General features: G+C 41.6%; 3 protein-coding genes and 1 non-coding gene across 8 annotated transcripts; 1 reads left to right on the top strand and 3 right to left on the bottom strand.

The window, feature by feature from the left end:
• Window positions 1-8,904: 8,904 nt before the first annotated feature.
• CBX5 (chromobox 5) lies at window positions 8,905-42,035 on the bottom strand. 3 transcript variants are annotated; one of them, XM_090273305.1, is made up of 5 exons: window positions 41,976-42,035; window positions 22,666-22,844; window positions 18,250-18,436; window positions 13,266-13,366; window positions 8,905-10,509 (listed from the first exon to the last, which is right to left on the bottom strand). In XM_090273305.1, the coding sequence occupies exons 2-5, from the start codon at window positions 22,800-22,802 to the stop codon at window positions 10,359-10,361; spliced, it is 576 nt and encodes a 191-aa protein (XP_090129431.1). In that variant the 5' UTR covers window positions 22,803-22,844; window positions 41,976-42,035; the 3' UTR covers window positions 8,905-10,358. The 3 variants fall into 3 exon arrangements, with proteins under 3 accessions (XP_090129431.1, XP_090129433.1, XP_090129432.1); XM_090273307.1 differs by lacking the exon at window positions 41,976-42,035 and adding an exon at window positions 24,422-24,504; XM_090273306.1 differs by lacking the exon at window positions 41,976-42,035 and adding an exon at window positions 24,180-24,318.
• Window positions 22,915-23,041, bottom strand: LOC150011877 (small Cajal body-specific RNA 11). Its single transcript, XR_016511056.1, has one exon.
• Window positions 42,036-42,651: 616 nt separating the features above from the next.
• Window positions 42,652-49,393, top strand: HNRNPA1 (heterogeneous nuclear ribonucleoprotein A1). 3 transcript variants are annotated; one of them, XR_016510478.1, is made up of 12 exons: window positions 42,652-42,757; window positions 43,305-43,421; window positions 43,716-43,862; window positions 43,999-44,209; window positions 44,307-44,399; window positions 44,478-44,570; window positions 44,789-44,863; window positions 45,136-45,294; window positions 45,871-46,026; window positions 46,485-46,550; window positions 48,965-49,041; window positions 49,251-49,393. XR_016510478.1 is itself a non-coding variant. In XM_090273308.1 (11 exons), the coding sequence occupies exons 1-10, from the start codon at window positions 42,743-42,745 to the stop codon at window positions 46,538-46,540; spliced, it is 1,122 nt and encodes a 373-aa protein (XP_090129434.1). In that variant the 5' UTR covers window positions 42,653-42,742; the 3' UTR covers window positions 46,541-46,550; window positions 46,783-47,802. The 3 variants fall into 3 exon arrangements, 2 of the variants coding, with proteins under 2 accessions (XP_090129434.1, XP_090129435.1); XM_090273308.1 differs by lacking the exons at window positions 48,965-49,041; window positions 49,251-49,393 and adding an exon at window positions 46,783-47,802 and having other exon boundaries at window positions 42,653-42,757; XM_090273309.1 differs by lacking the exons at window positions 45,136-45,294; window positions 48,965-49,041; window positions 49,251-49,393 and adding an exon at window positions 46,783-47,802 and having other exon boundaries at window positions 42,656-42,757.
• Window positions 49,394-50,754: 1,361 nt separating this feature from the next.
• NFE2 (nuclear factor, erythroid 2) lies at window positions 50,755-54,019 on the bottom strand. Its single transcript, XM_090273310.1, has 3 exons — window positions 53,742-54,019; window positions 53,383-53,540; window positions 50,755-52,024 (listed from the first exon to the last, which is right to left on the bottom strand). The coding sequence occupies exons 2-3, from the start codon at window positions 53,494-53,496 to the stop codon at window positions 51,017-51,019; spliced, it is 1,122 nt and encodes a 373-aa protein (XP_090129436.1). The 5' UTR covers window positions 53,497-53,540; window positions 53,742-54,019; the 3' UTR covers window positions 50,755-51,016.
• Between the last annotated feature and the right edge of the window lie 17,104 nt (window positions 54,020-71,123).

The following is a 71,123-nucleotide window of genomic DNA, read 5'->3' on the forward strand; positions in this document are numbered from 1 at the left end:
CCCCACCAGTTTCCTCAGAAGACAGCAGCAACAGGAAGGGGGAGGAAAAGGAAAGGGTGCAATAATAACCCCGAACTTCATCTCTGCAGCCCCTCAATTTATCAGCAAACTCAATTCTCAGCATCTCTCTCTCCCTGGCTCAGAACCAAATGATCATTCAAGGCTTTGCTGAGAAGCATGAGGCTTTTGAGCCGGCACTGCCTCTTCCCATCTGGGAAGGATCATCACATTATACACAGAGAGAGATGCACCTGTTTCCAGAGGTGGCATGGGGTAGAAAGATCTCATAAAGAGTCCCAGGTTGTTGCAAAAAAAGGTAATCATTTAATGGGGTTAAATTAAATGCCCAAATTGAGGCTGGTTGTGAAATTTAAAGGGGGTGAAGAGAATATGGGGTGGAGAGACCAGAAATGAGAAGAAAAAGACAGAAGAACATACACCATATACTAGACAAAGGGGAGAAACCATTAACAAAAAACACAGATGCACAAATAAAGACAGAAGCTGAGAGGAGGGAGCCAGCACCTGGAAAGCAAAATGTTACAGCTGCAGAGGGGTGGGGGAAGCAGGAAGGCAGAGTGGGAGGAGGAAACAAAGGCAAAGGAGCCAAGGAACTGAGGACCAGACACTTCCCCTCCTGTGCCTGCAGCTTGACCATGACTTTAAGCAGGTGAGTTCACAAGGTTTCTCACTCTCGTTGCCAGTTTCTCCCCTTCACCTCTGCTGGGACAACGGAGCAGCCTTGTGTGTGGCCTGCTCACACACCAGTTGACTCCGGCTTTTGCCTGGTCTGCCCCCCTCCCCACCCCCGGTCACGCTCAAGGTTTGAGTAGCAGCTTGGCATGTCCACAGGCTGTAATGGGTTCCCCTCTGCACATGCTCATGTGCCGCAGCCAACAGGAGGCTCTCACCCCTCAGCTCACGCTTCCTCCCAAAGGTGGAGGCTGCCTGGGGGTTCCTTGCTCTAACAGGGTAATTCCAAGCTGTGTGCTCAGTGACCCAGTTAAGCACAGGCTCCCACACACTGATCCTCCATTTTCCCCCAGCTGTCAGTGCCGCATTGATTTCTCTGGCTTTGCAGCCCTTTAGTGGAGACAAAGAGAGGCAGAACTGCCTGGTGTAGGCTTCTCCAGAACACCGGGTGGCAAGATTCCTGGGAGAAGTTATGAGCAATGATGAGCTCATCTGAATGAGTGCCATGCAGGCAGACCCCCCCCCCTCCAACCCCCCGAAACACTGGAGGGAAACAAAAACCAAGACAGTTGTTTAGGAGTGGGAGTACGGGTGTCATCGGATGTGCCCAAGGCAGAGACAACGTGGCGCTGTGAGAGCACTATAGAGAGATCGAAAGGGAAGGGGGCAAGCAGTCCCGAGCTTCAGAGTTAGAAAATAAATAATGTCCATAAGGGTCTGGCTCTGAAGCGAACCAAAATGGCTCTCCTATCCCATGTTTATGGGGTCATGGACCATTAAACCAGCCAATCTACAGATGTCTTCATAAGACTACGAGATTGGACTGAGGAGACCCTATAACTCAGCAACAAGAAGGGAACATGAGAAGGGAGAATTAGATAAGAGATGGTGGAAACAAGAGGGCTCAGCCTTCAGAGGAGTCACATCTCAATGGGAAGATGTCTGGGTTCCGGGATCCCTATCTTCCTCATTCCTCACTCTTCTGTGAGTTTCTGCCCATACCATTAGTCAGAACTATAATACATCAGACCTATAATACCCAATAAGTTCTCAATTATCTACATGCTCTTTTCCCCTCCTAATTCAACTTGCCCACTGACCTCCACCCCCAACTGTGTTCCTGACCTACAATCATTTGGCCCTCAGAGAAGTTTCTTTGGTATTTATGAAGCAAATCAGAACGATGTCATACTTACAAACTCGCACATACCAGGATTTCTCAAACCTGATTTAGGTTTTCTACAAATTCTAATAACCAGGAGCTGACTCTTTTAGAGGTCCCTGAAAGGTGATGTTTATTCTCTGAGCCATTGGGAGCAGAGACAAGCCAGGACACAAGGCATACAACCTGAACTGATTAAGGGAATGGAGTAAGGAACAGGGTACGTATGCATTCTCTCATTCCCTCAAGCTTGCGCCACCCTGTTGCTATTTGCAGAAAGTCAAGAGTCCAACAACCCTTAGTAAAAAGCCCTCGTTTTCCAACTCACTGCTCTTTAAGAAATAAATGTGTGACTACAGTCTGACAACCCAGGACCCAAATTAAGGAAGGGGTGTAAAACCCAGATCTTCAAACCACCACTCAGGATCCATATTTGAAAAGCAACCATTTATTAGAACCAATACAAGAGTATGAAAAGAGGGCAAAGAGAAGGGTGGAAGAGGGGGAGAGAATGAGGTCTGCATTGGATGTCAGTTGCGGAAACACATAAACTGCTTACTTTGGAACATTTACATTTAAAAGGCAAATGTGTATTATGTATGTGTGTATGTGCGCGCGCGTGTAGAACACGTGCTAAAAAAAAAAATCAAAAGCAGACATGTTTGGTTGAAATAAAACCAAGACACAACCAATACTCCCCCATAAACCAAAAAGCCCATAAAGAATTCAATTTCCCACTTTTCCACTCAAAAATCTGCCTACAAAGTGATTTGTTTTGCTGCTCAGATGGTACAGAGTGCTGAGAGAAAAACACAGCATCCTGAGTCTCTCAGATCCCATTCTCATGGGTAGGCCTTGGGCCACAGGCAAGTCAACTCCTGGCTACTTGGCAGGATGTCAGACAGTGCTCTCTCCATCCTCCAGAACTCCACAGAACCACCTGGGGCCATCAGTGCTGAGTGAACAGAGGAGCAGAGTCCACAAAGCAGAGGCAGAATGTGACAGCAGCACCCCTGGATCTTGTGCTTTTTCATGGGTCACACATTTAGGGCCAAGGAGAGGAAAAGGAGGAAGAGCCCCATAGAGAAGAGGAGCTGAGCCCCTAAACTGAGATGGAGTAAGGCTCTTGAGCCTGCACCTGGGCAAATAGTTATCAATACTTTCCCCAAACTAGAGGGAAAAAAAGGTCTGTCAGGTTCACACTGTGGACACTGTGAGAGTTGACAGAAGTTGAATGCAGTTAATTGGATGAGGCTTTGGGAGAGTATCGATGCCCAATTCTGAGTATTAAACATATCTCTAGAAAAAAATATTTTCCAACGTGGCTTTTTTGGTGGGGGCTGAAGGGGTTGTTTATCAAACCAGCTGGTTCCCATTGGGAGGTGGAATCTTGGGTACAGATACCACGAAGGGCTTCAGTGTCCCGGCTGTATGGGGGTCGGTTTGGGGAGTGATAAGCAACAATATATATCAAACCCACTGTCTATGCTTTGCTTCTGAGACAGTCTGAGTATGTTCCAAGTCCATGGGGCATGGGGCCTTAATTCCCAACCTGCAAAGAGAAACAATCAGTAGCATCCCTGCCTCATGATTCCCCAACCCAATGCTCTAGGGTCTGAAACAGCCACTTTGTAGGTGTGAGATGTAGAAAATACTACGTACTACGTGCCTTCCCTCAAAACATCTTAACTCTGGACTACTAAGACTCCAACATTCACAAAAACACTGTCAACATCTGAACTAGCAGCTTTGATGAGGGGTGGAGGGCAGAAAACTTTCTGAAGTCACTAAGTAGTTCCAAACTTGGGACGGCTCAGTGAGAACTAAAGCCTGTATCAGGCCTAGATTTCAGCTCAAAGTATCCTACATCAAGGACCCTATTCTATCAACTTTGATTTACAATGCCTCACAACACCCCTGTGAGGTAGGTCAGTATTATTATCCCCATTTGACAGATGGGGAACTGAGGCATTGAAGAGTGACTTGCCCAAGGTCAGTCATCATGAATCCGTTGAGATTGGCACATAGTCAGCATCCACTCAATTCTGTTCCACTCCCTAGAGCATCTGACTTCTTAGAATGCACTTGGGAGCAAAAGCCAGTAAGAACACCTCACTCTGCAAACTAGATAAATGCAATCAACCCAGAAGTATTAACTGAGGGTTATTAGTTATCTAGCATAATGCAAGGAAACCTTGGAGAAACAAACTTTCTGAAAAGATGGATGTCTTGAAAATGTAATTACATTTTAAACATTAGGTGAAGAACTAAGTCACACTGATTTCCCAAAGTTCTGTACTGAGTAACCCAAATTCCTAAAATCCAGAATGAAACAAGACCACGCTCAAGCAGGAAGATAAGAATCATTCCCAGTAGTGGTCTTGGTAGTGCTCTGAGCTGTAAGGTTGGCAGGGAAAGGTCAGCAAGAGCCATGACAGCAGCAACATCCTCTATAGGCTAAACTAGAAGTATAGGAATCCCAGCACCACTAACCATTCTGCAGCTTCTGGTCCCTCCCCAAAGGTCCTAGAAGACAGCGTCTTACCAACCTTTCTGGACTCAGCTCAACTTCAGGAGTTGCAGCATCTTCCTAAGCAGCTCAAGAGTAATGACATAAATGGTGACTCCCTACTTTTTATTACAGAGAAAGGGGATAAGGTATTCTCTATAACTAGTCATAAGAATCCTGTAATATTCTTTCCTCCTACCAGAGGCATAACCCTTTAACAAGAAAGGCAAAACAAAGAACACTTTTTCTTCCTCCTTTTGACTTACAGTGGATTCTGGTAGAAATCATTATGACCCTTATCCTAAAACGAGCGAAGGGGTAGGGGAGAGTGGGGACTAAATTTGATTTAGAATCAAATATTAAAGCTGTACCCCTTCGCAGTAGCCAGAGTGGCAAAACTCTACATACATCACAAGCTCAAAGAATGATCTATCCACACACAGTGTATGTTCACCACTGATATACTCTTATTTCCTGGAAGGACCAACCATTCCAAGACCTACATATAAACCTTTTTTTCACTGATTGCTGGTCACACTGAACAAGCCCAAATGATGATAAAGTTCAAGACTTATTAAAGTGGCAATAACAGTTCAGTTTCAGTCTGTATTGGAACTCCTCAAACTGTGACAAACTGGCCATTGGGGCCTTGGTCAACTGTGAGGGTCACATCTGCCAATGCCAGGGGACACCACACACAAAAAACCCTACAGAATGATAAAAAGTTCATTGCATTTAATCTGACCTAATTTCTTGATAATAGTTTCCTATTAGATTTTCTGATTAATACTGATGGCTCTTACCTAGGCTGTGATAATTAGGTTTTGATCTATTGTGACATTAATGATCACAATCAGTTGACTTTGAAATTGTCTTAATTAATGACTCTTCCCTTGAAGGCTGTCTCCAATGCAGTTTTGTCCCCTCCCACACCACCTTGTTTTAACTCCTTCTTTTACTGATCTCAGAGACAGATAGCATTTAGAGAATAACTTTCTTTCTATAAACCAATATTTTAAACTAAAAACATTTCTGACAAAGGAACAATACGATGTTAGGTGAAATGAGGATCGGGATGAAAAGACAAGCAAACATGCTGTCAATGAACAGGAAAAACAAATCTATCTTCAAAAACAGCCAGTCAAGCATGTTAAAGAGGCAATGGCAAGTTGAAGTAACTCTAGAAAGACAAGATGAGGTAGTTTAAAATTCAAGAAATGCAGCGCAAGCTAAAATAAACTATAATCGTTTTTATGAAGCTATCTGAAGAACCTTCACACTTTAGTTTTCCAGAAGTTATTCTAATTCTTGGGAATTCTGACTTCTAACAGTAGTCAACTCTCAATTATCCAGGCAGAGAAATATCTTTTTCTTGTGGTCAGAATGTTTTTCGGTAATACCAGACCTCCCCATAAATAGATTAAATTTAAAATTCCAGGGCATGTATATTCCTGGGAGGCTTCCCACATAATTGAGCCAAGTCTCTGCTTGGAAATCACCATCTTGAGGTGTTGAATAAAACTATACTGCCTAGCCCTGGCTGGCGTGGCTCAGTGGGTTAACACTGGCCTTCAAACCGAAAGGTTGCTGGTTTGATTCCTGGTCAGAGCATATGCCTGGGTTGAGGGTCAGGTCCCCAGCCAGGGGCATGCAGGAGGCAATCAATCAATGTTTCTCTCCCTCTTTTAAAACACAAACAAAAACTACATTGCCCAGAATAGATGCTCAGGTGTTAAAAGATGTACCTGAAGTCTTCATTTTAGCAAATATCGTCACTTCAAAATGTCCCTGTTTTAGGCTTAAAGCCAGCCTCTGTTAATTGCTCCAAAAGGGTTGAGAAAATGAAAAAGGTGTGAACAACCATGATAAAATGTCCATGATGAATAAATGTTACAGAACCCACAATAATGTAACACATAACTGGATCTGCAACAGTTAATACTATTCACAAACAAGGATTAACACCACCATAAAATACTTTGGCAGAGCCTAAAATAGGGACCAAAATCTTGAGTTCTCAATCCCTACTCACCTGTTATTGTCATTCAGTAATAGCAACATTTCTAACTAACCAATTGTTTTTATTTTCTGGAATAAAGCAAGTTCTTGCTGTGGTCCACCTATGGAGTTAATTCAGTTCATTCAAGGTCACAGGTCTTCTCCACATATGAACCATTAGCCTTCTACTTCAGAGCCATAAACTATATCAACAGCAGTCTCTGCCCCCAAATCAGAAATGTGTTATCTATTTGGAGTATTTGTTACACTGAATTAATAGTCAGTTTACCCCCACCAGTGTGAAAGTTCTTTGAAGTCAGGGACTCCATCTTTTTGAACTTTGTATCCCCTAAGCCAAAAAATGTTGAATGATATATGTACACTAATATGGCTGGATATGGATAGCTCAATACATATTAAATATATGCTCTTGGATGCAAGGCTGGTAAAGTCTATTTTTGAATACATAACTTTAACAATTAGTGATAAAGCCAGTATAAAACTGGAATGCACTGGGTCCAGACTTTTCTTGCTATAGGTATGCTTGCTTGGTGCTCTGAATACAAAGGTAGAGACCTCAACACTATACTTTTTACTCTAAAAATCTAAACCTAAAAAATGGAATCATGAATGCAAAATAAATTTTTCCTTTGACCTAATTTGTAAGAAACAATTTCTACATTTTAAATCTAATGACATAACCCTTCCTGGGGCTCTCATGTCATTGTGAAATAGTATTTTAGACCCCTAAATTCAAACCCTAAGGGCAGAGACAATCACTCTCCAACCCAAACACAGATCTGTACTTTAGGTGAGCTGGCCTAAACATGGCTCCAACAAAATCACAAGATGAAAATCCCAAGCACATTCCCCAAAGCCATATAATTTGGCCTGAATATAAAGTAAGTGCACAGCAGGGTGGCTACAGAACAGGAATAAAAAATTAGTAACTGCCCAAGCTATGAGAACAGGACCAACCTTTCATGAACAACAAAAAATAACACAGAGATACAGTTTGGCAGGGGTGGGGGTGGGGGGCACAACCGCCAAGAACCATGAAGACTTGAGTGTTAGGGAACACCACAGGTCCAAATGCTTCCTTGAGCAGACAAAACCTGATTGCAGGAGAAAAATGATATGGCTCTCTCTAGGTTAAAAATGGGTGCTTTCATCAGGGCTGATAATCCTAACAACTAATATTAATGTGAGGGCATCAGTCGGCACAGGGCTCAAAAAGCGGCTACACTGACCTTAGTAGACTCTACTGGGCAAACTCTACTACATTCTGTGAAAGGGATATCCTTGAATGCTGATTACTAAAGAAATTCATTATTAAAAAGATGTTTTGAAAGGACTCAAAACAGGAAAAACATAGAGCACCTAAGACCTAGCTAGATGTTAAAACTGCTTAGTCCATGACTACTAACTCATCTGAGAGGGAAAAAAAACATGAAAACAAGTTTCTGTTTGAGGATGCAATTCTCCAACGACCATTAACAAAAGCTGGAGGCATAAGGTGGTATCCTGTTTCCTTTCTGCTGAGGGCTGAAATCAGTATTGGCCTCTGGCTCCCTATATTCCTATAGAAGCACCTGTAAACAGGCAGGGAGAGGGAGAAAACAAAAGTTTAGGTGGCACTCAGTACAAGACCTTGATTCAATAAATTGTGGACAGAAAAAGATGAATAAAGAGTAAGGTATTAAAGGGGGTGATGATGAATAGATAATACTGGAGTTGATAAAAGAAAATCAGATTTTGATGAATATCTTAAATATTACCTGTAACCCTGACAAGCATGTGTCCCCAAGTTTCTCAGAATCATTCTCAGTACAAAATAATTTTGTTCACATTATAAATTTTGGCTTTAAAAATATGGTCACTGCAGTTTCCATGCCCACTGCTCCTAGGAGACACACATTAGCTACACGGATAAGCTGTTGTTTTTTCTACCTGCAAATTGAGACCCAGATAACCTCCTCAGAGGCTCTGGCCTACTTTTATCCAATCCTTGTCTACCCTAATTGATATCCTTGAACACCTGTATAACAAATTACTTCCTGACCACCCCTTCTTTAGATACCCATCAGATTAGTAGTAACAACTGTCAATTATCTAGCATTTGATCTAGGTCTTTAATTTCTTCAGAGTAAAAGAAAAAGGAGGTATGGGTTGTGAGTTCTTACCTAAATTACCATTCAGAAGGATTTTCCTGAATAATTTAAACCAAAATCTTCATTGTTCCAGTCTGTCATGTCACTGCCACCAACAGCTATATTCAACTGGGCAGTATAATTTTTGACATAATTTATACAAGCATACAGAATTCAACCAGCAGCTGAGCAGGGAAGTAATGTTACCAAATGCTATGAATGGGTATATGATTTGCATATTATTCAGCTCATCTGTTGACTAGAGCAATCTATATTCATTCCCCTCATTACTCTGAATAATCAAGAAATGGTTGACTGCTCCCTAGTCAGCTCTGTTCTAAAAATCAAAGCAACAACAAAATAACCTTGATGGTTGGTGAACTCTTAAAGAGTTAAGGCTATTTCAAGCATTTATTATTATTTCCTAAGCTTTGGGCTAGGACAAAGATGCGCAAAACCCTGCTACTTCCTTATTTTAGTCTTGATTCTCTAGCCCCCAACCCCCAACAGGAATAAAAGAGTAAAGTAGGGCATTTCTTAGGAGATGAAGACAGGCTATGTTCAGAAAAATAAATTCTCAATATAATTGCAAAACAGGAGGAAGCTAAAAGGGAAATATTTTGCTGAGTAGGTTGTGTCAACATGCTAATGCCAGGGCCTGTTACTCTCTCAGGTGATAAGTCTTCCATGGAAATGTATTTGTAAAAAGAAGATACAGGTCTAACAGTTTTAGGGTGAAAAAAGGAAGAACATTAATACTTTGGGGACTCTTGGCAAACCCAGGAGTCAACAAAGACATTTATGACTATAAATGCTATGAATATTTAAAATTGATAGTGTGGCCAATGGCTCCCCTCCAAGAATTCCCCATTAAAATAATGGCATGGAGGGGAAACTTGGGTCCACTGAGAAGTGAGGGTCAGGTTTGAAGCCTCTTTGGTTAACAGGAATGCTTTGGGAGGCCACAGAAGTTGGCAGGGTTGGAGGGTGCCTAGCACCTTGGCACAAGCAAGCACCAGGCAGTCACTCACACCTACATAAATATATAGTCCAAATGTGAGGGATGGAAGGAAATAATACATATATACCATATGTGACAATAAAGACAACTGTATCCTACCCCATCACCCTCATGTACTAACAGCTAAAAAGCTCCACAGTTAATCAGGTATTGCTAAGAAACAAAGCCAAAAGTCCCGGGACTAAAGAGGGCCTTGAGAAATCTGAATGTAAAATTTCAGCTCCTCCAAAGGATGGAGCTACTCTGGGAGGCTGGGTGAGGATAAACTACAGAGGGTGGCCCAGAAGACCACACCAGGAACCCTGTATTCCTGGGTAGAACTGAATGAAGTTGGGAAAGCCCCATAGGTAGGCAGCTGCTATTGGCTTTTTAAAAAGATGGGCAGCATCTTTTCCATCCCAACATCTCAAACAAAGGCTAGCTAGTCATCAACATGTTTTAAGAACCAAAATTCATCATCACTGTAACAAAATCTCCCAATCTAAAAAGTGACCAACCCTGAAAAGATCAAAACTGTAAAGTGATTAAAAAGTTAAAACGCATCTTGAGGTCACAGGGAAGCAGAAGAGATCAGGGCAAAGGAAAAAATTGTGGGAAATACACACAGTATATAAATTCCTGGTCTTCACAGAGAGACACTTATCATGAAATCAGACCATCAGTTATGTTACAAGAGAACCAATACCAACATTTCTCCTGTGGAGCACAGTGATAAGCACATTTTTTATGAATATGTTTAGGATAGAAGGGGTAGGTATAAGGGAGAGGAGGCAAGGAAGTGAATGTGTTATGTACAAAGAGAAATGACAGAGACCAGCCCCTCCTTTAGCTTTTTGCTGTTTCTTTCTCTTTGTTTTCCGCATCTTCGGGATATGCATGCCACGTCAGTCTCTCTTCATAAAATGCTATCACAATCTGTGGACATTTTACATTAGCTTCTTTCGCAAGAACCAGGTCTGCTTCATCTGTGTCTTTCCTGGAAAAAAAGGAATAGGAAGGAGACTTAAAAAGAGAGGAAGTAAGAGTAAAGTTTGTCCAAATATAGGTTTCTGTCATTATTTGAATTTAGCTAACTTGATTTCCTCTTCATCCTGATTTCAAAGTGAGAGGAACCCTACTAGTTCCTTATTTTCCTTTAAAAATTTTTTAAATTGAATTATTGGAGTCTAGTTCAAAATTTTCAAGGAGAAATTTAAGTAAATGAATTAAATTATGGTAGTTCCCCCTTCATCTGTGGTTTTGCTTTTAGCAGTTTGTTACCCAAGGCCAACTGCGGTCTACAAATATTAAATGGAAAATTCCAGAAATAAACAATTCCTAAGTTTTAAATTATGTGCTGTTCTGAGTAGCATGATGAAATTTCATGCTGTCTTGCCCAGGATGTAAATTATCCCTTCGTCCAGTATATCCACGCTATACATAAAGATATCATGACAGAGAGAGGGAGAGAAAGAGGGAGATCACATAACTTTGATTACAGTATATTAGTCTTTTTTATCATTATTGTTGTTAATCTCTTACTGTGACTAATTTACAAATTAAAATTGATCATAGGTATGTATGTATAGGAAAAAAACATAATACATACAGAGTTCTGTACTATCAGCAGTTTTTAGGCAGCTGCTGGGTGGCTGGGAGGTAGCAGGAGATGGGATTGGAATATACCCACCATGGATAAGGGGGGACAACTGTATTAATAACTACTGTATTAGTGAATATCATTTAACTACTACATCAGACAGAAAGAGAAATTTTCACAGCTAGAATTTAGTTGGAAAACATAGCAGGTTTAATCAAAGGACTGAAAGTTAAATTATATAAATTCTGCTCCCAGAATTTTTATTTGTATGTGTGAGCATGTGAGTGAATACGCAATAAAACCTACATTCATCCCTATTGCTTATGCATAAATTGATCAATCCAGTTTCTGGATCATTTAAGTGAAAGCGTCCTAATCCTTCTCATCTTGTGGCCTTTTAAACATTCTTTATCCTTTTGGTCAGAACTGTGGATTGGAACAATAAGAAAGCAGAAATTTAAGTCAGAAACTGTACTTATAAGAGGGAGAATAGGAAAAATGTAAAATCTAGTACTAAAATGAAATGTGGGAATTAGCTGCACATTTCAGTTATCCAAGTTACACAGGCTCTACTACAATGTACAGCAAAAAAATCTATCAAGTTCCTTAACCAGGATTCCAAATGAAGAAAAAAAATTTAATCAGAATTCCACTGAAAAGGAGCAGGAGAATAATAGCCTCATAGGACCCCTGTACAAGCCCTTGCACACCCACTCCCTTAAGCATTAACCCCTAGGGATAACATCTCAGTTGTGTTTCGGATCCAGGCCCAGAAAAGCAGCAAAGCCAGACAAGGGATGCCATGACTGACCTCAGGACCAGCTGCATTCTATAATGACCAGCCCCCAACCCTCCCACCCCACCTCCCGCTCTGGTGCCAACCAATCAGTGGAGACCAGGACCCTAAAAGGACATACCTGGAAATCTGATATTATATTGAGATCCTCCCCTGGGACTGCCCCTAAAATCTCCACCCTTAAAAGCCCTTAAGATGGAGAATCCAGCCCACTCTCCCTCCACTTTCCCAAGGTGCATTACCTTAACCTTTCTCCCTACTAAACTCCAAGGGCCCTTCTTTTGTTTGCCTCTGTAACTTGTTTCCTGAGCATATTTCTTCTACCACTAACTTCTACCTCTGTGACTTTCTAAATAAACTTTCTCTAATAGTTTGAAAAGAATTCCACTGAAATGTGAGCAAAGACAACTACCACCTTGTTTAAACAACTGAGATGTTTAATTCATACAGGTAAGTATTATGGATGAGAAGAGGATGGGGAAAACCCACAGTTTTTTTAGAAAAGATATTCAAATTGGAACTGTGGTGAAAGTGCTAGTTAGTATGTGACTATAAATCATAATACATACATACGACTGAGTGAGAAAAGCAGTCAATACAGCTCCTTATTTCTGAAAGAGTATAGTGATTCTTCAAAAATAGGCTTTTGGGTAATTTAGCAGCAAAATTATAATAAAATAAAATGTTAAACCTTTTAATTATACAATGTTTAAGGTGATTAGCTTCATTAGTGGCACCATAGCATGAACTCTCTATTTAGAGACCAAACCTAAATCATAAGCTCAGAACACTTGAATACCGGAGGCACTGGGAGCCAGACCATAAATCACCGTCTTTTAGAAACCAAATTGAGGGGAAGTAACTACATTTTCCTCTGAGAGCCATTCTCTCTACCGGATGAAATAACTTGTGCTTTGGCCAGTATTATTCTTAATGCTTTTTGTTCAGATTATTTTTCTCTTTTAGACATTATTCAGTGGTCTTGGTCCTCGGTTGATGGCAGAAAGCCTTACTCCTATCCCATGGCCACCAGCTCATGGTCTGATTGTAAATGATTCAGAACTGTGTAAAAAAATGATTAGGTCATGTCTATATGTTTTCTACCTCAAATATACTTCTTTCTGGTATATGGGCTAATATAATATAATTTGGCTTAATACCAAAGCTTGAGAATGTCTTGAATTCATTCCAAGCCATAATTCCCATTTAGTACAGACAGCTGGTGTCAGTTAAAAGATCCTTGACAATCAAAATTCTTGGTTAGGGAATAGTCTTCCCTCCCTATCTTCCATACAAATTCAAGTCACTGGCCAAAAAAAACCCCCACAATTGTAAACTAAAACCCAGTCTCTCTCACCATTTCATTAGAAACATTAAATCGCCACAGGAATCTGTCGCCCCAATGATCTTTTCTGGTTCCAGTCCTCTCTCAAAGCCCCGAGCGATATCATTGCTTTGCTATAAATAGAAGATGAAGAAACATTAAAAACCTCCCTCTCAGCTTGAAAAAGCACAATCTAATTTAAGATCACCTGATACCATTTTTTAAAAAGACTTTATTTATTTTTAGAGAAAGGAAAAAGGGGGGAGAAAGAGAGGGAGAGAAACATCGATGTGTGAGAGAAATACTGATCGGTTGCCGGTTGCACATTCCCCAACTGGGTACCAGGCCCACAACCCAGGCATGTGCCCTGAAAAGGAATCAAACCAGCAACCTGTTGCTTTGTGGGAGGACGCCCAACCAACTGAGCTACCCCAGTCAGGGCTCACTTGATAACCATTTTTGTCACCAATTCATAAAATTCTTAAAAATTAAGACGTACAATACTGGGCCACCTCTTGACAGTGATGCAAAAAAATATTTTTGCAACAAGATGCCCCTAAAACTCTTTAATATCCATTAAAATATTATGGAGTCATCATCTGGGAACTCCTCTAATCCAATCTCCTTAATGATATATATTAATTATCCATTAATCGCTTCTGAAATGATAAACAAGTCCATGAAACAAGTCCGTGTTTACCCAAACTAAACCCTTTTTCATATTATAAACTTCAAATATACCAAATTTCTCAATCTTTATTTTTTCAGACTTTTAGTTTACCTTAAAATGACCAATATTTTTAATACTTCTTTTCACAGTCATCTATATTTATGAAAGAACAAAGGCAAGAATGATTCAAGAAAGTACCATAAAACAACAAATTTCTTTCATAGTTCAAATACTACAATTACCCATGCATTTAGAAAAGAGATCCTGGTCTGTATCTATCTGCTTCTGACGTAGATGAGTATGAGTCATTGGTGTTTGAGAACAGAATTGGACAGTGATTTAAAACAAACTGATTATTCTCCAGGGGAGTATTCAAATTTGGTCAAAATGCAATGATGCAGTCTAGACAAGGAGCACAGGGTCTGCTTTAGGTGTGATGGCACTGGTGAGAACAAAATGGCAAAATTTTATACTAAGTAGATGATTTTAAAGATTTTATTTATTTATTTATTTTCAGAGAGAGGGGAAGAAGGTAGGAAGAAAGTGAAGGAGAGAAACATCAATGTATGGTTGACTCTCGCATACCCCCAACTGGGGACCTGGCACACAACCCAGACATGTGCCCCAACCTGGGATCAAACCGGTGACCCTTTGTTTCGCAGGCTGGCACTCAATCCACTAAGCCACACCAGCTGGGGCTTATTTATTTTTAGAGAGGAAAAGGGAAGGAGAAAGAGAGGGAAAGAAATATCTATGTGCAAGAGAAACACTCCATTGGTTGCCCCGCCGGGGGACCTGGCCCACAACCCAGGAATGTGCCCTGACTGGGAATCGAACCGGCAGCCTTTTAGTTCAAAGATCGGAACTCAATCCATTGAGACCTACTAGCCAGGGCAAAAGCAGGTAATTTTTTTAAAAACCATATTATGGAAGATAAAGACTGCGCAAATGAACTAATAGCTGATGCTTGATTTTCACAATAAAATCTCTTTGATCTGACATCTACCTTGCTTTCTTCTGAGACATACAAACATTCAGGGTCCAGGTGGTCCCCAAAGATACCAGAACCCACACTGAGAAGGAATTTCATACATGGATCAAGGGAGATACTGACTCAAAAACGGCTTCTTTGGGGGGCCCTTAAGGGAAGGAGGTTCCCAGATGTACACACAGCTGCTCACAGCTGGAATGCTGGCACATGAACTGAGTTGTAAATCATAGCTGGCAGCTGAAAACAGGTTTGCCATATAGGGAAGGAAGGGAAGAAAAATGTTCAAGTTGCTGAAAAGGAAATGAGGTGAGGAAAATGCTAAAATCATCACACAAGCAGTAATCTTAAATCAGACATAATGCCGACTAACAAATTTCTTATTCAGCCGTCTAAAAAAAAATGCAATCCCCTCCTGTACCTTTAAAACATATAATCACCTATCTTCCCAGCTGCCTAGCTGACAGCCACCAACACTGTTGAGAATGCTGTCAAGGGGCCCAGATGAGCATTACAATGTAAGGGACATGAGGGGGTTGTTTTCAAGGTCAGCAGCATCAGAACCTGGCTTAGGAACAAAACTCTCTTCACTGGCCAGTGGCTCTAAGCCAGACTGCTCCTTTTTAAAAGGACAAAAATCTCAGGTTGAGGAAGTACACAGTATATGTCATAAATGACTAGTTAGAAGTCTTACACTGTGTTGTTTTTTGGCCTCTTAGCTGGAAAAGTAATCAAATGACAAAAGCCAGACTACAAAGGACTAGTGAAAAAAAAGATGATGTACTATAAAATTGTACACCTGAAACATATATAATGTTATTAACCAATGTTACCTCAATAAATTTTAAAAAGGAAAAAAAAAAAAGCCAAATTTTAGCTCCTTAGAGAAGGCATTCTCAAATTCTTTATCAGTAGTTTATCATAATGATATCGTCGGCAGCCATCCGTCTTGAGAGACGATGGTGTAGCTTCTTAAGAGTCTATCTGCACCGCCGAGAATGGCTATGCAGTCCGACTCGGGAGTGACACGGTATCTGTCTCCTCCCGGGAGGAGATCATAATGATATACACATAATGATATAGGGCAGTTTTAAAAATGAGGTAAAAAGTAAAATTAATGAGGGAAACAAGGAGACAGACACAAACCCAGAGTCCTTTTTCACTTGCAGTCTCCAATTTTTCACTTATATCAATCCTTTTGGGAAAGCTGGTCTCCCATTCTCTCTCCTATGGAGACTAGGAATCACTTGTATAAGTGTTTATAAAATACTGATGCATAGGTCCAACCCAAAGAAATTTTAATTTAACTGGTCTGGGTTATATTTTGGGCTCTGGAGGTTTTTAAAAGCTCCTCCAACCCCCATCCCTGCAGTTCTAATGTGCAACCAGAGCTGAGTACTAATGCTCTAGAAAGATGAGTATCCATCCAAGCAGAATGATGCTATGACAGTGATGCTATAAGATTCTGATGCAGAATTATGCTTTTATTTTATTAAACTTTAAGGGTATGATACATCCTTCACCATGAAAAGGCTTCACAACCTTGAAATAAAGGGAGTGGAAGCTGAAGGGGGTGTGTGTGTGTATGTATGTGCAGATGGAAAAGATACACAGTATTCCCTTACTTATCGCAGGTTATTACGCTCTAGACCCCCCTGCAACAGGTGAAAATCCGTGAAGTGGAAACCTTACATTTATTTTAGTATTTACATATATCTTAAGGCTTTATAAATCCTTCCCACACTTATAAACCGTTCCCAGTCCCTTATTAACCTTTCCCACTCCCTCATTAACCTTTTCCATACTTTTATAAACACTACTTATGTTCTTAAACATATTCTGCATTCTTAAACCTACGTAACTTTAACAACATACGTATACAATACCGCAAAATCACACGATATAGCAAAAAATCTGCGATAATTAAATATAATATTTTTTAAAATCCCGCGATACAGTGAGGCTGCAATAAGTGAACTGCAATATACAGAGGGAGTACTGTAGATGAAAAAAGAGGCAATAACACCCCGGTCTAGTAGCTCAGTTGTTAAGAGCATCACCCCAATACACCAAGGTTACAGGTTCAATCACCAGTCAGGGCACATACAAGAATCAACCAATGAATGCATAAATAAGTGGACCACAAATCAATGTCTCTCTCTCTCTCTCTCTCATCAATAAACAGCCAGGACTGGTGTGGCTCGGTGGGCTGGGTGTCATCCTGCAAACTGAAAGGTCGCCATTTCGATTCCCAGTCAGGGCACATGCCTGGGTTGCAGGCCAGGTCCCCAGTTGGGGGCACATGAGAAGGCAACCTATCAATGTTTTTCTCACACATCAATGTTTCTCTCCCTCTTTTACCCTCTCTCTGAAGATAAATAAATAGCTCTCACTGGTGTGTCTCAGTGGACTGAGTGCCAACCTGCAAACCAAATGGTCACTGGTTCAATTCCCAGTCAGGGCACATGCATGTGTTATGGACCAGGTCCCCAGTTGGAGGCCCACAAGAGGCAACCACACACTAATGTTTCTCTCCCTCTTTTTCTCCCTCCCTTCCCCTCTAAAAATAATAAAATCTTTCAAAAAATGTATTAAAAAAGTAAAATCAATCAATAAAAAGAATTTAGTTCAAAGAAGCAATAACAATGCTTATATTAGTTACTTGAGACCTAAATCAACTTAATCAAACCAAAATTCCAGACTTTCCAAACTGAATAATAGAAAGATTTAAAAAGATTAAAATTAATTTCTTAGGTGAAGTACATTTGAAAAAAATATCAAAGAAGAATATACATGTCACTGAACTGTACACTTTAAAACGGTTAATTGTATATTATGTGAATTTCATCTCAATGAAAAAAAGAAAAAGAATATTAAGGATTGAAAATAAGGGTTGTACTCACTTTGCCAGCATATATACTAAAACTGGATGACAAATTCATGAAGCATTCCATGTTAAAAAAAAAAAAAAGTTATCTTTGAAACAAACAGAAAAAGAAGTGGTGAATATTTTAAGCCCTTTTCTATTCTTAAAAAATTCACCAAAGACCCTTCCTTTCTAAGATAGCTTAGCCTTCTACATTGGAGAAGAAAGAGTGGCTGAATGTTTTACAGAGATTTAATTTTGGTACCTTATTACAATTCAGTGTATATATATTACATTTATCATTCAGCCAGGAGGGGGCGCTGTAGTTAATCAACATACCTCCCTGGAAGTTCTTTTGTTCAACAATTTTACCTTGCAGGCCATCCTTAGAACAGAAATAAACAAAATAAGGCTTTTTATTTTTTGAAGGAGGGGTGTGGGGGATGGGGTGGCAAAAGAATAGTTTGTGGGAAAAATGGAAAAGAAAGCTTACCTCTCTCTTTTTTTTAGATTTGATATCATCAGCACTGTTCGAGAAACTGGATTTCCTCTTGTTACTTTCTGATTTTTCCCTGGGTTTGTTATTTTCACCTTCCTTCATCTTCTTATACTTTTTCATAAACTCAGAAATTAGCTCAGGGCAATCCAAATTTTTCTCAGGTTCCCAAGTATTGTGCTCCCTGGGCAAGAAGAACAGAGAAAAAAGGAAAGTAATAAGGCGGGGGAAAAAAATCTAATGCCTTAGTTTAAGAGGACAAGTAGGCAAAATTAGGAAAGAAACCCTACACTTAAGGAGATAAAAAATTTGATCCTAGGAATCTATCCAAAAAATATTTTTAAAATATATATCTACAAAAAAACCTTGCACACAATTATTTATAGCAGCATTTTAATAGCCAAAAGACCAAACAATTCAAATATCAATGAACTGCTGAATGGATAAACAAAATGTGGTATATCCTTACAATGAACTATACTATTCAGCAACAAAAAAAACAAAACACAGTGCTAATTTATATATGCTACAACATGGAAAAACCTCAAAAACACTATTATAAATGAAAGAAACCAGGTACAAAAGACTATATATTGTTTGATTCCATTTATGTATATGAAATGTCTAGGAAAGACAGAAAGATCAGTGGTTCCCTGATAAGGGGGCTGGGTCTTGGAATTAACTACATATGGAATCAAGGAAATTGGGGAGGTTATGGAGATGTTCTAAAACTAGAGTCTGGAAATGGTTGCACAATTCTATAAATTTACTTAAAAAAAAAAAAGAGCAGCCCTGGCTAGACAGCTTAGTTGGCTGGAGCATCATCCTGTACACCAAAAGGTCAACGGTTCAAGCCCTAGTCAGGGCTCGTGCGGAAGGCAACCAATTGCTGTTTCTCTCTCACAATGACATGTTTCTCTCTCTCAAATCAATAAATATATCCTTGAGTGAGAAGTAAAAATTTTAAAAAATCACTGAATTGTACCTTCTCAATGAATGACTCTTATGGACTGTAAACTATACTTCAATAAAGCTGTTAAAACCTCAAATGTGAATTCTTCTTTAAAAGGGGCAAAATAATGTGATTTCATACATAGTTATCTATGTAAATCCTGAGAGGACACTAATAAATCACACACACATACCTGCTAAATGTTACTTATATTTTGAAGAAGTGTCAACAAACTATTGGAGGACTGAAAGCAGTTATTTAGAAAAAAGTAATAAAGGCTTAAATCATTAGAATATAAACAAACCATACAGAGAAGACTCAGAAGTGGGAACTGGAGTGCATTAATTCAAGAGTCTGGATTCAAGTCTACTGTCACTAGTCAAAAATACATTGCTAAATTTAGTAAGTAAAATCAACAACAAACAACCCCAAACTAAATAGTTGGGTCTAATTAAACTTATATCAAGGGAGTCCTATTATGAGGAAAACAAATAGTTGGTATTCAGTTGTTTACTGTATTCTTGGCATGGGTTTTAGAAAACCAAACCCCCAACTCCATCATAAGCTTATGAAATCAAAGCAAGAAGTATACCCACGTAAGAAAAACTACACCAGGCATTTCCTTCACTCCTAGCCAGTGACAGATGTTCTTTTGGTTGTATAGTAAGGACTAGTTTATATTAAAATACACCTATAAATATATCAGAGAAGCAATTTCTACAATACCCTCATTGACTTGAAAACATTTTTATTTTATGTACTATCCATTTTAGATATTGTATTGTTTTTGTTTTTAAAGTAAGGTACCTTTATATAGGAATGGTTTGAACACAAGATATGACTCAAATAAAAAGCAGAATGATGAAAAAAATTGAAATATCTACTCTAGAGTTAAACAACTTTCTGCAAAAGGAGCTTAAGAATGAGACAAAATTTATTATTAAATCATTTGAGCTAAAGTCTCTTGTTCACAGACTTATTTAAAAAGAAAAAAATATATATATATATATACACACACACACACACACACACACACATATCTCCTCATATAGTAACTTTTCCCCAAATCCACAGACCATAGTTTACTATTCCAGAAAAAATTAAGTTACCAAAATCAAAGGCATGCCGACAGTAGATACAAGGGTAGGAGAGAGCCTCTTTTCACAGAATGGAAAGCCAGTTCTATAATGGGATTATCACTTTTCCTACCATACTAATATTGCTGTTTACAGTATACCATCCAACGTAGAACCTGAGCACTGCCTAGCCAAAAATACTTAGATATAGACAATGCTGAAGGGGCAAAATTTGTTCCAGTCTTTAATGAAATCCTGGGCATTTCTGACAAAGAACAAATGCTTAATCTGTCTAGTTCAAGCCTTGTCTTTTTCTCTCTTCTCTTTCTTTAGAAATATGGAAAACACAGTCTGATTGCTGCGTTACCCACCTTTAGTGCTCTGTGTACTAGATGCTAAGCATCCTGTAGTACACAAACTGTCCCACCTATAACAGTGCTCCAGATAAGAAACTTTGATTCATGTAATGAAAGAACCTTAAGTATGTTCCGAAGGATCCTGATTCATGCCTTGTCATGTATTGTCAAAACATTGAATCTTTTAGTATATTTAAGTCCTACACTTTAAAGCTGGGATGTTTAATATGATAACTACTACGTCACATGTGACTATTGAGCACTTGAAATGTGACTAGTCTGAACTGGAATGTGCTATAAAATATAAAATACACATCAGATTTTAAAGACTTATTATGAAAAAATAATGTAAAATATCTCAAAAAATTTTAATTACTGAAATAGCATTTTGTATACTGTGTTAAATAAAACATATTATTAAAATTAATTTCACTTTTTTAACTGTGGCTACCCAAAAGTTTCAATTTACACTTGTGCCATGGCTGGTGTGGCTCTGTGAATTTCAGCGCTGGCCTGCGAACCAAAAGGTCATTGGTTCGATTCCCAGTCAGGGCACATGGCATGGGCTGCAGGCCAGGTTCTCAGTTGGGGGCGCGTGAGAGGCAACTGATCAATGTATCTTGCACACTGATGTTTCTTTCCCTTTCTTCCTCCCTTCTTCTCTCTCTAAAAGTAAATAAATAAATTCTTTTAAAAATTAAATAATAAAATTACACTTGTGGCTTGCATTGTATTTCTACTGGACAGCACCACTCTAAGGATCCTAAACCATTTCCTCTCAGTTTGCTGGGGTTCTGAGAAATTCATTCTTTGTTATCAGGCATCCTGAGAAAAGAATTAACCAGGAATTAAGCAAAATGTCTAATAATTACCCAGCTTCAGATATTTTAACTTTCAAACTATCTCTTCTATGCTTCAATGTGTCTAGTTCTATTTATTCCAGAGAAAATAATCTACTTTAGCACTTCACCATAAAGCCAATTACTGACTAAAAGACATTCTAGCCATCACCTTAGTATTCTTAAAGCTCACTGACTTAAAAAGAGGGTTTTTAAGACTTTTTTTCTTTAAAAAAAAAAAAGATTGATGAATAAAGGAGTAAGATGGATAGGTTATATTAAAATGTTAATTGTAGAAACTAGGTGGTATATTCTGAATGTTCATTCAATTTCTTTTGCTTCAGCTGTGTATTTAAAATTTTTTCAATAATAAACACGACCCTGACCCGGTGGTTCAGTTGGTGGAGCGTCGTCCAAAAAGGTTGTGGGTTCGATCCCCGGTCAGGGCAGGTACAGGAGGCAACTGATCGATGTTTCTCTCTCACATCAATGTTTCTCTCTCTTTCCCTTCCTCTCTCTAAAATCAATAAACATATCCATGGGTGAGGATTATAAGAAAATACACACACCCACACACACAGGGTGGGGCTACAATAGCACAGGACTGTAGCCTCAGATTTAAGTCTCATTTAAGTACTTCATCCTAGGACAGTTCTGAAATCTAGGGATCGTTTTTGAACAGCTACAGGGCCCATGGTGATGACTTCATCATCATCATCATCTTCATTGTATGTATTTTAGCTTTCTTATATCCAAAAGAATACTTAACAGTAAGTTTCTACTTACAATGAGCTTATGTGTCAGGCTCTATATATCTACCCAACATCTATCTGTATGACAAGTATCATGTCTTACCCCTATTTTATTGAGAAGAAAAAAAAGTTTAAGGAACTTAACCAAGGTCACCCAGCTTGTATCATAAGTGGTGGTGCAAGGAGCTGGACCCAGGCAATCTGGCTCCAAATTCTATGTTCCTAACCAATTCATTATACTGCCTATCAAAAGCATTAGCATTAGAATACTAGCTCCAAAAAGGGGAAAGACTTTGTTTAGTTTACTGCTGTCTTCTGACTCTTAGGAAAGGAGTGCAAGTGGAAAAAGAAAAAAACAAAATGGCGGTGGTTCATGAGGAAATAAAACCAAAGGTGTCTACCTCTGCAGAGTCCTAAGGCCTAAGAGAAGGCACTTACTCAGAAAAGCCTTTCCACTTCAGTAGATATTCCACTTGCCCCTTAACCACACGCCTATCTAGCACCTTCTCCACGACGTACTCCTCCTCATCCTCTGAAGAAGAACTGTCTGCTGTTCGCTTGGTTTTCTTTCCCATGTCGCACGCTGTTCCACCTGAAGGACTAAGGCCACTGGGTTCCTGCAAATGGGGAAGACAAAATGTTCAGAATCCATGTGAGGACTTAAAACTTTCTGTCTCCTCTTCTTTAACTGTCCTCTTGTGCCTTTAAGAGCCAGCCCCACACTCAGGACAGCCCTCCTAAATTGAGAGGGAGACTGCCAGGGCAAGTTTCTCTTCTTGATGAGAGGCTCTTTATAAAAATGGAAAGAAAGCCACCAAAACGTAACTTTCCCCTGCTCTGAGCATCTTGACTTGTTGGTCTCTTAGAAGCACAAGAAAGGCCTGCTCAGGTATCTTTCACATTTTCAGTGACTCGGTACATTTCCCTTAAACAAATTAAGCTTGTTTCTTCAGAACATCCATCACCTCACAAAAGCAAGACTGACGTCTTAAACACACTAAGCTTCCTTTTCCATTTGGGGATGGGAGGGAGGCGGGAAGGAGAAAAAAAAATGTTTTAGTCCTAAAAATCAAAATTAGTCATTGGAGTGTTCAGTAATTCTCAAGGCTCACCTAATTCAAATAGTTAAGGAGGTACCTCTCCTCTTAACTCAAGCTGACTTTGGGCCAAAGAAAGAGGGGGAGAAAAAGAAGTCTGGCCCCAGACTCACATCAACATGAAGCCTCAAAACACAGAGGAACCATTCATTGGCCCAAGGAGAGCTGAAGGCAACACAAATGGAAATTGAGTTAAGCTCAGAAATATGCACAACCAGGGGGTACTCAACAGAGAATCTAGGTCTTTTTTTTTTAATTCCCACGTTGTTACCATAATCACTTTTAAGAATTCTTCCTTAACCATGTTAAATGGTGCCTATAGTCTGGATTATAGAGTAGAAGGAATTGTTTTCTTAGCTGAACTACGTATTTATTTTGCTGTAATCTTTAAAGATTTTTTCAGCACTTTCTAAAAATATTTTCATCTTGAGAAGACCAGTCCCAGGACTAGGGAAGGTCACTACTAATCTCAGAATTTTGTTCAGGTCAAGTGGCATAAAAAGTTGCATTTATTAATTTACTTCAAATTGCAAATTTTAAGGAATTATTCCAAGAATATATAGTTGGAAACCTTATCCTCAGAACTTGCTAGCAATAGGTCTGCCCACCAAAAAACGGCCTGTACCCATTACTGTCCTGTAATAAAATTAAGTTTTCATTAAAATACTTTATTCAGAAGGGGGGGAGAGAATATAAGGGGTTTCAAAATGATTTTTTTCCATGAATGTGGAAGTCCTAAGCTTTAAGAAAAAAATATCTGATTTGATTTATTTAAAATAAAAAACAGCCTCCGACCTCACCAGAAGACAGGAAATGTCATATTCCAGGGAGAGTACCCCACCCCACCCCACTCACCTTGGAATTTCCGGGAGCTGAGCAGTTTAAATCAGAGCGCTGGGGTTAAAACCAGCCCTAGGTTAGATGCATGCAGTTAAGCATTGTGGCTATGGCCTCCCCTGCCTCATGAGGAAAAACAAAGATTTACATATGTGTTCTTCAGTTTGAGGGAGAAAAGAGGAAAATCTCCCTTCATACCTTCATGCAGCAAGAGGCACCCCAAAGAGATAAGATGAATGGGGGTTCCTTCATTTACCTACCGGATCGCCCCGGTTCTTTCTTTCCCTCTGGGCTAACAGGAGGGGCCTCCCCTCCCAGGTCTGGGACTTGGCGGGCTGGCAGCTCCCCCGCCCCCACCCAGATGCCTGGGCGCCACTGCGCAGCTGTCCCAGTCCGTTGCCATGGCAACTGGCAGCCGTACTAGACTAAGGAGGAGAGACCAACTGAAAAGTTAAAAGCCTTAACTTTCCTTTTCAGTGAAGACTGGGTGAAGAAGTTGGAAGGCACCTACCTTAGCCTCAAGGTTAAAGCATTCAGAGTTCAGGAGAATTGGTTTTTGGGTTTTAAATTCAAAATCTGTGCTTATTCCTCTAAGAGCAGTGGGAATTAATCAATAGCATTTTAAGATCATCTAACAGGATTATAGCTCAACTAGAAGGGGGAGGGGAAAGGCTAGGTCCTTCTACAACAGGATCAGGGCAAACCACCCACCCCCTAATCCAACCCACCAGAAGCACTTTACACAAGGCCTCTTCTACCATCTGTCACTGAACAGTTAAATTAAAATTGCTTGGGGGCGGGGAGAGATAACACAAAAAGTGGAAGGAGAGTATTTGTGATACTATATAACTGTCCTTTGGGAGATTACTAGATACAGAAACAGAACCCAGAGCCTTGAAACACTACCAAAGAACCTTTCAACTAAAATAGATACAAAAATTTAATCCTTAAGTAGTTTTAAAAGGGGAAGGAGAGAGCAGTTCAGTCAAACTCTAAGTATTAAAACCACTTCTCATTCGTTGTTCTTATATAACAAATTTTAAAATAATTACTACCCATCCAAAACAATGTATAATTAAAAACTACTTATATCAGTAATCCCTCAATGTAAGAAAAAGAGGACTAAGATAAAGAAAAGATACTTAAGAGTTTCCAGTCCCATAAATTTGTATTTCTCCTGGCCCTAAAGAACATATTAGAGAGCTCCAAAACCCCACTCTGCTTTACAGATTCTTTTCTTTAGAGCCAGAGGTGGCTGCCATAAAAGTAATAAAAAGGGACATCAAAAACAACCTGACTGAGGAAAAAGCAGAGAATGTTATTATTTGGTTGTAAGACATTAGAAATTATAGGGTAAGAGAGCAATAGAGACAGTTTTCAACTACATAAGATCTCAACTTTGATGGATCATGAAATTTCTGAGTAACAGTTGCCTTTGACTTTTTCTAACTTAAAAATTTTTTATTGATTTGACAGAGAGAGAGAGAGAGAGAGAGACTGATTCATTGCTTCATTGTTATTTATGCATTCACTGGTTGTTTCTTGTTTGTGGCCTGACCTAGGATCAAACTCACAGCCTTCGAGTATCAGGACGATGCTCTAACCAACTGAGCTAGCCTGTCAGGGCCTCCTAACCTTTTTATTTTAAATCCTCAGGATATGCTCCTTGATTTTAGGGGGCGGGGGGTGGGGACAAATATTCATGTGAAAGAAACATGGATGGATGGCCTCTTGTTGGTGCCCAGACCAGGGACCAAACCCTGAAACCAGGCATGTGCCCTGACCAGAATCAAACCCATAACCTTTTGGTTTATAGGACAATGTTCCAGACAATTGACTCTTACCAGCCAGGGCTTCCTAAGTGTTTGTTTGTTTGTTTTAACTTTCTATAGTTAAGGGATACCAAGAAAAATATTCTGAGATGTTCTAAATTAAAATTACAGCAGTCAGAAAGTGAGAGAAAGAACATTAGTCTGTTAATAGCTGTGGACCAGTTCTGACAAAAAGACTGTTCACATTTCCTGTTTATCTGTTGGAATTTCGGATTAATTTCCAGGTGGCTGTTTCTGAGATTATCCAAGTGAGAATAGCCAGGCACCACTGAATCCCAGAAGTCTACGCATCTTATTTACACATGAATTTTCCAATCTGCTGCCCACAGCTAATCCCAGGAATGAGCACTTGTTCCAGGACTCTACTGCGCCTATCCCAGAACTAGGCCTGTTTCACCTACTCCCACCCGCTTTGTCTATAGCTAATGTAAATACTTTCAGAATGGTTACATCTTTCTCCTCCTTACCCTGATGTATAAAAACGCTTACAAAACTCTGGGCAATGGACATATTGTCCATCCTATCTAGCCATCCTGCTGGTGATTTATACTCTTTGCCCCAAGAACAGTCTGTCTGTCTCTCCTACTTTTTCCCCCCCAGCAATGGCCTGATAAATCTTTTCTTTTAAAAAGATTTTCAAGCCCTGGCCAGGTAGCTCTGCTGGTTAGAGGGTCATCCCAAAATATCACGGTTGAGAGTTCGATCTCTGATCAGGGCACATATCAGAAGCAACCAATGAAAGCATAAATAAGTGGAACAACAAACCAATGTTGTTTCTCTCAAAAATTACTATTAAAAAAAAATTTAAAGACTTTCAGCCATGGAGGTTACATTTTCTTAACTGGTATATGAAAACAATGCCAAATAAATAAGATCAGGGTTCTGATTCTCTGATAAACTTACCATGTGTGATCTTTAGTAAATAAATTTTGATCTAACTCCAGAATCACGAAACTGGGCCAAATAAATCCTCACTGCCTACCTCCTAGGGAAAAGGTGAGCTTGTACTTAAACCGAAGAGCTGTTCAGTCCCTTAAAGAGAAGCTTTTTGTAAAAATATTATAGTGCAGAATACGGCAGCAGCAGGAAATATGACCTTCCAAATTCCTAAGCCGTTAAACCATATCACATGCAGTAACTCCTGCAGTTCAGCATGTTAGGAAGACAGCAAGAAAGGAGGAAGTGTCTTTGTTAATTAGGCTACAGTAAACTAATAAACCTTCAGAGAATAGGCAGGTATGTTCTCTCTCAAAGGTAAAATACTTATTCTTATGTCTTAAAACTCAGAAAAGCATAGGAGATGGCAGAATGAAAAGACTGATTAACAATAATCCTGTGAAGGGAAAAAGGACAGGAAAGAATGAGAGAAACACTAATCTTACCAGAAAAAAATAGTGAGATCAAGGAGAAAAGGTAGAAAAATATTATGGAGTCCACCCTTCTCCCTAAAGCACCAGAGAATAAAGAGTCAGATCAAGTCCCTCCTTCCCACTCTTAAGACCTGCCTAAAGGACACATGGCTGAGGTCCCTTATTCTTTGGGAAATGGGTTTTGTAACAGCTGACAAATCAAATTGGGCCTGATGCCAGGAGTCAGAGTCCAACCATAATATTCTGTAAAGAATGACATGCAATTGTCTTGTAAATCTCCTGGACAGTCACAGATCAGAAGCTGGCAAGGATGACGACATAGTTCTGATGGAATGTGTCTTATCTTAACCTTGAAGTTACAGATCTGCTCAGGAGCAGCAGTAAGAAATGAGAAATGCACTCAGACATCAGAGGGGCCATAATTTTCTTTTAGACAGTGCGACCCAGTGTATTAGGGTCAAATGAAACACAAAGCCAGACGGACAATTTAAGGGCTAGAGCCTGGACCAGATAAAGCATTAAGACTGGTGGTTCATGCTGAGCTAGGGAGGAGGGAGCGTTCCAGTATGAGAAATGAGACATGGCTGGCAGGATGATGGAGTGATTAAGGTAGAATCCTGATACCATGAAGGAGGAAGAGAGGATGAGCCTCTGAGAGCAACCTTATCCTTGTGGAAATCTCCATGGGAATGGGTAAGTAGCTTCTCAAATTTCTTGAGTCTTTCAAGCATAATAGCTCTCAGCCATTTTTTGAACATATGCAAGAATTCTCTGTTAAAGGCAGCAACATCTACAAAGAGATTCTGGCAATTTAATTGCCCATAAGGATACAAGAGAGCAGGCCCCACCAAACTTTCATTATCAAAGATACAAGGCAAATTCACCTTACAGGCCTCTGAGTGCCAGGGAAAGACACTTAAACTAGGGATCTGGTGAGAGTCAGCCTTGGAAAAACATCAAAGATGATTGTAGTCAAGCACAGTCAGAACCTGCATTCCAAATCGATGACAGGAGACTTTTAACAGATGAATCTTCCATAAAAATAAAAAAGGAGGAGGTGAAGAGGTGAAGCAGAAAGAGAAGAACAAAAACAAACGAACAACAACAAAAAAATCCCACACCTTATAAGAATAAAAGAAAAAAACATGTTAAAACTGCCAATCCCCAGAAATTAAGAGAAAAGCTGGGGAAATCCAGAACAAACAAATGATGGCCAACATTTGCATTAACCAATCAATCCTGGAACCACAGAACAACACACACTGGGTCTCTGATATCTGTCTGCTCTGTGCAAGTTCAGGCTCTGCCCAGGTCCCTCCAGTCCCTTTTCAATGCCAGCTGTCTTGGTGGCTTTTCTTAAATCTTGGTGTAGCAAATTATATTTTCATGACTACTTACAAGTAAAAGTGCATGTATATCACAATTCTAAAACTTTCTCTAGGCTTCCTTTTTATTGTTTAAAAAGTAATAGAAAATAACTGGTAAGTTGCCTCACTTAACTACCTACTCAGTTACTTGAAGGTGGTAGGCAGAGCAAATGCATAATCAATGAACTCTCTCTTCATTTTAGAGTTTCAATATAGATTCTATAAGCCTACTAAAGAGGCAAAATCCTCCAGAAAAATTTAAAAAGTCATTCTAAAAGTAGGAGGGTGTGGGCATATGCAAAACTCCTTATCATATGTATTAATTAAACATACCAGTGATTTTTAACCACTAGTACAGCAAAAACTTTTAAAACATGCAATACCTGACTAGTCAGGGGCAATGACCTCTTTTCCTTCGATTGTCAAATAAAAAAATGGTAACAGCCAACATAGCAATAATTGTCCGGAGTGAATGAAGCAAAATTATACCTATTTTTTGGTGTGCCACAGAATTTTAGTAGTTTATGTGTGCCATGGGATGAAAAAGGTTGAAAATCACTGAAATATGTCACTGATGGGTGGCTTCAGTAGGCCCAGGCTTGAGGAATTCCTATTTCTCCTCTAAGGCCCTTGGGGAAGGCTAATGGCTCAGGTGAAGATTAAATTGTCACCTACAGCTTTATCTTCAAAGTGTCCTCTATCTAGCCTTATTGAAACAAAACAGATGAAAAGATACCAAGTTTAAAAAAACATTTTAATCTGGTCTCTGCTCTTTGCTCATTAGAATCTAGAAGTACCAGTGGTTTTAGGTTTGTAACGCATACTGCATGAAACTAAAATACCCTCTATAGAGATTTTTTCTTCCACTAGATAGATTTATGATTTCCAAAGTGTTAGCCATGTGGCATTTTAACAAAAACACAGCATAGAGATGCACATTGCAGCTGTCCTGGCCATCTCAGATTTTGTTAAATGATCTGATAAATTTCATTCTACCTCCACCAAAAGCCCATGAGCACCCAATTCAGAAGGAGTTAAAAGTTTTTTAAATGTCTGTTTAAGAGACTGGATTAGGAAAGAGTTGAGAAGGAAGATTAACTGTCATTGTTAACACCCCTGCCTTTAACAAACCACATATATACAACACAAACTTTATAACAGTGTGTGGAGAAAGGAGATACACTCCCTTTGGCTAGTACAGGTCAGATTGTGATCCTTTAAAAATCATGCCAAGGCACTACTTCACCCAGGCACAGAATGACTCTGGGGTCAAGTATCTTGTCTGCTGGTTAACCAAGCCTCCTACTCCAATGAGCAAGGGAGTAAAAGGCCTTTTTTCTTTTAAATTAAAACATATACATCATAAATAAAGACTGCCTTATAAATTTTATTTGGCTGCACTGTCCTCCAAGGTCTGATCACCATTAAAAAAATATAAATGAATGTGTACTACAGCAATGCTCAGAACTGCTTGAAGTGGTAAGTCTGCTTCACTGGTATATTTAACAGTAACACACAAATTATTGGTATCTCATTACTAGATCACATTCCCACAAAATCATAATTTTATATTGGATCTTTTTCCTTTATTAAAATTACTGGATTTCTTCTCTCAAGTGTCATTCTTTACATTCAGTTAGGGCACGCTTAAACCATCACTGGGAGAGGTTACATACCAAGATTTATGAGAAAACAGAATTTGGCATCATTATGGGCAAATGTTTTCCAGATGGTACTTCCCAACAACTCAATCCTTGGAATGTACTGATTTCATCTCAAGGCAATATGGCCAGGTGGGTGTCTTAATTTGTAAAATATGTTTGTTGATTTTAGAAAGAGAGAGAGATAGAGAGAAACATCAATTGGTTGCCTCCCATATGCACCCCCACCAGGAATTGATCCTGCAACCTAGGTAAGTGCCCTGACCAGGAATCAAAATCCCAACCTTAAAAAAAAATTTTTTAAAGATTTTATTTATTTATTTTTAGAGAGAGGGAAAGGGAGGGAGAAAGAAAGGGAGAGAAACATCAATGTGTGGTTACCTCTCACATGCCCCCAACTGGGGACCCAGCCCGCAACCCAGGTGTGTGCCCTGACTGGGAATTGAACTGGCGACCCCCTGGTTGACAAGCCAGCACTCAATCCACCGAGCCACACCACCCAGGGCTAAACCGCAACCTTTTGATGTACAGGATGACCGACCGAGTCACATTCACACCAGCCAGAGCTCATCACAAACAATCTTAAGAAAAACAAGCAATAGCCATGTTTGAGTACATTGCTAAAAATCTTATATTTTTACATACCACTGTAGCAGAGCATGTTCACAAAATACAGAAGGGTTAAAAGAGAACTAGCACTGGCCACGTAGCTCTGTTGGTTAGAGCATCGCCTGATTCGCCACAATTGTGAGTTGGATCCAAGATCAGGGCCCATGTAAGAATCAACTGATGGGACTTCTGGCCAAGATGGAGGCCTAGAGAGATACAACTAAGAAGGAATAAAACTACCTCAAAACTAGAGACAACCAGAAGTTCCAGAAAACTGAGCTGCATGGAAGTCCAACAAACAAAGATATAAAGAAGAAATACTCATCCAGACAGGTAGGAGGGGTGGAGCCGGGGTAGAGCGGACTCGGTGTGATGGGGGTGGCAGCAGGTCAGCGGAAAACGCAATCACATATTTTAAAAAGTAGGGAGGGACACTTGGGGAGCGCTCCTAGCACCAGACCAGACTGCATAGCTCACAGTTCTAGTTCCAGGGAAAATGGTTCCTCATTGCTTCTGACTGTGAAAACCAGTGCGGTTTGGGGCAGAGGAAGAAACTGCCAGTCTCTCAGCAGAGTCCGCTTGTTTAAAGGGCCCCCACGGTCCTAGAACGTATGCAGACCCACCAACTCTGGGAACAACAGCCAGGGCAACAGCTAGAGAGGTGCCAGTCCCATACGGAAGTGGGAGAAGTGCCCGGAAAAGGGGCGAGTGCTGAGCAAGTGGCATTGTTCCCTCTCAGACCCCTCCCCCACATACAGTGCTACAACGTGGTGAAACGGATCGCCTGTACTGATGAATACCTAAGGCTCCGCCTGTTACAACCTAACAGGTGTGACAGCACTACCTAAGATAGAGGCAAACAAACACAGGAGCCTGCCAAGATGAGGACACAGAGAAATATGTCCCAAAAGAGGAAACGGATCAAGGTTCCAGTGGGAGAACTAAGTGACAAGGAGATAGTCAACCGAACAGATGCAGAATTCAAAACACTAGTGATAAAGATGCTCATAAGCTTGAAAGATATGCTTAAATATGGCAAATGCATAAGGGAAGAAGTGAAGGCTATGCCAAATGAAATGAAGGAAAATCCAAACAAAACCAATGGTGAAGGGAAGGAAACCAGGTTCAAATCAATGATTTGGAACGTAAGTAAGAAAAAAACAGTCAACCAGTACAGAATGAGGAAACATGAATTGAAAAAAATGAGGAGAGGCTTGGGAACCTCTGGGACAACTTTAAACATGCCAACATCCGAATCATAGGGGTACCAGAAGGAGAAGAGGAAGAACAAGAAATTGAAAGCTTATGTGAAAAAATAATGAAGGAAAACTTTCTTAATTTGGCAAAGGAAACAGACATCCAAGTCCAGGAAACAGAGAGTCCCAAACAAGCTAGACCCAAAGAGGACCACACCAAACACATCATAATTAAAATGTCAAAGGTTAAAGATAAAGAGAGAATCTTAAAAGCAGCAAGAGAAAAGCAGAGTTGCCTACAAAGGAGTGCCTGTAAGACTATCAGCTGATTTTTCAAAAGAAGCTTTTCAGGCAAGAAGGGACTGGCAAGAAGTATTCACAGTGATGAAAAGCAAGGACCTACAACCAAGATTACTCTATCCAGCAAAGCTATCATTTAGAATGGAAGGGCAGATAAAGTGCTCCCCAGACAAGGTAAAGCTAAAGGAGTTAATCACCACCAAGCCATTATTATATAAAATGTTAAAGGGACTTATTTAAGAAAAAGATCAAAACTGAACATTAAAAATGACAACAAATTCACAACTATCAACAACTGAATCTAAAAAATAAAAACAAAATCCAACTAAGCAAACCAGAATAAGAACAGAATCATAGGTACGGGGATCATTTGGAGGGTTATCAGCTGGGAGCGGGGAGGGGGAGAAAGGGGGAAATGGTGCAGGGATTACAAAGCATAAAATTGGTTGGTATAAAATAGACAGGGGGAAGTTAAGAATAATACAGGAAAAGGTGAAGCCAAAGAATTTATATGCATGACCCATGGACATGAACTAAGGGGGGGTGGGATTGCTGGAGGGAAGGGTGATAGTAGGCAGAGGGAAGCAAAGGGAAAAAAATTGGGACTACTGTAACAACATAATAAAATATACTTTAAAAAAATCAACTGATGAATGCATAAATAAGTGGAACAACAAATTGATGTTTCTCTCTAAAATATATAAAACAAATAAATAAATAAATCTTAAAAAAAAAAAATCCTCACCTGAGGAATGCTTACTGATTTTAGAGACAGGGGAAGAGTGGGAGAAAGAGAGGGAGAGAAAAATCAATTGGTTGCCTTTTGTAGGCGCCCAATTGGGGACCAAACCCGCAATCTAGGCATGTGCCCTCACTGGCAACCAAGCCAGAGACCTTTTGATTTATAAAACGACCCCCAACCAACTCAGCCACACCAGCGAGCACATAAAAATAAATCTTAAAACAAAAAACAAACAAACAAAAAAAAACCCCCCAAAACTAAAATGTCCACTCCCAAATAAATTTATGGTCGTAAAGCAATTTTCAAACAGCCATAAAATTAAGACTTGGTGCTTATCCTGTTATCATCTAGTTTGTGTAGATTTGGGACATCAGCAGCTTAAGGATTATTACAAAGGCCCCTACAGGTCATTTCAACAAATTCTCTATTTCAAGGAAGGATTTTTACTGTGCCAGACAATTTATGGTCTCTCATAATCTAAGTTTAGTGAAGACATTCAAGAAACATAAAAATTTGTATAACCATAACTAAAATCTCTAAAACACCTCTAATTTAACTGTTGAGATGGTATTAGAATTTAAACCAACAGGCTAAAATCTGATTAATACATGCTAATGAAAAAGTTTTCATATAATTAGAAGAAGAAAGATATCTCAGACTATAAAGCTTCAGGGAGTAAAAGAAAGCATTCCTTCAACATACAGCATAATTTTATGCTTTGCTATTCCCTTGGTGTATGTGCAACATGAATTATATTGAAGTCATAGCCTACAATTTAGATAAATAAAGTCAAGCGAGTATTGAACTTTTCCCCATCCCATACACCAGTATCCTTGGCAGCTCCTTGGCTATCTATTATGATCCTGACCAATTTCTCTCTGTGGCAATTTAAAAGCTGTAAAAAAAATACATAATGGGTGATGACAGGAGAAACAAACCCACACCAGAAATTATTGAACCTTGTAGGTCTTTGCAAGTGTCTCTACTGACATTTAAGTGTGAGTTACTATGCCACAATATCATAAAAGTGTGCTCTACACTTCAGATATATTGATAGTTAAATGCAAAGAAAGGCCACCATCAGATAAACGGCTAAAGGGATGGCCAATCTCAGACCACCCAGTTCTCCACTGAGCATTTTGACGTGTTACTTAAGACAAAAAAGATGTGCCTGACTCTCTTTTTGTCCAGTTCCCAATTCAAATTCTATACCAAAAGGATGATTAATACAGTAATTCTGATCCTCGCTCTAAGATTAATTGGTTAAGCCCTGACCAGAGGGACTCAGTGGGTTGGGTGTCATCCAGCAAAGTAAAAGGTCGCCAGTTTGATTCCCTGTCGGGCACATGCTGGGTTGCCAGTTTGGTTCCTGGTCAGAGTGCATACTAGAGGCAACGGATCAATGTTTCTCTCTCACATCGATGTTTATCTCCCTCTTTCTCCCTCCCTTCCCCTCTCTCCAAAAATTAAATAAATATTTTTTAAAATAAATAAAATTGTTTGGTTAGTTATGGGACATTTATTGAGGGCTTAGTAAGTCAAGTATTGCAGGAGCACTGCGTCTAGCCCAGTCTTCAACTCAGTGGCTCAGGATTCTAACAGTTTGTCCTTGGTCAAATCAATGGCTAGACCTGTCTCCAAAAGTTGTACAAAAAAGCTACTGAAGGGACAACTTGTTAACAATGGCAAGATCAGGACTAGGAATAAGATGTGGGTCCCCTCCCAACTAAATAAATCACTGAAAGGTGGAACTGGACAGTTCATTTAACTGTTAGGCTATTAGTTATTTGCCCTACTTATTTCATAGGTCTGTTATGTGAGAAATATAAAACTGGAGAACACTTAAAATGTAAAGCAATAGAAGTTGAATGGTTGATAGCAAATGAAGTTAAAAATAATATGCTTTGGTATTTCCTCCTTTTCTATTTTCCTGAAGACTTTGTGTAGAATTGGTATTATTTTTTAACTGTCTATTACAATTCACCAGTAAAGCTATCTGGACCTGGACTTTTCTCTGTGGGAAGGTTTTTAACTACAAATTCTATTCCTTTGACAGATATAGAGCTAGTGAAGTTTGTCTTTCAAAGAGGTGATTCATTTCATCTAAGACACTGAATATATTGGCATAATTGTTAATAATGTTCCCTTATTATAGTTTTAATGTCTGTAGGGCCAGTAATGATAAGCCTTCTCTTATTCCTGATACTAGTAATTTGTACCTTCTTTTTTTTCCTGATCGGACTTGCTTGGTTTATTAATTTTATTGAAACACCCACTTTCAGTTTTATTGATTTTTCTCTGTTGTTTTGTTTTATACTTAATCAACTACTTACTGCTTCCTTTTGGTTTAATTTACTCTTTTTATAGGTTCTTAAGACAAAAATAAGTCACGAAATTTAGACATTTTTGCTTTTTTTAAAATTGATTTTTAGACAGAGAAGAAGGGGGACAGTAAGAGAAAGAGAAACATCAATTTGTTGTTTCACTCATTTATGGATTCATTAGTTGATTCTTGTATGTGCCCTGACTGGGGATCAAACCTGCAACCTCAGTGTATGGGATGACGCTCCAACTGAGTACCTAGCCAGGGCCCAGTTAAAATATTTTGTAATTTCCTTTGCGATCTCTTTTTTGATCCATGGGTTACATAGAAGTGTGTTATTTAACATAATTGCAGATGTATATGTTTTTTCTTTCATGTATTTTGAATCTTTATTATTAGTTGAGCATAATTTAGGACTGTTGTGTCCTCTTGATGAATTGATTCCTTTATCATCTAATTTAAGGTTAGCTCTTTTCCTTACTTACCTCATGTCTATTATGGAAAAAGAACAAGGAAATTCTGGAAAATATACAGGAAACCAAAGGTAAAATGTTTGATGATACAGGAAGTTAAAAATAAGTTTCATGAATTTTCTGAACTATCTATAAGTTTTATCTATGCTTGTTTCCATCTATTCATATAAATGAGGTTTGCTTATGTTTTATCAGATCCTTTGGTATAACTTATTGTTGCAAAGTACTGAACAAATTAGCAGTATGTTATACTCCACAATTCTGTCTGAGGTAAATGAGTCTTACTGATTTACTCCATGTGCCTTGATGAGAAACAAGGCACATAAAGTCCAAGTATTTGCCTCAGAAACCAAACTTAAGATTTCCCAACGTGTTGGTTGACCTCTCTAGCTGAGGGCATTTTATTCTGACATAATTATGCCTTCTGGCTCAGATATAAATTTGCTTTATTCTAAGAAATGTAGATTACAATCAGGAAATACTTGAATTCAATTTGGTTTCTCCTCTCCATGGAAGAAATAGATAATTAGTGTGTTACAAAACTTGGATCTTGAAATAGTCCTTTCAACAACATCATCTTAATCCCATGCTTTCTAGTGTCCTCCCTAACAATGAAACACAATGGAAAAGGACTCAGTAAGTTTGAAGAATAAGACTGCATGTGAAAAATTCTAAAACTAGGCCCATGACCTAGTTTCAGACAGAAAAAAAATCTGTCAGTGCTTAATTTTGACAAACTCCTCTTACTAGAAAGGAAATCCAGACTACAAAGTCCACAGCTTCATTAGGATGAAAATAGAAAATGGCCCAGCTAGTCCATTCCACTCTTTTTAGAAAATCACACACAATTAACAAGGACAGATTTGTTATCCTGTGTTAATAATACTCCAGGAATTGACAACCAGCCAACAATTCAGTTTTCTGTCTGTTCTAGGCAAGACCACACCACAAAACTACATAGACCCCAAGTACTGGATGAGTTCTTGTTTTGCATTTAAAATTACTGACTTCAAAAACAAACTCTAATAAGACATTTTAGGAGTCATTTCATGAGTGTTTGGTCAATAAGTCTATTAACTATCATCTACCCAAATTCTTCCATATATTTTAAGATGAAGAAACTAAGGACCAAAGAGGACAAATAGCTCACCCAAGGTTACTGTATCACTACTTAATGGCAGAAATAAGAACCCAGTCTCCTGAGCCCTGCTCCCTACTTGCCTCTCTCTCTTTTTAAGTAACCTTTTTTTCTTTGAAGCAGGTAAAAATTTGCATAGGGGTTAAAGAACCAGGGAGGGTATACTGATCTGAATGATGGCTCCAAAAAGATATTTATGCACCAATCCCTAGAACCTGTGAATATTACCTTATTTGGCAAATGATGTGACTAAGAGATGTGAAAGGAGAATTTAAACTGGATTATCCAGGTGGGCCTCAAATGCAATTAAATGTATCCTTATAAGAGAGGTAGGAAAAGGAATTCTGAGACAAATGAAGAGAATGTGAAGACAGAGCAAAGAGAGACGGAGGAAACAAGATGAGGCTGACAACCACCAGATGCTGAAAAAGGTAAGGAAGGGACTCTCCCCTACAGCCTCCAGAGGGGGCTTACCACCTTAATTACAGAATTCTGGCCTCCAGAATTGTGAGAGAATAAATTGCCATTGTTTGAATCCACCAACTTTGTGGTAATTTGTTATAGCAGCCATGAGAAACTAACCCATAGGGAGACAAAATAAAAGAAAAAAAAGAAACAAACACAGAAGGGAAATAAAATTTTTTAAAATCATAAACTGGATACATATAAAACTAATTACTGATCCAAAAAGAAGTGTGGTTCAAGTGACCCAAAGGTTGCCTAAAACCTCTAATTCCTCATTTCAAGGGGTAAATTGAGGCAATCAGAGGATGTAATTTATCCAAAAATATTGGCAGATCTAAGACAGCAAACTCAGAAAAGTTTAATATTTACATAGCTACTAAGAAAAACAGTGTATGTTTTCCCCAACATGCTAGCTGGTAGAGCTCCTGGACAGACTAAACATAGGCAACAGTTGTCACTGTGGGTGTTCTGCCAACACAAGTGTAAAGTTGTCGTCAGACATAAATATGTGGCTTCAAGAGGCTCACAAATGTCCAACAAATCTGCATCTTGGAGTCTGCACAAGCCAACTCTTCTCAGGATGACCTGGACTCCTTCCCATTAGTTCAACGATCAGCTAAAGCCATCCTCTACAAGGAGCAAAGGAAATCAAAGTTTACATCAGGGAAAAAAGATGAGAGACCACAGTCCAAGTTCATGAATAACAACGTATAAATAGCAGCCATACTGAGTCAGCTACAAGTGATATTTCACACAATAATTTATTACTTTTAAAACCAATATCCATAGCACACAGCTTTAGGCCCAATACCATGTAAGGTGAATGGAAATAAAAATAGAGCAAATAAAAAGAAAAAGGAAAGAAATGCTTTACCAGGGATTGTTGAATGGGCTATTCCATTAAGATAAATATATCATGCTATGTGTTTAAATAAAATACCTCAATAAAAGCAAAAAATACCTGTCTTCCTCAAAAACCTTTGTACCCTGGACACTTCTCTAGAGCTATTGTCAGGGCTCTGAAAACCATCAGAACTTTCCCAGACATATAAAAATCCAGCCACTTCAGAGGTATGTTCTTTGTTTTTCCTCAGACATCATTCTGCTCCCCTACTGATTAGTTTTCAGTGAAACCGTGTTACTTTCCCTTTTAGTTTTGGCTGTTAATAGTATGCCTCTAAGGACTAAAACACAGTGCTTGATATTTAATTTTTATAACATAGTCTCAACATTTTGTTTGTTAACAACCAAGCCAGGTTTTTCAAAGGCAAGAAAAAGTCTTAAGTTATAGAGTTTTCAATGTGATACTCTTGGAACTTAAATGAAAAATTACCCACTAAAATTTTCCCATCAGAGAAATGGTCATCAGACCTATTAACGATGACACTGTAAGAGAATTCACAATAAAATGAGCAATTTTTACTTGCACACCAAAATACCATAAAACTACGTTCAAATCCTGAAATCTAATTAAAATACATAAAAAACATCAAATAAATATAAATTTATAAATATAAGTAGTTGGGTTGGAGACGGGAGGAATCCACTCAAAGAGTAATCTAATGTGGCATAATTTCGTTACCTAATCTACAGATCAGTTGTTTTTCTTTTTTCTCTAAACTGTGGGTCTGTATGCAGCTATATCGTTCAGAAGAAAAAGACCTACGTGTTTAAGGCAATAAAATAATGTACTGTAAGTGCAAAAAATATTAGACTGCTTTGGCATTTATTTGTACAGTGAAACTTGTTTCAATAGTGTACAAGGTCAGTATAAAATGTGTTTATTTCTGAGGACCAAGGTCAAAAAGTTTGAGACACTGATCCAAAAGAATCCCAGTAAAGGAAAGAGACTTAATTCAGGTGATATGCAAGAAGCATCTAAAGCAAGTCTACCTTCTTAGAAAACATATCTGCCATTATTTTAGGACATTGGCCCTCAACCTTTTTGGCACCAGGAGCCGGTTTCATGGAAGACGACCTTTCCACAGCGGCGGAGGCGGGGAACAGCAGGCGGAGCTCAGGCGGCTCTGCTCACTCACCCCGCCCCTCACCTCCCGCTATGCACCTGGTTCCTAACAGGCCGCTGACCCATACCGGCCTGGGGACTCTTGTTTTAAGAAGCCAAACATAAGATGCAATCAATGGTAAAAAAAATTAATGAAAATTTCCTTTTATCCAATGAAACAATGATCACTCTATATCTGAAGAGATAATCATTAGGATTTAGTGATCCATTTACCAAAGGAAACTTCCTAAACCCCTTCACCCATCTTCTCCCTCAAATTTCCAATTGGTAAAAGATTTTGACAAGATAACTAACTCTAGGACTGTCATTTTAGACCAATCGTTTTCAACTGGTGGAGACTTTGCTCCCACAACACCCCCCCCCCAACATCTGGCAATATCTAGAGACATTTTGAATGTCACAAATGGGAGTTGAGGGATGTGAGGTACATTGATCCTGCCAGAAATGTCAAGAGTGCTGAAGGTGAGAAACTGCAGACCAAGGCTGCATTCTTTGCAAACCTAAATAAATTATGGACAGATACTTTAACCTATATATACCCCTTTAGTTCTTATAAACTAAGTAGCTGCATTATCAGTATACCTACAAATAGTTTATAACCAAATATGAAATAGGTTTGTCCTTTTGCAAGTGCCAGAATATGGAAATCCCTCCTCTGTTCATTATAAGCTCAACTAAAAATCTGTCTTTTGTCAGAAAGGTCTCTAATCATATGGGTACTTCATATGTAGCTATGCTTATTACAGTATTTAAACATTTTTCCCTTGATGCTAAATAGATCAGTGAATAGAGCAGTATATATTGATACAGCCAAAATATAATGAAAACTTCTGTATCTTAGTAAAAGTTGGAATAAGCAGAATGGGCATTACCGACAGTAGATGGGCTGCATGTAAAATAAACACTTCGAAGAAAATATAATCGAATGGCGATAGAATCCAGGACATGATGGATGAGCCCTCGTGCACCCAACATTCTAAATATCCTCTTCAAGCAGCTTCCTTCTTATTCAAATTCAGACATCCTCAGAGAAACAGCAGAAAGCAGGGCTTAGAAACTCTTTAATCGATTATAGAAAGAGGTATATGTAGTGGGGTAAAGTTCCTCAAAGAGACTAAGAAAAAGGCATTGGGAACAGGGATTAATTCTTGTAAAGCTCAGAGCATGATGCCTAGCCAGTACTAAGTACTCAAAAGTTAAGTTTTTATTTATCCTTTCAGACTGAGAATCACCTTAGTTTCTAAGAGAAAAACTGCACTCTTTCCTCTTTTGAGGTGTAAGGAGAATGGTGGTGATAAGTACGTGGTTATGAATGCAAACACAAAAAAACAGCTGACTTTTTAATTTTAATCACAAATTATTATCCCTGCAAAGATTTAAACATTAGAGATCCAATCTGCTTCAATCTCCCTGTATCCCTAGAGGTAGCACATTCTGGTTATGTACCTTTCCAAAACTTTCTGTATGGATTTACAAATACTGAGTTGTCCGTGGGAATATGAATTATGTAGATTTTTCTCGGGTGTCTTTCCATGACAGTACATAGACTTATCCCATTCGTTCTAACATTATCAGTCAGTCTTCCTAAACAAGCGAACTTCCCTTATTTCCCCCTAAACCTATAGTGGATGGTGGGATGTAGAGATGTGGGGGGAAAATGGCAAACTCGAGGTTATACAAGACCAAATGTACCGTTTCCCTACTTGGGGAGGTTTATGGGATGCAGGCCTAAAGGCTTCGTTAGAGAAGTCATTGTGCATAAAATACCCACCCCGACGCGCCAACACAGGCATTTAATTCCCTTCCTCGCCACTACAAATCTAAGAACTCTAGTCTTTTGGAGCGCTAATTGGACAACCCGGCCAAGCGCTCTTCACAGGCTGTCCTCTTACTGGCTCCAGATCTGGTCCATCCATTTAACCGCGCGACTCCCTCTTTCCCCATTGGAGTCAAACCGCTGCCTCTTGGTGGAGCCCAACCTACCGCGCGCTTCGTGTTCATTGGCTCAGTGAGACGCTGCTCAGGAGAAGAAAACCCGCCTCCCACATTCCGAAGGCCCAAGAACCAAAAAGTCGAAAGCTAAAGGCAGATCCAATTGGCCTGTACACCTGCCAGTCAAACTCTTCGGCTTCAAAGCTCCACAAAACCTACGGTGACAAAACATCCGCCCCTGTTCTTCCATTGGTTGGCCCGACCCACCGCTCCCTCTTCACGAGCCCCCACCCCACAGTCCATTCATTTCACACAATAACTGGCCCAACTGGAGTCGGTTCAAGACCTCATACGGCTAGGCAAGACTGTCCGCCACTTACCCGGGATCGACAGCGATCACTCACGCTAATGTCGTCCCTGTTCCCCTGTGAAGAGGCCGGACCACAAGACACCCCAGCCGCCGTCTTCTGCGCAACGCCAACCGCCCGCCAAAACGGATCGTTTCCTGCGCCTGCGCGACCAATCCTGAAACCGGACCTTTTTCTCCGCCCATTACGCCTGCGCAAAACGAGGCACTACTCCCGCCACTACGCAGGCGCTATAAATTTGCTGCCGTCTCCTGCCCGCCATTTCACGTGTTCCTTGAGCCAAGCGGAATTTCTTAATGCGCTTGCGTAAACTCGCCATTTTACTACACAAAATAAAATTCTCACATGCCCTTTATTGATACATAGTATTAATCATGCTCTGACAATTGAATAGAATTTGATACTCGAGGTGTGGAAAATTAAAGTTATTTAAATACCCTAGGCCATTCAAATATGAATGACTGATTGACTAGCCAATCAGATTAGTTCAGAAGACTATTACTCGGGAACCAATGAACTCCGAGGGATGGAGGCTACGTAGAACGCCCAAACGGATGACGTTGCACAATGCGGCACCACAAACCAATAGTAGCAACGAGCTATTTCAAGTATCCAATCAGAACTATTAAGGGGCGGAGTCTACCAATGCCGTAAGGAAGGAGGCGGGATAAAAAAGCGAGGCCGAAGGTAGGCTGGCAGATACGTTTGTTAGACTACTCCTTTCTGTCGGTGGACGCCGCTGAGTAAGCATCGTTCAAGTCTCCTGCCCTGAAGTCGTCATGTCTAAGTCAGAGGTGGGTAAGATGCTCTCTCCAACTTAATTGTCTTGCTCGCCCTTTCCTGAGTTCGGTGGGATGCAGTTTGGATTGGCTGCTTGCAGCAGCCCATTCAGTAGTTCTTGGGCCGCGGCAAGGGCCTACTCCTCCCGAAGTTCGGGTCGCCATTTTGTCCTCATCGTGGCCATGAGGCCGCCGTCTGTAACCCTTAGTTACCACGCCGGGCTTGTTCCAGTAAAACCTTTAGGCTTATTAAATCACTTTTTGTTGTCTTTTATCTGTTGGTGAATTTCTTAAAAAGCAGCTATAGTGTTTTTTTGGCGATGGGCCACTCCCGTTCAGTCTTTTTGTTGCGCGTGCGTCAAAGGCTGGGTAGGGACGCATGCGCTCGCGGTTTCCCAGCCCCCAACATACCGTAACCCCAGTGGGGGGAAGCACGTGGCCTGCTGCCACCCGGAGGAACAATAAGTGCTGTGTATGTGCTGTTTAGTTTTGCGTAAGTGAACGGTGTTTTTTGCGTTAAATATAAGTCCACTTAACGCTTTTCCCTCTTCTTCATTCCTAGTCTCCCAAAGAGCCGGAACAGCTACGAAAGCTCTTTATTGGAGGTTTGAGCTTTGAAACAACAGATGAGAGTCTGAGGAGCCATTTTGAGCAATGGGGAACGCTCACAGACTGTGTGGTAAGACTTGGAAGAGAAAGAGAGCAGTAGACCTAGTTGATGTATTTGACTTGTGCTATAGTTCTTGTCTGAATGCTTAATGAATATTGTTAACAGGGTTAAAGTTGGAAATAATTTGGGAAGGTGTGGCTTTAAGTAATTAAAAAGCTCCTTAATAGGTTTATACTGGATGGGTAGTGGGAAACAGAGAGGTTTTGTATAAAAAGCCAGTATAGATTTCTGTTGCCTTACTCAAGGTAGAAATGAACAGTAGTTTTGGATATTTTACTATGGTTTAAATGAATTACATCTCAGGTGATGAGAGATCCAAATACCAAGCGCTCCAGAGGCTTTGGGTTTGTCACATACGCCACTGTGGAGGAGGTGGATGCAGCCATGAATGCTAGACCACACAAGGTGGACGGAAGAGTTGTGGAACCAAAGAGGGCTGTCTCAAGAGAAGTAAGTGATTTTTTTTTTCCTTCCATAGTCATTTAGAAGTGTGCCACGAGGTGGACGTAACATTTGGGGATGGTAATGAACTTGAGTCTTAATTTTGGGATTTTCCAAATATAATCATTTGTTTTTTCCCTCTTAGGATTCTCAAAGACCTGGTGCACACTTAACTGTGAAAAAGATTTTTGTCGGTGGTATTAAAGAAGACACTGAGGAACATCACCTAAGAGATTATTTTGAACAATATGGGAAAATTGAAGTGATTGAAATCATGACTGACCGAGGCAGTGGCAAAAAGAGAGGCTTCGCTTTTGTTACCTTTGATGACCATGACTCTGTAGACAAGATTGTCAGTGAGTATCAGATGACACATTTGCTAACTAAGGGTTCTGAAATCCTGGTTGTATTCTAAACCCTGAGATTGTGTTCTTTTTATGTTCAAATTTTTAGTTCAGAAATACCATACTGTAAATGGCCACAACTGTGAAGTGAGAAAAGCCCTATCTAAGCAAGAGATGGCTAGTGCTTCATCCAGCCAAAGAGGTGGGTTTGTTTCTTTTATTAAACCTTAAAGACCAATTCTAATCTGTGTGATTTAACAACAGTTCATCTTTTGTTAAGGTCGAAGTGGTTCTGGAAACTTCGGAGGTGGTCGTGGAGGTGGTTTTGGTGGGAATGACAACTTTGGTCGTGGAGGAAACTTCAGTGGTCGAGGTGTGTTTGATTATACTTTTAATTACCTCAGGTGACTTGTTTTTTATGCAACCTCTGGCAGCATGGTCACTTTCCAAAGTTATATTTTATCCAAGTTTACTTTTGGCTTCTCACTAACCAAAAGTTAAAATCTCCTGTGTGAAAATTATTTTTGCAGTACAGGAATTACTTCCTAAAGTTCGTATTTTACAATGCTTTAAAATTCTGCTTTCTTTTAGGTGGCTTTGGTGGTAGCCGTGGTGGTGGTGGATATGGTGGCAGTGGGGATGGCTATAATGGATTTGGTAATGATGGTAAGTTTTGAGGCTTTGTTTAGGAATAAACAGGTGAAAATTGGGTATTTGTGTTCTATGAGGGGTTTTTTTCTGTGTTTTGTTGTTGGGATTTTGTTTCTGGTGATGTATAGAATAGGTTGTTAGAGACTAAAATTGAAGTGCATCTAGTGCATGACTATCTAAACTCTGACCATAACAGCATGATGTGAGCAGGCTGTTACCCATTACGCTTAAACAGGTTTTGATTGTTGAATACTTTTGTCTTATTGAGAAGAATTGTATTCTTGTAGGTGGTTATGGAGGAGGCGGCCCTGGTTACTCTGGAGGAAGCAGAGGCTATGGAAGTGGTGGACAGGGTTATGGAAACCAGGGCAGTGGCTATGGCGGGAGTGGCAGCTATGACAGCTATAACAACGGAGGAGGCGGAGGCGGCTTTGGCGGTGGTAGTGGTAGGTATCCAGTGATCCAGGTACTTGGTGCAGTAGCTAGATTAGCCTTGTAGAACTTATGCCCATGTGGGGATTCAATGCATTATGTGGTACACTGCATGGTATTTTTTTTTAATGGGCTTGCTATGCTACCTCCTAGTTTTAAGCTGGGGCCGCCTCACTCCCAAATAGATGAGAATAAGTGGCTAGTTGCAACTTCAGCTGTTAGCTGAAGCTAGATTCGCTCTAGTAGAATTTAGTGTCTCCTTTGGAACTATAGTCACTTAGTTGATGTATCCAACATGTGTTTGCAGTGTCCGTGGATAGGTAAAAGGCTTTCCAAGGCTATAGAATATGCTCTGTGTTGTCATGGTGAGTTGGGTAAAAAAGATTTTAATACTGGATCATTCAACTGAATGCCTTGCCTGGAAAACTTTAAATGCAAAGATAAACATTGGAGCCATGAGAGTTTGGGAGGAAGGCAGGCAGGTCGTGCAGTTTGGTTTTTTTTGTTTGTTTGTTTCCATTTTGAACACTAAATAAATTTCAGAGCTATCTTTCCCATGTAACGGATAAAGGTCCTGTTTCCATTCCTAGGAAGTAATTTTGGAGGTGGCGGAAGCTACAATGATTTTGGCAATTACAACAATCAATCTTCAAATTTTGGACCCATGAAAGGAGGAAACTTTGGAGGCAGAAGCTCTGGCCCTTATGGTGGTGGAGGCCAATACTTTGCCAAACCACGAAACCAAGGTATTTGTGTGTGTGTGTGTGTAGCATTAGGGGGCTAAGTGTATTTGTAACTAATACTGGTAAAGAATACATTGAGTCTTTAGATGACATTTTCTGAGAAATAAAAAGCCTGACAGGTTTTTATAAGGTTCAATTTTATTTACTTACTAGAGAGAGGGGAAGGGAGGGAGAGAAACATCAATATGTGGTTGTCTCTCCCTCAACTGGGGACACGGCCTGCAACCCTGGCATGTGCCCTGGTTGGCAGTAGAATCAGCAACCCTTTGGTTCACATGGCTGGCGCTCAATCCACTGAGCCACACCAGCCAGAGCAGTTTTAAGAACACTTAAGTGACTGGTAACTTCCAATCATTGAAATTATCATCTGGGTTGAAACTCAGGTTTAAACTTTTATTGCCTCAAATATAAAGTTACTACTGGCACTTCAAAAAGTTTCAAGGAACAAACATTATTCTTAGGTGGCTATGGCGGTTCCAGCAGCAGCAGTAGCTATGGCAGTGGCAGAAGGTTTTAATTACTACCAGGTAAGTAAACATCTTTTTGTGTTTCAGCTTAATTTTTATGATTGATAATGAACCCAGTAACCCTAATGTAGCTAAGCAGTGCAACATAGTTAACATTGTAATTGCAGTTAAATTGTGGATATTAAGTTAATATTCAGATCAGCAAAATTTGTGAGAAACAACTTGCTATTGGATTGTAGCCTTAAGTCTTAATATGTTTAGATTAACAACTTTATTCCATATTGTTCAACAGGAAACAAAGCTTAGCAGGAGAGGAGAGCCAGAGAAGTGACAGGGAAGCTACAGGTTACAACAGATTTGTGAACTCAGCCAAGCACAGTGGTGGCAGGGCCTAGCTGCTACAAAGAAGACATGTTTTAGACAATACTCATGTGAATGGGCAAAAAACTCGAGGACTGTATTTGTGACTAATTGTATAACAGGTTATTTTAGTTTCTGTTCTGTGGAAAGTGTAAAGCATTCCAAAAAGGGGTTTTTAATGTAGTTTTTTTTTTCCTTTTTTCTTTTTTTTTTTTTTTGCACCCATGCTGTTGATTGCTAAATGTAATAGTCTGATCATGACGCTGAATAAATGTGTCTTTTTTTAAATGTGCTGTGTAAAGTTAGTCTACTCTGAAGCCATCTTGGTAAATTACCCCAACAGTGTGAAGTTAGAATTCCTTCAGGGTGATGCCAGGTTCCATTTGAAATTTATTTACAACCTGCTTGGGCACACAAGCCATTGTCTTCAGAAACCTTGGTGTAGTTGAATTGATAAGTTACTGTGTTGTGACCTGGAGTTCACCATTAAAAGGGTCACCCAAGCAGAGTCATGGAGTTTATTTGGTTATTAATGATTGTTGGCACATCCTATGCAATATATCTAAATTGAATTATGGTACCAGATAAAATTATAGATGGGAATGAAGTTTGTGTATCATCCATTATCGTGTGTAATCAATAAACGATTTAATATCCTCTTGAATGACAACTGTATGGATTTGGGACTGGCAGAGCTTTGGACTTTTCCCTGCCCACTACCCATGAATGTTGAATGATTCTGTCACAATTCAAATTCAGAACTTTGCCAGAGATTAGGGACCAACTGCTGGCTAATGCAACCTCTAAAATCCACAGATTAGAAGTGTTTGGGAGACATTTTAAAACTTCCCAGCACCAGTAAGAATTTCTTAACAATACACTACATTAAAGGAAAACTGCAGTTTACTTCATTCTGGTTGGGTGGGTCTTTACAGAGATGTGTAGATTTTAGTCACACTAGTTGCCTATGTCTGGTTATTAACGTTATGGAGTTGTTGAGGAACCATACTGCTTGCATACACGTTAACTGCAGTTTTCCTTTGAACATGGCACAAGATCATAACCATCCTAAAATGTTGATTGTATAGAAAATGATTTCTAAAGTTAACTTAATATCCAGTGATTGTTATTTGTATGTAGGTTCTTTTGAGCCCTCCTTTGATATCTTCAATTTCAGTGCTATTGTACCTAACCTAGTAGCATAGAGATTTGTTTATCACTAGGACTGTATTTCATCCTATGGGTGTGTTTACTTGGAAGTTTGGGGCGGGGAGGGTGGCTGGAGGTGGGTGGGAGGTGGAGGTGGGTGGGAAAGCATGGATGGATGATACAGTTCCATGGGTTTGATATTGGCTGAGTTTGCAATGGCAGGTGAAAACTTAACTATTGAGGGAGTTTGCAGATACCTCAGGATTCCTGACAATGCCTTTAAAGATCCAGGAGAGATGTTCAGCTACTAGGAACTGCTAGCAAGTATAGCGCGAATGACTCCGAGCTCAGACACTCTACAGCTGAGAGTAGACACTTGTGGTATGTGGAGTACAGATAAGCCAGGGGCAGTCCACGGCACGCTCCATGAAAGCTAGGAGGGAGTGAAGTTTCAGTGACCATCGCAAGGAAGGAGGCAGACAAGAGTAAGGCACACCTGACTCTTAGGACTAGCAGTCAGAACCAGGAGGAAAGGTTTTATTGCTATGCTGGTAGGTAAGAACAGATTTTACTTACATCTATATAGTTATCTAAAATCCAGTTTTCTGTTATATTTTCTTTAATATATTGAGCCAAAACTAGTCCAGTTAAGCTTAACTTGGTTTTTCTGGAGATGGATTATATTATAAATTGACACCCTAGTCTTAGTGGATCCCAATGGAAGGAAATGAGCACTTGTAACTATCTCTGCTGCGAATAATATATTTTTGCCCTTTAATTTTGATTTATTTCTACCTTCCTTTGACCCATTTCCTTAAAACAATGGCTCAAAGTAATGCATTACAATCTTCCCCAAAATGATGGTGGGAGGGTGGGTGGGCCGCTAATGGGGGGTGGGGGATTTAGCCTGAGATGGGACTTGGTCTCAGGGAAAAGCTAGTTCTAAAGGTTATTTGCTTTTCTAGGGAGGACTCTGCTACTACAGGTTTATCAACTGTCTTTAAAAAAAAAAAACCCATCTTCTCGGGCTTATGGCTAAAAGGTAAGTTGTTATAAAGTAATAATGGTCAGCAAGAGTGCTTGGTATTACCAGAGTAAAGAAATGAGTGCCTCAAAACCAACAAAACTTCATAATCTGGTCTAATAGAAATTGGTTTTTTGGGGGGGGGGGGGGCTCCAGTAAAGAGAATGGCAATCTTACTTACCTGCTTGTGTAAATACCTCATAACTTTTTTTTTTTTTTTTTGCCAGGAGCATCCTTATGAGGACAGCCTTTATCTGAGCCACTGTGTACTTCACTTTAACTGCCATGCAGTTTTCATTAGCTGTGCTACAGCTTGAATTAATCATTCAGTTTTATGAATGGGTTTTGTAAATAAAATTCTTTTAACTTGTTTCTGTTTTTCTTTTCTCCCTTTGATACTTAAATTTGATACTGTGCATTTCAGGTTTGGGACAGGGAAATACAGGAGATAATGACATAACAGATACCAGCAAAACAAGTGAAGTTTTTGGTAGGGTCAATCTAAAGGAGCAGGGCTTTATGTAGATAAGTTCATCCCATTGGCACCATCATTTAGTGGAATCTGAGAAACTGGGTCTCACTGCTGGACTGAATCTTGACTGTGTTAGGATTAGAAGTAAACAGTTAACTATTTTCTCCACTTGTACATACCCTTTTTCTAGCACCCCTGGCAAGAGAAAATTAAAGTGAAAGGCCAGAGCTGCCTGCCACTCTAGTCTGTTTTGAGCTATACATGCTTAAGTTTGGGAGGAGCATAGTGGGTATCATCAGTGGTGGACAAGTATGTATGGGTCAGCTATCTCAGACTTCAGAAAAGTCAAAACCAGGGGTATGGTGGGGGGGCATCTTAGCTTCTCAAAGGTGATGAACCTAAAGTATTTTTAGAAGCAATTTTAACATTTAAACAAGCACATGAGTTTTCTGTTTTAACACTTGTTATATTTGGTAGTTTGAGAGATGCCTGACCAGATACAAGTTACAAGAGGAAATGGATTCAAGGAAGATAGTTACCCTGTCGAAGTTCTTGGAAACGACTCACAACCTAGTTAATGCCAAAACTATGTTCCACCTGCTTTAGGCACAATGTATACAATGGTCTCCACTGCAGTGCCCCGTCACTGCCTCTTAATTAGAACTAGAACTTATTAGGTGCTTAGTTTGTGTTGTCTAAAGGTCTGAATTACCTTTGTGACCCTGGTTAGAATGAAAAAGTGTGATGTCCCTTAGGTGGGCTAATAAACTTCCTAAATAGGTAACCCCAGGCCATGCCCTTTACAATTTGATCCTATATTTTCAATTTTTTTGAGTAAACAAGGTTGACAAGTTGGACTGCCTTCAGCTGTATCAGGAATAGGAAGCTTTTAAGTTCTTTTGAATTTTGTAAACCTGGACTAGAGACCATGTTTTTCAAAATGTATGGGTTTGAAGAGGACACATCTTTGATAACTCCTGCTTTTGTTTCAGCAACTGTAGTGTCAGAACCTGGAAGTAAGTTTTCCCTATTTGAATGGAGCTAGTGAAGAGAAGTATAAATAGAAGCAAATACACCAGATAGGTAGCTTATGTACTTCACTTCCTGAGAAGATTGAGAGCCACACAACTCCAAAGACGGAAGTGTGCCAGGGAGGTTTGATTGTACTTCAATGTGGCCTCTGAAAATTCTGTTGAAAGAACATTAATGAAAAAAAGTATGTTTGCATACACTAATAAAAAGGAATACACAGTGGAAGGTTCTTTCCGTAGAGGACTTTATATTCCAAAGCTCAAACAAGAGGTGGAGATTGGACACCTGGGAAACTGAATCACTTTAGAAAAAGATTCCAGCCTTCCCCTCACATACTTGCCTCAAGGCAAGCCTCATTAAACACACCTTGGACCTAACAAATGTCAGGTTTTTCATTGTAGTCCCCTTCTGGGCCTCAGAGTCAGAGAGTACCTTTATCAGAAAGGAAAAGGAAATATCCCATCATCAGGCCCACCCCACTGGGCCAGCTCAGTCTGTGGCCTCTATCTTGGTACCCCTGGGCACTAGGAATATGGCCCCATCAGCAGCCTGTTGCAATGCATACTCTTCAGGAGAGTAGTTGTTGCCAGCTTCATCCCGCAGGTGCTGGAAAATGTCACAGTATAGCTCGGTCAGCTGTTGGCGCATCTCCTCTAGAGTCCGGTCAGCCTCCCCTCGGACCCTAAGCAGCCGCTCCCGCTCACTGCTGAGCCGCTCCAGTTCTCGCTCCAGCTGCACAATGGTCTCCAGCTTCCTCTTGCGACAGTTCTGAGCAGCCACCTTGTTCTTGCCCCTACGTCGAATGTCCCGGACTAATGCCAGCTGACTTTCTGTCAGCGGGTATCGTGCCAACAGCTCGTTAAAGTCATCTACCGGCAAGTTGACAATCTTGTCTGTAGGGAAGGGGATCTTCATGGCCAGGGCCCGACGCTCATCCCGACTCCCTGCCTCCCCCCGAGCAGTGGGCTTGGGTCGCACAGGGCCCGGGGAGGGTTCTAAAGCCAAGGGAGTCTCAGCAGGTGGCAAGGCATAATTGGGGTGGGCCAAGGAGTTGGGTATAAGTGAATAGGGGTACTCCACTGGGTACATCTCTACATACTCGCTGCGCCGACGACCAGACTCTGTCCCCTCCAGCTCAAGAGATTCAGCGTCACTATAGTTGAGGGATAATCCTGAATCGGATTCTGGGTCTTCTTGGGGCTTGGGTGGCCCAGCTGGCAACCCAATATCCAGGAGGGCTAAGGGGTCTGCGAGGGGCTCACTGAGCAGGCCTGAGAGGGTCAGTGGCTTGGAAACTGGTATGGCAATGTTACCATAAGAGTATGGGGGGTCTGGGACATGAGTTGAGGGTAATGGGAGCTCATAAGGTGGTGGAGGAAGGGAGAAGCCAGCATCCGGGTGGATTGAGCAGGGACAGTAAGTTGGGGGAGGCGGGGGCCCGGGATATGGGTCTGGGGCAGGGGGCTCAAATGGTGGCTCACTTGTAGCATTTAGGCCCTGCAAGAAAAGACATAAAGAAGTTTGGAGACAGGCTGAGGAAGAGAACCAGCTCTCTCAGGACCAAGACGGGTCCTTCTGAAAGACACAGTGAGATTATAACAAGGAAACAGGAAAGGTGCTAAAAATCACTGAAAACGCCCCGGCTGATGTGGCTCAGTGATTGAGCACCGGCCAGGGCACGTGCCTGGGCCAGTTCCCCAGTTGGGGCCTTCTGATGTTTCTCTCCCTTTCTTTCTTTCTCACTCCCTTTCCCTCTCTCTCTAAAAATAAATAAACTCAAAAATCTTGTAAAATTGCAATGCAGCTATTTCCAGAAAAAAGCAGCATAAGCAGGAATGGAAGTTACTGAGGTCAGACTTCAGAAAGAACTAACATTACAACAATTATGAAATCTCCTCCTCAGTAGTTCCTACTGGGTTGAAATGCCTCATGTTCTTTTATTTCTTTCAGAAAGACAAGGAGTTATCCAAGATGACCCCTGAGAAGCCCTTCCTGCTGTGGGTTATCTAGGGTCAAAGGGTCAAGTTCAAATCTTGGCCATGTCCTGGGTGCCCAGCAGAGGGAGCTGCTGTGTGGAAGCAGAGTTTAGGGCAGATCCTGAGGGCCCATGCATGGTGGCAGGGGAGAGAAAGGGGGCAGGCGCAGAGCCAGGTTTGGGGGTTGAGTCACTTTGGAGAACTGGCACAAGCTCTACCCTCTACTCTTCAGTCCCTCTGTCCCTGCCCAGGTGCAGAGAGGAGAAAAGAACTTGCTAGAAACAGGGCCCCCAACCCATGTTAGGGAGCCACCCTGCTCTAGCCCAGCTGGGGACAAAGGCATCATTGTTAGGCCAACAGATACCCCTTTGTCCAACTAGCAGGAGGAGAGGACCCCGGCATAAACTGTCCCCCCTTCCTGAGGCCCCTGAACTACTGCTCAGCTACCTTGGGGAAAGGGGCCCAGCTGTCGAGGGCAAGGGGGAGAAAATGAAGGGAGAAGATGAGCAGGATTGGAGGAGAAGGAGGTCAGAAGGGAAGAAAGTGAGAAAGGGAAGGCGGGAAGAAAGTGAGAAAGGGAAGGCGGAGCAGGAGGTCGAGTAGAGAGATGTGAGCAGAGTGGCTGCTGAGAGAGCTTTTACCCCTAATCAGATCCTTCTTTCCCCACCACTCCTGTCCCGTGCCCTTCCACACTCCTTCCCCTTAAAGTACTGGCCTAACATCTAGATCTCCCTCCTACTCCAGCCCTTTCTTTTCCACTCCTTGGAACTTTCCCAGCTTGAGACCTTGAGCCCACCCCATTCCAGCCTCCTGCCTTAGTCCCAGGTAAACTCCCTGCTTCTCTACCCTTCCCTTCCCCTGCTTTCCAATCCCACTCACCTGCAGCTCAGTGATAGACATGATCTCTTGCCAAGTCAGTTCCATCTCACCCAGCTCCGGAGTGGGCAGCTGTGTCACCCTATTCCTGCTCTGCTGGGGAGGACACGGGGGCATCCTACTGGGTCAGGGTTCCCCAAAGCCCAGATGGCCCCAGCAACCTGTGTCAAAGGATAAATGGGAGTTAGGTCTCTCCTGCTAGGGGTCAGCAATTTTGTCCTGCCTGCCTCCATAGAGAGGCTCCTTTTAATGTCACCAGAGAGAATGAGAGACCTCATCCCATCCCACTCATGCTGGACTCATCAACCAACTCCTTAAGCTATTGTAGAAAGGCTTTTTCTGTGGTGCGATCTCCACCTCACCTGCTATGGCTGCAGTCAGTTCCACTGGGAGCACATTAGGTCTTTACCTTTTTTTCAGACAAGATGCCTTCTCTTTCCCCTACTTCTTTCTCCCCAAAACTGTATCACTGGCTGGGGCAGAAACCACATCTGGGGGGTTTTCCCCCCATTTTCTGGGGCAACATCAGGGATCACTCCTACTTTCCTCGCCTGTTCTCTGTTTTAGGATCTCAGTCTTTTCTTCCCAAGATGAGAGTGAGTGTTTGGGGATCCCCAAGGAGTGTGTTGTGGGAAGAGCCAAGAAGACAGTCCCGCCCCTTCTCTGAGATATGGCCCAGGCCTGGTGGCTGATAGCAGCCCTGCCCTCTCCTCCTATCCTGGTGCTGGACTCCCCTGCCTTGGCCAGATAAGAGGTTTATCAGCTGCACGCAGCAGAGGAGGAAAGGTCTCTGGAGTCACTGGACCTCTGCCCTGTATTCCTACAGGGTCATCTTGGCCATACCCCAGCCCACAGCCAGGGATCTTTTCTCTTCCAAGGTAACATAATAACTACAACAAAGACTTATTAAGTATTTGTCAAGAGCTGTGTTACAAGTATTTGTTTATGAGATTAAGTTTCACAAAGATTCTATAAGGTCCATTCAGAAATTGAGACCCAGGCTGGTTAATAACAGAGTCAGGTCTGGAACCTCTACTGACTGAGTCTACTAGCCTATATCACCTTCCAGGCACGTTCTCATCCCGCTCCTTTATCTCCATACCCCAAGCCTTTAATGGCGGTCTACACCATCAACTCTTTCTGTGGGATCTCAGTCTCTTTTTCTCCTCTCTGGGAATTATCTCTTCAGAGCCTTGAATGTACATTCCCCTCCAGTCCCCTTTCTTTTGATCTGGGCTCTAGCTGCAGGTCTTCCACAAAGTAGCTGTATGATGTTGGGCAAGTCATCACATCTCTTCGAGCCTCTGTTTCCTCATTTGTAAAAAAACAGGGTGTTGGACAAGTGGAACTTGGAGGTCCCTTTTTACTCGGACAGTGTAACTTTCTCAGCAAACCTTCATCCCTGCCTTCATCTTCTCTCTGTCAGCCTTCTCCTCATCCTACCTCTCTGTTCTCCGACAGCCCTCTTCCCTTGCATCTGTTCTTCCTGCTTTCAGCAAGAAATTCCAAATAGATTTGGTGGAAACCTCCTGATTTCTTAGGGCTAGACACTACACCCAACTCCTGCCATATAAGTAAAAGCAAGCAGGTGAGGGTTTGAGAAGAATTACAGAAGAATCGAGGATAGGCCAGAATGACCTCAAATTGCATGACCTTAGATTACCACAAGGTTGGCCTATCACATCTATTTGATATGGAGTCTACTCTTTGACTTAAAACGTAACAAGTGAGAACTACAAATTATCCTTCTGATAGACGATCACCCCTACCTTCTGCCCCTAACCCTTTGTTCTATTGCCATCCCCAGAGCTGAGAGGTGGTGTAGGCACGGGCCCTTGGCTAGTGGGCAGAATGGGTGGGGTGTTTATGTCTGTCCAGGATGCCATTTCAACACCGGAACCCCACCCTCCCCCACCCAGGTTCTGGAGGAAATTGCCCAAAGGCAAAGTGAATGGAGAAGGGGTTTATGGGGCAGGGACGATGGCTCTTGCCTCATAGTCCTTCACACACACACACACACACACACACACACCTACCCCCACCCTTTGTCCCTCCTTATATCTTCCTGGATCTGACTCTTAGGTGTAATACAGGGACCCTGTCCTAGGAGGCAGAAGACAGGTTATCTGGCCTTCCAGATGCATGACCTTGGGCAAATTGCTTCACATTCATTCTCTTCCATTAATGGAAACAGGGCTGTGGAATCTCTCTTCTGTGAGAGGCAGTCAATTATGTCTAGCTCAGGCAATCACAAACTTCATTCTGCACCACATTCACCCAGGGTACTTGTAAAAAACAGAATCCTGAGCGCCACCCCAGACCTAATGAATTGAATTCATAGGTGCGGGTACCCAGCAATCAGCATTTTAAGAAGTGCCCTGGTGTTTCTGATGCCAGAGGACCACTGCATCTTGAGAAATACTAAAGTAGTCCTACCATATGGATTTACAGGAAAAAAACAAAGCCAGAAAGGAGTCTGGCAAGTGATCTCTAGGCTTCTCCTAGCTTCAAATCCTTGACCCAGGCAACACTGGGTTCTGACTGTCCCAGTATCTGAGACTAGGTATCAGCCCCTTCTCATGAAGACCATGAGCTGAATTTCTCCCTCACCCTAGGACAGGAAAATGAGAATCCAGAAGGAGAGCAGAGGGAGGCAAGAGGCTGGGGAAGGGGGAGTTGAAGAGAACCCCTGGATCAGCTCCAACCAGCTTTCTGATACAGTGGCAAGTTTTCACTAGGTCAAAGGAGAGGAGTATGTTTTTCCCTAGACACTCTGCAATGTTCTATATACCAGGCATAGGCCCATCTGAGTCCTAGGAGCCTACCCTCCTGAGGACCAACCAGGGGGTTGGCAGCAAGTGGTATAAGTCAGGGATGAGGGTATAGTCAGAATTGGATAAAAAGGAATGTCACAGAGGTTGCAGAAACTAGAGAGAGACTGGGAAAGTGGAACAGGACTTCCTGTGCCCCTTTTCTTTTACAATAATCAGTTCCCACTTCCCAGTGGTCACACAGCCGTCTTCCTACCCAACATTGTACATCAGGTAGAATTGGAGCCATCTCCAAGAACTATAAATCCACCATCTTTATTCTCCTCCTGATGGTCCTACCCAGAAATATATTATCACAAAACCTGAGTACTCACAGAATGACATGGGACTTTACGCTTAAGGATACAGGATGAGAACCATTTAAAGAGGGATGCTGGGGAGAGGAAGACAATTGGCCTCTGCGGCTGCCCCAAGACTCTAATTGCCTTGACAAGGGGGACCCTTGACTCTGGGACCCTGTTCTTTTTTGGGGGGGTCAATTTTAGAGAGAGAGAGAGAGAGAAAGGGAGAGAGAGAGGGAGAGAGAAACATCGATTTGTTGTTCCACTTATTTATGCATCAATTGGTTGATTCTTGTATGTGCCCTGACTGGGGACTGAAGCTGCAACCTTGGCATATAGCCTACTGAGTGACCCAGCCACGGCCCTGGGACCCTGTTCTGAAGCTTATTAGACCACTTTACCTTTCCAGGTGTTGATTGAAGCAGCAAAAGAATGAAGACAGATCAGTGAAACCTGGAGTGGCAGGTGAGCAACCTACTTAGAAAGATTAGGAAGAATCCCCAAAGAGGGAGAGAGACAGAGATGAGAGAAACAAAGGGAATAGAGGAAAAGGAGAGAGAGATTGAGTTGATCAGAGTGCGACTCAATTTCCTGGGGGCACACATAACTCAAGCAGGCGTACGGGGAAAAAGGGAGAGAGGGACAAGTTTCTTCCATTCTGTCACTTGGTCCCTAAACCCCAGACTGCAGTCCTTTGAGGGCCAATGACTAGAGAGTCCCAGCCTCGGCCCCTCTTCTCTTCCACTGCTTCCCAGTCCACTCCCTGCTGCCAATATTTCCAGTTGGAAGGAGCTACCGCGGGGGTGGGATACCTTCCTCTTCCTTCCAGTTCTAGCTGATCTCTATTGCCAAGAGAAGGGGTGAAGGGAGGCAAGAACTAGCATCCCCTACTCCCACCACCCCATCTTGCTGCAACAACACTTCTCAGTGATCCACGCATCCATACAGTTCCTCAGCCTCCACCAAACCTTCCCAGCCAGCTGGACAGGGCAGCATGATGGAATGGAGAGGAGAAAGAATAATACTATTTTCCCCCAGGGCAACCAGCAGACTGCCAAAGGGTTACTCAGGGTCATTCTCCAGCTCCTCAGGGGTGCCTCAGGGGACCACAGCCTTTCACCCCAAGAATTACCCGAACACTCCAGAAGCCATCTAGGTCTTCTCCCAGAGGAGTTCCCAAAGATGTCAAATTCCCAAACCATGGGCAGCCTGAGAAGGTCTGAGATCTCTTAAGAACATGGGAAAGTTGGGTATTTTCTCCCTCTTCCTCCTCCACCTCCCCAACCTGTCCCAGGTTCCCACTGGAATCTCCCTCCCACCCCGCCCCTCAGGCACCTGTGGCAGGATCCAAGCAGGGTGCAAAGAGAGATGAGGCTCCGACTGTTGTCTCTAGGGAGGTAGGGCCTGGGCTAACACCTCCTGGGTGAGGATCCCTGCTGCCTCCGAGAACCTGGGAGGTCTGGGCCCCGCCCCCTGGCCATTGCTGAGCCCTGAGTGTGGAGGCTCAGACTGAGCACGGGGAGCTCCAGGCAGTGCACCAGCCTCCTCTCTGAAGCCCTTGGCCTGACTTCTCCGTCCTTCCTCCAACCCTCCCCTTTCCCCATGGCCCTCCTCTCCTCCTGCCCCTTCTGGCCAAGAGAGGAAACTTGAGCCCCGTGTGGTTTCTGCCCATACCCCACCCCCACCCTGATCCCGGCCAGCAGGGGCACACATGGCTCCAAGCCTCTCTCAGCCCTCCTTTTGAGCCCAGGAGTCCAGCCAGGTTTGTGTTTTTCCCATGCAGATGATGAATTCCAAGCTGATGGTCCACTCCAGAGTGACCTCTAAACTTTATACAAGTTGTAACCTCCTGCTCTCTGCTCTCTTGACTCATAGGAACAGGGAAACTGAGTCATAGCAAGGTGGAAGGCAGCTGAAGAAAATGACCTGGTTTCTAGCGTTCCAGCTGTTTAGGCAAGTGGGCATTTAGGGTACTGCTTTTATTTGAGGAAATCTGGGTTCTGGTAAAGGGGTAGGGGAGCTATTTTGGGAAGGAGGGGCAGCCGGCAGCTTTGATGTATCCTTTCACCTGTAGCCTTCTCCCCTCCCCCTGCAGCCTCAGATGTCCTAGGACAAAGGCCTCTTTCTTGGCTAGGTTTGTTGTCAGTGTGAGGGGAGTTGGGGGGGGGGGGTGGCGCCCAGCAGGGACATTATTCGCCTCCCTTAAAGGAGACCCCAGGTGCCCTCTGTCCTTCTTTCTTCCAGGCAAGGCACCCCAGCCACAAGGACAGGCCAGGACATGTGTGTAGGATATGGGGTGTATCCCCTAGCACCCACAGCAGCTCTGTGTCAGATCAATAAATACCCCCAGAAGTCATTCATCTCTTTTCCTCCAACACACAACCCAAGTCCCAGGCCAAACAGATCTCTCTCTGGAGACTAGGAGAAAACAATCTTGCTTCCTCCTGGCTTTTAGTGGCTTTCAGCTCTAAGGAAAGTCCTTCCTATGTCTAGCTTCAGTACTTATAGCTGCAGCTTACACTTTCTCTCTCTCTCTTTTTTTTCCTGATGGTGTTCAAGTTAAATTGGAAACAGTTAAAGACTAGAGAGGCAGACAGATGCCACCTCGAGGCAGGTCTGGCATTCAGCCAGTATTCTCTGATAGAATTGTGTTCACTGTTAAAATAATTGCAATGTTCTATTCCCCCCACACCAAAACTAAAAATTAAAATTAAAAGTTCTGTCCCAGATGATAAAGAATAGCTGCTAGGATTCCTCCAAATGTTCCCCACCACTACATCAGCCACACTAGGTCTCTCTCAGGACCCCCAACGACCCAGGAACATAACCAACTATGTACGCAACTTAAGACCCGATGCTGTCTCTTCACAACCTTTCTGCAGCCTGTGCATGTGGGATTGATCAATGCCCATGGCATACTCATGGCTAAATGTTTTGCATACCATCCCTGTCCCACGAGATCATGATTCTACATGTGATCTATGTAGAACAGGAGGTGACTCATGCCTTCATTGCACGTTACATGTGGGTTCAGAATCTTTTGATGACTTGAACATGAATCTGGATCACAGACATGCACATTCAGATATAGCTGTCTCACCTGCATACTTATCTGGGCACCTAAGAGGTGTTTAGGGGTGGTAATAGTCACACTATGGCTGATTAAATAATAATATCAAGTTACAGCTAGTCAAGAAACAGTTATTCAATGAAGAGTACCTGTTCAGGACACGGTGGGTTTGCAGATACAACTATTGATAACACAAGCCTTATCATTTATTCATTTATTCATTCAAAAAATATCTATTGACTGTCTACTGTTGTTTACATTCCAGGAACACAAAGATGAATAAGATATAGTCTATATCCTTATTCATAATCTAGTAGGGGAATTACACTAATCCAGGTCTATATAAAGTTCTATGGAGCTGAATTTCTGCCTGGTAAAATTTAGAGAAGACTTCACAGAAGGAATGGCAATTGAGTTGATCTGTGGAAAATGACTCAGAGTTCACCAGGCACAGAGATGAGAAGGATATGTAAACCAAGTAAAGGTGTGAAGGCACACAGACATAAAACACAGTGTAGTACTTTGGGTTAATTAGGGTGGGGTGTAGGGATAGGAAGCAGTAGAAGATAAGCCTGGGAAGTTTGATGGCCTAGATTGTAAAGTGTCTTGAAAGCCAAGCTAGGGAAGATGTATTTCATCCTGTAAGCAAGGGCATTCGTAGAAGTGTTTGAAGCAGTTTACTACTTATTTTGAAGGCAGACACGGTCATGTAGGCTGAGCTAAGTGAACAGGCAGCCATCACTCAGGCAATGAGACAGGCAGAGGTATCTCTCCTACCTCACCCTCATTCCCCTTCTCTAAAAGGAACTGTGGTTCCCAGGATGTGTACTGCCTCCAGACACCCTTTACAGCCCTTGGGGTGAGAACTGTTCTGTTAGACCCCTCCTCTCAGATTTCTCATGTCCAGAGTCAATACCCTTCTACCTTAAGTCTCCTTTGCTTAATGTACGATTAGCAAAAGATTAGGAGTCTGAACGAGTAGGACACCTAAGATTTTTCTTATCCCTCAAGATTCTCCTAATGCAGCAAAGGTAGCAGAGACAGAATATGAAAAAAAAACGTGGCCACCTCTTTACTGCTATACCACTCCCCATTCACACTGCTCACCCAGCCTCAGAAGATTGACTTCTTGTCACCCCTGCTCAATCCACCCCCACCCTCACCCTCACCCCAAAGCGTGTGCACACCACCACCAGCATCAGATCAAGCCACAAGCAATGTTGCCAAACACCCCACCGGGTTATGCAACCAGCTTCCCGAGTAGGGCAGGGCGGGTAGAGGTGGAACCAGGGGAGGGCCTTGGGTCCCAGAAGGAGCTGGCTGCCTTGCCTGCTTGCCTGCTGGTCTGACCGCAATGGCCCCAGAGGGCGGGGGATGGACTGTCCCTTTATCAGTGCCCTGCAGGGTTGCATCCGCCACCCCCTGGCTTCCTCTCTCAACAGACAGAAAGGGGAGGCAGCCACAGGGGGCAAGGGGAGGGGTGGGCGTTATCCTAGGCAGCAGAGCCTGGCGGTTACCCCGGATGGCTGGAGGAGGTGTGGAGGGGGTCTGGGACTAGGGAATGGTGAGGCCCCTCCTAATAAAGTAAGCAGCAAGGAAATGGGGGGTATAAACTGAGGCCCAGATGGTGGAACCAGACCTCCTAAGCCACCCATTGTTTTCCCCTTGTGTTCTAGTTTGGATATGGATAAGACAGAAAAGTTTTCGAGTGGGTTCCTTTCCACAGATAAAAATTTGTAGAGGATGGACTCAGGAATTGAGAGCACACTGAGCCCCACTCTCAGGCCCAAACAGCTACCTGCTTTCAAGGGTCCAGGGAGTTGGTAGGGCTGAGGTTCCCAGACCTGGCATTCATGGTTTATGCTTTGCTAGCAGAGCCCAGCACTGAAACCAGGATAGATGAAGGCTGATAAATGAGTCCAGAATAACCCAGAAGAAATAACTCCTTGGGCTTAATTCTAAATCTAGAGAGAAGTAGGTTGCATGGTATATAGAAGAATGAGGGAGGACCAGATCCTGAATCTTAAGACCTGGATTTGAATCCCTGCATTTACTAGCTATGTGGCTTTGAGCAACCCAAACTTTCTGAGTTTTGTTTCCTCACATAAAGAATGGAGATAATGATGATAACACCTATTTTAGTGGAGTTGTTGGGAAGATAAAATGGGATTAATAAGAAAGTGACTATGTTATCATTAGAAGATGGCAGCTTAGAAATCTGGAAGCCAGAGTGCCTCAGGGGCTTGAGGAACTGAGAACAGTCTAACTGGAAGCCAAATTCTGGTAGAGAGATGCTTGGGACAGAACTAAAGCCAGTGAGCAGCCTGATTCTGGGAGAGAACCAGTATTAAGATGCAGCAGTGTTGGGGGGCCATGGGGTTGGGACAGTGGCCAGACTTCCAGGAACCAGCTCTCAGGCCATGTGTCTCACACCCCAGCAATACTAGACGAGGCCAGTTTTAGCCACACAACTGGCACAGTGCCACCCTTATGGGCTTCAGTCATCTTCCAGGAACCCCAGAAGCCCTACCCTCACCCTATCCTGTTGCAATCCTCTGCAATGGGCAGAGCTGCCTAGGAAGTCCCGCCCTCTGCTCCTTAGAAGATAGAAGCCTTAATGCCTAATTATTTCCTCCTTTTCATAGGCATCCTGTTTATTCCAGCGTGTCTTTGCTCCTGCTGCTCCCCTGCACCAGAATGCTCTCCTTGGCCTTATCTCCAACCTGGGGCTATGTGGAGTGGAAGAGACACCCGGATTTGAACCTCAGCTCAACATTTAGCAGTGTGGATTTGGGCAAATTAATTAACCTCTTTGAGCTTCAGTTTCCCCTTGGTAAACAGGGAGAAGAGAACTTCCATCACAGGTTTCTGTGAGGAATCAGATGAGACAATGTACATACAGTGTTTATTCAGGAGGTATATTCATGTTGGTTCCCTTCCTCTGATCAACTCTCCAAGGCCCAGTACATTTCAAGTTCAACCTTTGCAACACTTTTACTAGCTCCTTCAAGCCGTACACATATTTCTCTTGTCTAACTCTTTTTGTAATTATTATATGTACCAGAGAATTAATAACCTCATTTAAATATTTTATATTTTATTTGAACCATATTGTGTCTTATTATATCATTCTGTAATAGCGGTGGTACAAACTGTACTGTATAAAATTTGTCTCAAATACCATAGTATAATAGTTAAGAGCATGAGTTTTAGAGTCAGAAAGGCTTGAGTTTGAATCTTGGCTCTGAAAGTCACTCTGAGATCTCAAGCAAGTTCTTTAATATTTCAGAGCTTATTTTTACCCATCTGTAATTTGTGAGTAGTAATAATACTTATCTTATATGTTATTGTAAGATGTAAATGAGCCCTTATTGGTGTAGCTCAGTGGATGAAGCATCCGTCTGCGAACCAAAAGATCACAGGTTTGATTCCCAGTCAGGGCATGTGCCTGGGTCTTGGGCCAAGTCCCCAGTTGGGGGCGTGTGAGAGGCAACCACACATCGATGTTTTGCTCCCTCTTTTTCTCCCTCCCTTCTCTCTAAAAATAAATAAATAAAATCTTAAAAAGAAAAATAATGTATTTAGAAGAAAGGAAGGAAGGAAGGAAGGAAGGAAGTAAAAGGAAGAAAGGAAGGAAGAAAAAGGATAGTTCCAGCTGGTATGGCTAAGTGAATTGAGTGCTGGGGCTGCTAACCAAAAAGGAGCCAGGTGGATTCCGCCAGTTCCATTCCAGTTGGGGCACATGCCTGGGTTAAGGACCAGGTGCCTATCTCTCTCTCTCTTCCTCCCTTCCCCTCTCTCTAAAAATAAACAAATAAAATCTTTTAAAAAAAAAGAATAAATTGTTTTGTATACTCACAAACATAAACCTACCTTTGCCCCACCCTGTATATAGTACATTTGTTATTAAGTAACTAAATAAATATTTAGTATATTAAATCATATTGTTAAATAATAGATAAACATTTTATTAGGAGAAAATGAATTTTATGTTTTGTCTTTTTTATACATACCTCAAGGTGTCTAGTTCTGAGTACATTATACTGTCACTCAACAAATACCTATAGAGTATTTAGCAAATTGCTAAATTTGGAGGATACCAAGATAATTAAGGATATGATCTTTGCCTTTTCCCTTTGGGTACTCACAGTCTAATGGTGCAGATACATGTATAAACAGATAAAGGGATGTAGCCAATGAAGTGAAAATGGATAAATTAAGTTTGGGGGGAACAAAGAAAAAGGAGCAACTGATTGTCTCAGGGAGGGCCTCAGAAAGGATGTAAACTTCAAAATAGTCTTGAAAAATGAAAGAAGTCTGAATTTCCTAGGGAAGAAAATGGGAACAGCATTCTGGGCAAAAGAGACAATATACGTAAATGCACAATTGTGGGGGAAATCTATAAAGGTTTCATCAGGTACAGTGTATGGAAGTTCCAGGGCTGCAAAAGGATGTTTGAGTACAGAGGAAGTTTCCTGACAACAGTATAGGTCATGGTGACCAGTCAGAGGGCCCTTAAAAGTTCTTAGATAGCCTTCTCCCTCCCAGGATCCTTGGGTAGGTTGGGCTGGCCTACCCTGGGAAGACTCAGAGGGCTTTACGGAGGTGCTTCGCCTCCAGGAGAGACCATCCTGGCCAAAACTGACAAAGTGGGGTGGGTATCCTGGGGTTCTCTTCGCCGTGGTGAGCCTTGGTCTCTTTGATTCCTCAGGTCTCATGTATGGTTCATGGAGACACAAGATGAAGGATGTCTAAGTTTCTCAGTGCCTCTGGGCCCCTTCCCAAATTCTCTTTTGTGTTTAAACCTTTTCCCAAGAGAGCTCCTCCACCCAGGGCCTTACACTCCCTGTTGGCAGTTCTTGTCTGTGTTCTCTTTGGTTGCAGCTGAAACCGTGCTCATTACCTGGTTGCTGCTGCCCCTGGCCATGGTCTCCCCAAAAGGTCACTTTCCAGAGCATGAGACACTCACTTACGAGGAAAAAGGTTTTGGGTTCCTGGCTTCGTGTTGTCCCAACTTTCACCTTTCTTTTTCCAGAATAAAGAGAGATAAAAGAGAGACAAAGATCCATGGAGAGCCAGCAGCTCGGTCACCCACACAGATGAAAAGCAGCTTCAATGCTTCTATATCCCCACTAGGAGGAGAATTGGAAAGAAAAAATAAAGAAAAAGCAAGTGTTGGAAACGAAAAGAAAGCTGGAACAGTTCAGTCCAGATAAAATCCTCTGAAATGTCCAAATGCCTCACCCTGTTTACCATCTTCTACCTTTCTTTCTCTCATACCCTAACAGCTCTACTCCCATCAGAATACCCTTCTTCCTCAAGGACATCTAGACCATTGGTACTATGTTTTAATTTTATTATTATTTGTTAAAATTATTTATTGATTTGGTTGTGTCGGGGGGGAAAGAGAGAGAGAGAGAGAGAGAGAGAGATTTGTTACATTTATTTATGCATTTGTTGGTTGATTCTTGTATGTGTCCTGAATGGGGATTGAACCCACAACTTTAGATAATACTCTAAGCAACTGAGCTACTTGGCCAGGGCTTAATTCTTTTTTAAAATAATCCATTCCCTCCCCTTCATATCCAGAACTATGAGCTTATAGACACTGTCAACTTCCTTGCCCCCACTCCACTCCTCCACTGAATTTTCTTAGAAAAAAAATTTTTTTTAGTTAAATCTAACAATTCAGCTTGTCCACATCTACACCCAAGCAACTAAATATTGATGTAGAAAAATCTCATAATTTTGTTAACTAGTATTACTTTTCAATTTATGCCCCTAAAACTCAACATTGTCAAATAATTCAACATTTTCCTGGCAAATTATCTTTTCTGTTCTGCTCAGTAACTATTTCACACACTCTCTCTTCTGAAATTTTCAACACCCCCTCCACTTCTCTCTCAGCAGATGATCTTCCCTCATATTTAATTGATAAAATAAATGTAATTAAATGAGACTGCCTTATTTTTCTAATACCAAATCTTTCAGCTTACTTGCATCTATTCCCACATGCTTGGCCTTTTACCTTATCAAGATGAAAGAAGCATCCCTGTTCCTAAATAAGGTCATTCTCTTGCAGCTCCGTGAAGAGATGAGAAAATTAGATTCTTCTGAGTGCATAGCTAACATTCAATTCCACATCACAGCAAGATTGCTCTCTATACAGCTGACTATGTGGATTCAGGCCTGAGGAAAAGTGAGAAAATAATTCAGAGGTAGGGCTGAATCACAAGGTGAGAGTCTTAAGAGTTCATTCAAGTAGAACTCCCAACCCATTCCCTTGGATGGAGGCAGCAGCTATATAACCCTAGGAAGCTTCCTTTTTGTGGTCTTAAGTTTCACAATAGCCGTATGTTGGGGAGACACTTCCTACACCTCAAGACAAAGACAAACTGCTGCTAGGTCAAAAGATGCTACCTTCTTCTATTTTCTCCTGAAGGCCTGCTTCACTGTTAGCAACTGCCCCACTGAACACTCAAGGCTTGAGATGTCTTCACGAACAGTCTTGTGGAAGACATGTGTCCATATCTCCAGGCTGTTGAGCTGTAGCTGCCTACATTCTGCAGTTTGTGCTATTTCCCATTCAGCAGTGCCTAGAGTAGCAGCAATCTCAGATTGCTTTAGCAAGAGGCAGAGCAAGCTGGGGGCTCGGAGTATAGTGCTTTGCACCTAATCTAGGTGAGTCGTATGTGGCCCTAGGTAACTTGAATCACTTTTCTGAGTCTCTGTTTCTGCCCTATAATGGAAAAACAAATCAACAAAAACCTCCTCTTACTATCTTTCTGAGTATACATGAAATAAATCTCCTTCTACACCAGGGTTGATGTGACTAGCAATAGAAATGTTGATTTTTTTTGCCCTGGCTGGTGTGGCTCAGTGGATTGAGAGCTGGCTTGTGGATCAAAGGGTTGCTGGTTCAATTCCCAGCCAGGGCACATGCCTGGGTTGTGGGCCAGGTCCCCATTTGGGGCATGTGTGAGAGGCAACAACAACACATTGATGTTTCTTTCTTTCTTTCTCCCTCCCTTACCCTCTCTCTAAAAGAAAGAAATGTTGATTTTTTTTTCTTCTTTAAGAGGATCCAGACCCCAGCTTGAATGCTCAGAGGTTGATTTGGTCAATTAATTCATGTTGGGAGAACTCATTTATGCTGACCAAACTTAAAAAGAACATGATACATAAATCATATGGTTGATTTACATAGTTCTAATAAAACATACAGTGACCTAGACTATGTTATTGGCTGATCAAAATATTGGAAGCCAAACATTATAATTAGGAGGTTGCTTAGTGATCTATAAGAATTAGTTGGATAATAATAATGCCAAATAGAACTGCATTCACATCCTTTATAAATATATAAGATATTCATTTATGTTGGACAAACACTGAATCTTCTTCCTTAGGTGTCACTGGAGAAATGTTGACAAACATTTTTTTTTTTTTTTTTTGGTTGGAGAGGGAATTCTATGCAGAAAATGTCCCCCTTCTATGAAGACAAGGTACAATTCTATTGATTGGGATTCAGCTCCAGCTTCAGTTCCAAGTTAATATAATTAATTATGCTTATGTTCATTCCAGCCATTTTATTATAATTGATTGAGTTAGTTTGATTGTGTTAGAGCTCCAGTCATTTTACTTTCAGTGATTAGACTACTATCGTCGGCAGCCGTCCGTCTCGAGAGACGATGGTGTAGCTTCTTAAGAGTCTATCTGCACCGCCGAGAATGGCTGTGCAGTCCGACTCGGGAGTGACATGGTATCTGTCTCCTCCCGTGTTAAATCGACATCTTGCGATGACGCTGAAGCTACAGAGCCTGGGCAGGGTAATATGGAGGGTCTGCTGTTGCCCATGCAGCAGACCCCCCCTCTCTTCGCAGCTGAAGGGTCCAAGGGAAAGACGGAGTCGATACAGCTTGGGTTCAGGTGCGCCGCAGGAGTTGCCGGTGTTGACTACAACGTCAAACCGCCTTAGGGACTCCGGCTCCGGATTTTCTGTCGGGGTTTACTCCCTTAGCCTTTCCCCTGAAGAGGTATGCCGCAAGGCAGCGGAGGTTTTTTGGAGTCAGAGTTTTCCTTCTCTGATGTACCCTGACTGGAAGATCGAACCAGCGACACTTAGCTCGCAGGCCGACGCTCAATCCACTGAGCTATACCAGCCAGGGCATTTAGACTACTATAGCTTTAGATATATTGATAGAATTATGCTTTCCTGAACTATATCAGGTCATTTGCTACTTTAACATATGGGTGATCTCACCTATTACACTTTGACTTTTTCTAATTTCACTTTACACAATATTTTGGGGGCATTGTCCTATTGTTACTATTTTGTGTTCACTGCAACCTTAAGAATTGCAATGACTTCCTAGCTGGTCTTTCTGCTTTCATCTCCCCTCTAATCCTTCCTGTACACACAGTTGTCAAATTAATCCTCTTAAATTTTCTTCCATATAACTTACAAAACAAGAGAAAATACTCACAATTCAGATACCTAATAAGGGTCTAGTATCAAATATATAAAAAACTCTCAAAAAATACAAACAACCCAACTTTAAAAAAATGGGTAAATTACTTGAGTAGACATTTCTCCAACGAACATATACAAATGGCCAACAAGCACACGAAAAGATGCTCAAATCATTAGTTATTAGGGAAATGCAAACCAAAATCACAATGAAACACCACTTCACACCAAGTAGGATAACCACTTAAAAATTTTTACTTATTTATTTATTTTAGAGACAAAGAGAAAAACATTAATTTGTTGTTCCACCTATTCATACATTCATTGGTTGATTCTTGTATGTGCCCTGACTGGGGATTGAACCAGCACATGCAACCTTGGTACATCGGGATGACGCTCCTATCAAGTGAGTTACCTGGCCAGAGCTAGTTAACCATTTTATTTTTTAAATTAAATTTATTTATTTTTAGACAGAGGGGAAGGTAGGGAGAAAGAGAGGGAAAGAAACTTCGATTGGCTGCCTCTCGCACACCCCCAACTGGGGACTGGGCCTGCAACCCTGGCATATGCTCTGACTGGGAATTGACTAGCAACCCCTGGGTCCGCAGGCCATCACTCAATCCATTGAGATACACCAGCCAGGGCATAGTTAGCCATTTCTTTAAATATTTATTTATTTATTTTTAGAGAGAGGGGAAGGGAAGGAGGCAGAGGGGAAGAGAAACATCGCTCAGTTGCCTCCCTTATGCCCACAACCAGGGACTGGCCTTGCAACCCAGGCATGTACCCTGACTTGGAAACAAACTGGCAACCTTTTGCTTTGCAGGTCAGTACTCAATCCATCGAGCCACACCAGGTAGGGCAGGATAACCAATTCTTAAAAAGGAAAATAAATGTTAGTGAGGATGTGGGAAATAGTTTGGTGGTTCCTCAAAAGTTAAACATAGATATACAATACAACCTAGAAATTTTACTCCAAGTTATAGAAACAAAATAATTGAAAATTGGTATTCAAATATTGTTACACCAATATTCATAGTAGCACTATTCATAATAGCCAGAAGAGGGAAACAACCCAAATGTCCATCAGTTGAATGTATAAACAAAACAGGGTTTATTGAGCAGAGGAACATTATATAGCCATGAAATAATGATACATGCTAAAAAAAATAGGTGCACCTTGAAAATAGTATGCTAAGTGAAAAAATACAGATACAAAAGATCACATATGGGACTTCCGGCCAAGATGGAGGCGTAGACAGACACGCTGCGTCTCCCTTCACAACTAAGAAGGAATACAACTACCTCAAAACTAGAAACAACCAGAAGTTTCAGAAAATCAAACTACATGGAAGTTCAGCAAACAAAGACATAAAGAAGAAATACTCATCCAGACAGGTAGGAGGGGCGGAGCTGGGGCAGAGAGGACTCGATGTGGTGGTGGCAGCAGCAGCGGCAACAGCAGTAGGCCAGCAGAAAGCACAGTTACACATTTTAAAAAGTCAGGAGGGACACCTGGGGAGCGTTCCCAGCTCTCATCAGACCCTGCAGCTCACTGTCCCAACACCAGAGAAAATCAAGCCTCATTGCTTTTGACTGTGCAAACCAGTGGGTGTTGGAACGGAGGCAGAAACTGCCAGTTTCTCAGCAGAGTCCGCTTGTTTAAAGAGCCCCCATGGACCTAGAACATCCACAGACCCACCCGCTCTGGGAACGACGGACAGGGCAGCAGCTACAGGGGTGCCAGTCCAGTGCGGAAGTGGTAGAGGTGCCTGGAAAAGGGGCGAGTGCCGGACAAGCGGCATTGTACCGTCTCAGACCCCTCCCCCGCATACAGCGCCACAACATGGTGAAACAGGTCACCCGTTACTGATGAATGCCTAAGGCTCTGCCCCTTACAACGTAGTAGGAGACACGGAAGCAAACAAACACAGGAGACTTCCAGCCAAGTTGGAGGCCTAGACTGACATGCTCCGTTTTCCTCCACAACTAAGAAGAAATACAACTACTGCAAAACCAGAAATAACTAGAAGTTTCAGAAAATAAATGGAAGTCCAACATATGAAGTTATAAAGAAGTGGTGCTCGTCCGGACGGGTAGGAGGGGCGAAGCCGGAGAGAAGAGTTCAAGCTGTGCTGTCCGCGGCAGCAGCAGCAGCGACGGGCGGCGGGACGGTGGTGAGCACAGACACCCATATTTAGGGGGAGGCGAGAAGTGCCTAGGGAGCACCCCTGGCTGCAGACCAGACCCGTAAGCTTGTGATTCCAAAGCCGGGGAAGGCAGACCGCCATTGCCTTGGACTGTGAGGTCCAGAGGGGGTGGGGATGGAGAAGGAGGCTCCCGGTCTCTCAGCGGAGAGTGAATGGCAGGAAACCATCTTGGACCTCCACCTCCACAGAAAATGCCACAGCACTGTGAGATGGGCCGCCCAGCTATGATGAGTGCACGGGGCTCTGCCCCCTATAGCATAGGAGGTGTGACAGCTCTGCCCAGGAAGCAAAGGTAAACACAAAACTGTCAGGATGGCACAGATCATGATAGAGATCCCGGTGATGCAGCTGACCAGACAGCAAATATCTAATTAAAGAAGCAGCAGATAGGAAATCTTTCTGAGGCTCAGTTTAGAGCTTTGGTTATAAAAATACTTACAGACCTAACAGCAGATCTTAAATAAGACAGTGAAGGAATGAAGGCTAGTCCTGCTGAAATGAACAAAAACACATACGAAACTAGTGGTGAGGGCAAGAAAACTAGGGATCAAATCAACAAATCGGAATATAGGGAAGGAACAAACAGTCAACCAGTGCAGAAAGAGGAAATGAGAAGTGGGGAAAATGAGGAGAGGCTCAGAAACTTATCGGACAGCTATAAGTGGGCCAACATCCGAATCATAGGGCTGCCAGAAGGTGAAGAAGAAGAACTAGAAATTGAAAATTTATGTGAAAAGATAATGAAGCAGAATTTCCCTAACTTGGGGAAGGAAATAGACTTACAGGTCCAGGAAGCACAGAGAGTTCCAAAACAACTGAACCCAGGGAGAACCACACCAAGACACATTATAATCAAAATGTCAAAAATCAAGGATAAAGAGA

Source organism: Furipterus horrens, unplaced genomic scaffold (assembly GCF_987537825.1).
Source record: "Furipterus horrens unplaced genomic scaffold, mFurHor1.1.pri manual_scaffold_4, whole genome shotgun sequence".
In the NCBI taxonomy this organism is placed as follows: domain Eukaryota; kingdom Metazoa; phylum Chordata; class Mammalia; order Chiroptera; family Furipteridae; genus Furipterus; species Furipterus horrens.

Bases quoted from the DNA above. Each gene is read 5' to 3' on its own strand.
- CBX5 (XM_090273305.1), bottom strand. From the start codon at position 22,802: ATGGGAAAGAAAACCAAGCGAACAGCAGACAGTTCTTCTTCAGAGGAT. The intron at 18,437-22,665 runs GTAAGTGCCTTC...CTTCTTGCCCAG, and splicing joins AAGTGGAAAGGCTTTTCTGA to GGAGCACAATACTTGGGAAC. The intron at 13,367-18,249 runs GTAAGCTTTCTT...TTCTATTTATAG, and splicing joins AATCTAAAAAAAAGAGAGAG to CAAAGCAATGATATCGCTCG.
- HNRNPA1 (XM_090273308.1), top strand. The intron at 44,400-44,477 runs GTGGGTTTGTTT...TCTTTTGTTAAG, and splicing joins TGCTTCATCCAGCCAAAGAG to GTCGAAGTGGTTCTGGAAAC. The intron at 44,571-44,788 runs GTGTGTTTGATT...GCTTTCTTTTAG, and splicing joins AGGAAACTTCAGTGGTCGAG to GTGGCTTTGGTGGTAGCCGT.
- NFE2 (XM_090273310.1), bottom strand. From the start codon at position 53,496: ATGCCCCCGTGTCCTCCCCAGCAGAGCAGGAATAGGGTGACACAGCTG. The intron at 52,025-53,382 runs GTGAGTGGGATT...CTTTTCTTGCAG, and splicing joins TGTCTATCACTGAGCTGCAG to GGCCTAAATGCTACAAGTGA.